At 44.2% G+C, this 71888-nt stretch overlaps 2 protein-coding genes across 5 annotated transcripts; one reads left to right on the top strand and one right to left on the bottom strand.

Moving 5' to 3' along the window:
• The first annotated feature begins 30789 nt into the window (after positions 1 to 30789).
• Positions 30790 to 54754, top strand: LOC103713612 (trigger factor type chaperone family protein). 4 transcript variants are annotated; one of them, XM_008800608.4, is made up of 14 exons: positions 30790 to 31180; positions 36087 to 36170; positions 37026 to 37154; positions 40837 to 40925; positions 42631 to 42814; positions 44601 to 44691; positions 48198 to 48352; positions 48951 to 49043; positions 49192 to 49284; positions 49532 to 49612; positions 49695 to 49844; positions 52256 to 52351; positions 53154 to 53227; positions 53959 to 54754. In XM_008800608.4, exons 1-14 carry the CDS (start codon positions 30896 to 30898, stop codon positions 53960 to 53962), a joined length of 1608 nt encoding a protein of 535 aa, XP_008798830.2. In that variant the 5' UTR covers positions 30790 to 30895; the 3' UTR covers positions 53963 to 54754. The 4 variants fall into 4 exon arrangements, with proteins under 4 accessions (XP_008798830.2, XP_026662961.2, XP_088571828.1 ...); XM_026807160.3 differs by having other exon boundaries at positions 54473 to 54754; XM_088715702.1 differs by lacking the exon at positions 37026 to 37154 and having other exon boundaries at positions 54473 to 54754.
• An 812-nt stretch (positions 54755 to 55566) lies between these two features.
• LOC103713613 (uncharacterized) lies at positions 55567 to 58506 on the bottom strand. The gene is made up of 2 exons (XM_008800610.6): positions 58034 to 58506; positions 55567 to 56208 (listed from the first exon to the last, which is right to left on the bottom strand). Exons 1-2 carry the CDS (start codon positions 58428 to 58430, stop codon positions 55709 to 55711), a joined length of 897 nt encoding a protein of 298 aa, XP_008798832.2. The 5' UTR covers positions 58431 to 58506; the 3' UTR covers positions 55567 to 55708.
• Positions 58507 to 71888: the final 13382 nt, after the last annotated feature.

The raw sequence follows: 71888 nt of genomic DNA on the forward strand, positions 1-71888 counted from the left end.
CGTCGCACCCGCAGAAGCCACGGTGCGACTCGGGTTCTTGGTCGTCCGTGTTCCCTCGGCCTACAACGCTATCCTCGGGCGACCCGGGCTGAACGCCCTTCGCGCGGTGGTCTCCACGTACCACTTGCTCATGTGGTTCCCCACGGCGGTCGGGATCGGAGAGGTCCGAGGTGACCAACCGACCGCACGGCAATATTTTCTAGCAACCCTCAAAGGGAAGAAGCCCGTGGAAGCCCTAAGCGTCGAGTCCCTTGATGCCAGAGACGAGGTGGCCTTGCGGCAGGGGGAGCCGGCCGAGGGTGTGGTCGAAGTCCCCCTCGAGGAAGGCCGCCCCGACCGGGCGGTCCGGGTCGGCGCCAATCTCGATCCGGGAGCTCGGGCCCGGTTGGTGGAATTCCTCCGAGCCAATACCGATGTATTTGCCTGGTCGGCGGCCGATGTACCTGGGATCGACCCGGAGGTCATTTCTCACGCCCTCAACGTCGACCCGACCCACCGACCAATAAAGCAGAAGAAGAGACACTGCGCCCCGGATCGGATCCGGGTGGTCGACCAGGAGGTAGACAAGCTCTTGGAGGCAGGATTCATAAGGGAGGTAAGCTACCCCGAGTGGCTGGCAAATATTGTACTTGTCCGGAAGGCGAGCGGGAAGTGGAGGATGTGCGTCGACTATACCGACCTGAACAAGGCGTGCCCTAAGGATAGCTTTCCGCTTCCGCGAATAGACCAACTGGTCGACGCGACTTCCGGATATCAGCTGCTGTCTTTCATGGACGCCTTCTCCGGTTACAACCAGATAATGATGGCCCCACAGGACGAGGAGAAAACTGCCTTTATAACAGACCGGGGGCTGTACTGCTACAAGGTAATGCCCTTCGGTCTGAAGAATGCTGGCGCCACTTACCAGCGCCTCGTCAACAAAATCTTCAAGGAGCAAATCGGCCGGAACATGGAGGTGTACGTGGACGATATGCTGGTGAAGAGACGCCATGCAGACCAGCACATTGCGGATTTGGAGGAGACTTTCACCACCTTGCGGAAGTTTCGCATGAAGCTGAACCCAGCGAAGTGCGCCTTCGGCGCTTCGGCCGGGAGGTTCCTCGGTTTCATTGTCAACCAACGGGGTATCGAAGCCAACCCGGACAAAATCAAGGCCATCCAAGGTATGTCCCCTCCGACCAAAGTAAAGGAGGTTCAGGAGCTCGCTGGAAGGGTCGCCGCGCTTGGACGATTTGTGGCAAAATCGGCCGAACGCTGCCAACCATTCTTCAAGGTGTTAAAACGCCCGAAAGACTTCCTCTGGACGGCCGAATGTCAAGCAGTATTCGACCAGCTCAAGGAATACCTGGCGTCTCCTCCCCTATTGTCCAAGCCGCAAGAAGGGGAGATGCTCTACCTCTATCTGGCGATCTCCCCAACCGCGGTCAGTGCGGTGCTGGTTCGGGAAGAGACAAAGCTCTAGAAGCCCGTGTACTACATCAGCCGGGTCCTACGGGATGCCAAGATGCGGTATACGAAGGCTGAGAAGATCGCCTTCGCGCTGCTGACCGCGACCAGGAGACTCCGCCCCTATTTTCAGACCCATTCTGTCACCCTCTTAACTGATCAACCACTACGACAGATCCTCAGCAACTCCGGAAATGCGGGACGGCTGGTGAAGTGGGCAATAGAACTCGATGAGTTCGACATCCGCTACCAGCCTCGACCCGCCATCAAGGCCCAGGTGCTTGCGGATTTCCTCGCTGAGTGCACGGTGCAGGAGGCGGAACCTAGACTGCCGGAAACGCCCAGCCTCGACCTCCCGACCTGGACGCTTCACATCGATGGGTCGTCGAACCCCGAGGGTGGAGGAGCCGGGCTGGTCCTTACCAGTCCTGATGGAGTGATAGCCGAGTATGCCTTGAGATTTGGATTTCCAGTGACCAACAACGAGGCGGAGTACGAGGCCCTAGTCACGGGACTCAAACTCACCAGGGAGCTTGGCATCCAGCGTTTGAAGGTCTTCACCGACTCCCAGCTGGTGGTCGGGCAGGTCCGTGGGGAGTTCGAGGCCCGGAGCCCGACCATGCAGAACTACGTCCGGAAGGTGCAAGCACTCATTTCCGATCTCGGCAGTGTCGACATCCAGCAGGTCCCCAGAAGCGAAAATGCTAGGGCCGACAGGTTGTCCCGCTTGGTGAGCGCAGAGGCGCACAACTTGTCGAGGGCAATCTACCTGGAGAACCTGGAGGCCCCGAGCATCGGCGAGGCTGGAGCGGTGATGGCGATTGATCCGGAGCCGTCTTGGATGGACCCGCTCGTCGCCTACCTCGCCGAAGGGATCCTCCCTGAAGACGAAGATCAAGCTCGGCGACTTGTCAAGAAGTCCGCCCACTACGTACTCTATGAAGGGAGGCTGTATCGGACCTCGTTTACCGCCCCCCTCTTAAGGTGCCTCCGCCCCTCGGAGGCAGCCTACGTCCTCGGCGAAGTCCACGAGGACGTTTGCGGATCGCACTTGGGGGCTAGGTCCTTGGCACACAAGATCATGAGGTAAGGCTATTATTGGCCTACCTTGTTGGAGGACTCAAAGGATCATGTACGGAAATGCGACGCCTGCCAGCGCCACGCCAATGTCCAGAGAGTCCCTTCTGTCCCCTTGGCACCAATCACCGCATCCTGGCCCTTCGCACAGTGGGGAATGGATATCCTCGGACCATTCCCCGTCGCTTCAGCCCAGCGGAAATTCTTGATTGTTGCAATCGACTACTTCACCAAGTGGGTGGAGGCAGAGCCGCTGGCCACTATCACGGAGGCGCAAGTCCGGAAGTTCGTGAAGAAAAACATCATTGTCCGATTTGGGGTACCCCGAGTCCTCATCTCGGATAATGGTCGACAGTTCGACAACAAGCATTTCCGTGATTTCTGCGAGGAGTTCGGGATCGAGCATCGGTTCACATCTGTGTCGCATCCCCAAACTAACGGTGAGGCCGAGGTCACAAATCGGACAATCCTCCAAGGAATTAAGGCGCGAATCGGTCGGACGGGGCAAGCTTGGGTCGAAGAACTCGAGAATGTCCTTTGGGCGTATCGGACCACGCATCGGACCCCTACCGGGGGGACACCTTTCAGCCTAACCTATGGCACGGAAGCGGTTGTTCCCGTGGAGCTCGGACTCCCCTCGCCCCGGGTGGCCGCGCACCGACCCGAGGCCAATTCGGAGCAACTCCGAGGGAACCTGGACCTCTTGGAAGAAGCAAGAGAAATGGCGCAGGTTCGGATGGCGATGTATCAGCGGAGGGTGGCCCGATATTATAACTCCAAGGTCCGACCGAAACTTTTCAGAATCGGAGATCTGGTGCTAAGGCGAGCCAAAGCGTCTCAACCCGCGGAAGGTGGGAAGCTAGCGCCAAATTGGGAAGGCCCGTATAGGGTTCGCTGGGTAAACCGACCTGGCTCCTACCAGTTGGAGGCCCTAGATGGTCGAGAAATTCCGAGGAGCTGGAATTCCGCTAACCTGCGGACGTATTACCAGTAGAACGACAAAGCCAGGAAGACAGTTCGAAAAATGTACAATTCTTTTCATTTCAATAATTCCTGGTTACAATGGCGTGTTCGTGTGATTACAAAGAATTCCCAGAGGGGGATTGGAGAGTAAAGAAAATAAGGAAGAGGTGGGGACTCCGTAGAGTTGAAGATCCGGGATCCCGAACCCTCCACCCGAAGCAGCTGCAATCCCACTGGGCGTGGGTGCTTCTCCCCGGAGGCGCCGTCGACGCCTCACGCAAAAGACGAAGAGCCGGCGCGGACGAAGAAGAAGTGGACGAAGGAGGAGTTCACACTGCTCCTAGAGGAACGCCACCTCCAAAGGATATTCCGGCCCTCCCCAAGAGAAGGGGAGGGAAGGAGTCCAAGGGAGAAGAGCGCGAGGAAGCGTGATCCCGGATGAAACGCCTAGAGCGGAGTTCCACCGGAGAGAATCTCCCCGTTGATCCCAGATGAAACGGCTAGTTGGCGGAAGTCGCGAGGGGCGCACCTCCCGTTCTTCCGGCAGGGGCTTCCCAGCCACGCACCGGAGAGGAGGTCCACGATCCATGGCAACCTGAACAGCTCCGGCTTGGCAGGCTCCACCGCACCTGCCCTTGTATTTATAGCCAAACTGTGGCCCCCCGGTCGTTCCGATGCGGGTGGCTCCAATAAATGCGGGCGCATCGAATCCGGAGCCGTTCCGGCTCTCGAGGCGTATCCTCCCACGACCTCCTAAGCGTCGTTCTCCTTAATTGCATTTTTCATGCAGGACACTCCGGGCGGCGTGTATCCCACGGCACGCGTATCTCCGCACGCGCCCAGGCTGCATCCGCCTCGAAGAACGCGCGTATCGCGGCCGCTTAACTGGCACTCCTCGCAAGCAGCAACTGGCCGATCCGATTTCCCAGGTAACGCCTCAATCAGCATTTAATAGTCTTCTGGTGTTCCCCAGGCGACGCGTCGAGAGGAGGAGAAATACGATCGCAGCTGGCCACGGAGAAACCCCGTCGAGCGGCAAGTGATAGGCGCGCGACCAACGAGCGGAATTCTCCGAGGCTCGGCCCTCGGATGCCAGGCTAACCCGATGATCATCCCGGGAGCAGACTAGCCTGAAGCCCCGACCGGTCGCCTCGGCTTGCGCCAGCCTTGGCCGACCAACGAGCGGAATTCTCCGAGGCTCAGCCCTCGGATGCCAGGCTAACCCGATGATCATCCCGGGAGCAGACTAGCCTGAAGCCCCGACCGGTCGCCTCGGCTTGCGCCAGCCTTGGCCGACCAACGAGCGGAATTCCCCGAGGCTCGGCCCTCGGATGCCAGGCTAACCCGATGATCATCCCGGGAGCAGACTAGCCTGAAGCCCCGACCGGTCGCCTCGGCTTGCGCCAGCCTTGGCCGACCAACGAGCGGAATTCTCCGAGGCTCGGCCCTCGGATGCCAGGCTAACCCGATGATCATCCCAGGAGCAGACTAGCCTGAAGCCCCGACCGGTCGCCTCGGCTTGCGCCAGCCTTGGCCGACCAACGAGCGGAATTCCCCGAGGCTCGGCCCTCGGATGCCAGGCTAACCCGATGATCATCCCGGGAGCAGACTAGCCTGAAGCCCCGACCGGTCGCCTCGGCTTGCGCCAGCCTTGGCCGACCAACGAGCAGAATTCCCCGAGGCTCGGCCCTCGGATGCCAGGCTAACCCGATGATCATCCCGGGAGCAGACTAGCCTGAAGCCCCGACCGGTCGCCTCGGCTCGCGCCAGCCTTGGCCGACCAACGAGCGGAATTCCCCGAGGCTCGGCCCTCGGATGCCAGGCTAACCCGATGATCATCCCGGGAGCAGACTAGCCTGAAGCCCCGACCGGTCCCCTCGGCTTGCGCCAGCCTTGGCCGACCAACGAGCGGAATTTTCCGAGGCTCAGCCCTCGGATGCCAGGCTAACCCGATGATCATCCCGGGAGCAGACTAGCCTGAAGCCCCGACCGGTCGTCTCGGCTTGCGCCAGCCTTGGCCGACCAACGAGCGGAATTTCCTGAGGCCTAACCCTCGGATGCCTGGCCTAGCGCCGGATGAATTTCCTAAGGCCTAACCCTCGGATGCCTGGCCTAGTGCCGGAAGAATTTCCTGAGGCCTAACCCTCGGATGCCTGGCCTAGCGCCGGAAGAATTTTCTGAGGCCTAACCCTCGGATGCCTGGCCTAGTGCCGGAAGAATTTCCTGAGGCCTAACCCTCGGATGCCTGGCCTAGTGCCGGAAGAATTTTCTGAGGCCTAACCCTCGGATGCCTGGCCTAGCGCCGGAAGAATTTTCTGAGGCCTAACCCTCGGATGCCTGGCCTAGCGCCGGAAGAATTTCCTGAGGCCTAACCCTCGGATGCCTGGCCTAGCGCCGGATGAATTTCCTAAGGCCTAACCCTCGGATGCCTGGCCTAGTGCCGGAAGAATTTCCTGAGGCCTAATCCTCGGATGCCTGGCCTAGCGCCGGAAGAATTTCCTGAGGCCTAACCCTCGGATGCCTGGCCTAGTGCCGGAAGAATTTCCTGAGGCCTAACCCTCGGATGTCTGGCCTAGCGCCGGAAGAATTTCCTGAGGCCTAACCCTCGGATGCCTGGCCTAGTGCCCGAAGAATTTCCTGAGGCCTAACCCTCGGATGCCTGGCCTAGCGCCGGAAGAATTTTCTGAGGCCTAACCCTCGGATGCCTGGCCTAGCGCCGGAAGAATTTTCTGAGGCCTAACCCTCGGATGCCTGGCCTAGCGCCGGAAGAATTTCCTGAGGCCTAACCCTCGGATGCCTGGCCTAGAGCCGGAGGAACTTCAAGAGTCAGGAGTCGGCGAGGCGCTACCGAGAGTTAAAAAGAGGCAGGATGAAAGTGAAATGAGGAAATACTCTGTTTGCATTAACTTTCGTTGCACCAGGGCCGAGACCCACACAACATGGCAAAACGCCAACATACAAAGAAAAGAACAAAGAAAAAATACAGAGGGTCAGCTTGGAGGAACCCCTGGGTCGGGAACGGCGAGCACACCCGCAAGGGGTAGGAAGACAGTTGGAGAATCAGCAGGCAATGGCATCGAAGGGGAGTCGAGGAGGGAGACCCCACTCAGGTCAATTTCGGGGTATCTAGCGGACACCCTCGCCAGGCCTTCATCGAAGCCTAAGACAAAGGAGTCGGACCCCGCGTCCGACATGTCACGGATGAACTCGGCGGACTGACGATAGGCCTGTACCGCCTGACGCCCGATTTTCGTGCTCTTCTCGGCCAGCGCCGCCTCCGCTCGCTCCGTAATCTGAGCTTTCGCCTCCATGACCTTCGCCACAATCCGGTCGTCCGCCTCGGAGGAGACCCTCAGCAGATCGGCCCGAGCCTCCATGTGCTTCGCCTCGGCAGCAACGCGAGCAGCCTCAGCCTCCTCCAGGCGCGAATGAAGCTCCTGGTTGCTCGCGCGGGACTCCTCCAAGGCCGATTCCAATTCGGCCAGCTTGGCTTCAAGAGATCGGGCTCGGTTGCGGGCGTTGTCGGCTGACTGCTGGGCCTTCTCCCACCTCTCCCGGAAGTCGGTAGCCTTCCGGGACTGCTCTTCGGCCCGCTCCTCCGCCTTTCTGATCTCGCCTTCGAGACCCGAGGCAACCTTGAGTTGCTCCTGAGTCTCCAACAGTTGCCTCTCGAGGGCGGCGAAGCCGAGTACCCGCTCTTCGGCCACCTGGAGCCTCGTCTCGAGGTCCCTGGTCGTCCTCCCCGCCGCAGCCTGGCCTCCCTCCTCTACAGCTTTCAGTCGGCTCTCGGCCCTCGCCAGAAGCCTCGCCTGTTCCTCGTGGCTCTCCTCCAGACGGATCATGTACTGGGCGAGCTAAGAGATAGGAAAAATGAGGGCGTCAGGCGGGGATCAATAGAGCCTATGAATGACGAGAGCGGCCAGAAGAACACTCACCGACATGAGACAGACGCAGCTGGCAGCTTCGACGTCAGGGATCCCCATCTGCCGGACCCGCCTACGGTCACTCTCCAGCAGCACCGTCTTGATGAGGTTTCGGGCGCCGGCGAAAGTGAAGGCTGACCCCGACTTCGCCCCGGAGCCGGACGGTGGTTCTGCGGCCTTACCCTTACCCATTGCTTGGGGGAAAGTCATGCTGACCGTGCTCGGGGCGGGGGCCGCTTCAGAAATCGACAGGGTCCCGCTCGGTCGGGGCCTCGGCGCGCTCCTTCTCGTATCATCCGAAGCCGACCGAGTCGAAGGCCGGGCTGGGGACCGATCGCGTCCGACCCGGCCGTCTCGGGCGCGCCCGGGTGACGCCTCCGGAAAAGCGGTAGTCTCATCACCGGAGGGCTGATACGGCGTCAACTGTCGGTCCGAGCCCGCGGCGTCCCCCTGATCGGTGGGTCCGGACCCGTCTGTCGGCGTCGGAGTCGCCTGCTGGCGGGACTTCTTCGCCGGTGGGACCCCGCTCGGAGGAGTCCGTTTCTTCCTCCGGACCACTTCCAGTAGGGACGCCCTACTGACAGCCATCGCCTTGTCCGACCGCATGACGTCGTTGATTTCTGCAAAAAGGACGAGATGGTCGGAGACTGAGAAACTGATGGAAAGAAGAAACGAAAGAGAAGAAAAGAGCTAAAAAAGAAGTGGTGGCGGGCTCACGGTCGGCGGGGACCGAGCTCAGACCGACGTTCACCAAGGCATCCTCGGAAATAAGGCGGGCCACCGGGGGAAGCCGGCCCTCGGCAACCAGCCCCCTCAAGACGGCAACGCCATCGGACTCCTCCCTCGACAACCTCGATAAGCCGATCGGAGACTTCATCGGCGTCTCCCAGGTTGTCCCGATTCCCCAAGAGGGATCTACGTCAATGAAAAAGAAACGCTCCTTCCAGCCGTGAATGGAGGAAGGAGCATCCTTGACGAGGCCGCACCCTCGCCGCGCCGCGAAGCACCACCACCCTCTGTCCCGGGGGTGGCCGTTCAGGCCGTAGCATTCCCAAAAGACATTCAGGGTGGCGGGAACCTCATGCATGCGGCAGAGAACCTGGAAGGCCGTCAGGGTGCGCCATGAGTTCGGCACCAGTTGCGTCAGCGCCACTCTTAAACCCCGAAGCACCTGCACGACTAAGTCCGAGGGGGAAAAGCGGAACCCAGCCCGAAGGATGTCCTCATTGATGGCGACCTTCCCTGGAGGAGGATGGGACATCCTCTCCTCAGGCCCCGGGAGCGTAATGTTGCAGGCTTCGGGAAGGTGGTACCGGGCCATGAACCTATCTAGGTCTTCAGGGACCAGCTCCGACTGAATACGGTCCGCCCTTACTTCGTCCATCCCTAATGGCCAGTGAACCTACGGTCAGGACGGGGTCAAGAGGGGGGAAGGCACCGGAACGACTGGAGTACACTAACACGAAAGGAGAAAGTACGGAGAGCCCTAAATTGAAGAGTGGGGCAACTCACCGGAAAGGAAGGAAGAACGGCTCCGAGAGCGTCAAAGGAGGAGCGAACGAACAGTTTGGCGGCAACGGCAGCGGCACAAGGGAGAAACTTGAAGATGCCTGTGAAGAGAAAGGCGGACGGGGGAGGGCCCCCGGTTAAATAGGCGGAAAGGCGGGTGACGCCTCGGTGACGCCAGAGGACGCCTGGCTGCCGAAAGTTTGTTCGCGCCCCAAAGGCGAATCGACGCCATTAAGGAAGGATGTCCGCCGAAATCCGCAGACCGCCAGATCAGCGACAATTGCCATACGCCATAAAGAAGGCGGGAAGCTCGGAGCGCGCGCGCCTTTCCGAGGGATGGCGGCAATCTCGAAGCATCACTCCCTTCACCCGTTCCCCTCCCGGTTCCAGGCTCGGGAGTGGGGGGCTACTGTTACGGGGGAACTTAGCCACCATGCCCCACGTGACCGGCACGCGCGCCCAGGAAGACTACGGCTGCCCCTTGATCCAGCAATCCGACCTCGGGTCGGATATCTTCGGCTCCGCAGCCCGACCCCGAGTCGGCTGCCCCTTGATCCAGCAACCCGACCTCGGGTCGGATATCTTCGGCTCCGCAGCCCGACCCCGAGTCGGCTGCCCCTTGATCCAGCAACCCGACCTCGGGTCGGATATCTTCGGCTCCGCAGCCCGACCCCGAGTCGGCTGCCCCTTGATCCAGCAATCCGACCCCGAGTCGGCAATCTCTCGACGACAACAGACTGCTCCTCTGAGGCACGCCACGGCCCCCTGCTCCACTACTCCCTGCAACGGCCGTATCCGGCGCTGCCCCACGATCCCCTGTAACAGCCGTACAAAGCGGAGCTCCACTATGCCCTGCCATGGCTGTACCCGGCGCTGCCCCACGACGCCCTGTAACGGCCATGTCAGTGGCAGCCCCATCGTGCCACACGATGACGAATCCCCGGAAAAACCCCCCAGCCTGATATATATGAGGCTGGGGGGGAAGGGGGAGGGTAAGATATATCTTCCAGAGTATCATCTCACCTGCTACCTTCTCCTTCTCCTTCTCCTTCGATCTCCTCTGACTTGATCGTCGGAGGGCCCCCACTACCCCGGTGGTGGTGCGAGGCTTGCTTGCAGGTTTCACGGGGGAGGGCGGAGCGCAACCAAAGCAACTCAAAGGGAACCCCGTTCACACCGCTGTGCCAATCGTTCTCGGTTTGGACCACCAGCAAGGTGGGTTAATTGAAAGTTGGCGCAAAATCCCCCAAACCTGCATGTTAGTAATTTATTGATGATTTTTTTTTTAATAAAAGAAACTTACATGTTGGGTTGCCTCCCAAAGAGCGCTAAGTTTTATGTCTTCAGCCAGACAATTCCGATTTACTCATAATAGATAGGGTCGGTCAGAAGTGTCTCCTCGACTTCTGGATTCAGATACTCAAGGTATGGTTTTAAACGATGTCCATTGACTTGAAAGGACCTACCATCCTTGGTATTGCATATTACTACTGCACCATGCGGGTGCACTTTCTCTACTGTGTATGGGCCAGTCCAGCGAGATTTAAGTTTTCCAGGGAATAGATGTAATCGAGAATCATATAGGAGAACTTTTTGTCCTTGGTAAAACTCTTTACGAGTAATCATTTTATCATGCATGACTTTCATGCGATCCTTGTACTTCTTAACACACTCGTAAGCATCGTTCCTAATTTCTTCAAGCTCGTCGAGCTGAAGCTTTCTATGTTCTCCTGCCTTGTCGAGATCGAAATTTAGGCGTTTGATTGCCCAAAAGGCCTTGTGTTCTAACTCGACAGGTAAATGGCAAGCCTTGCTATAGACAATCCTAAATGGGGACATTCCAATTGGTGTTTTGTAGGCTGTACGATATGCCCACAATGCATCTGTTAACCTAAGGGACCAATCTTTTCGAGATGGATTGACAGTTTTTTCAAGGATAGTCTTGATTTCTCTGTTGGAAATCTCAACTTGTCCACTCGTTTGTGGATGATATGGTGTACCGACCTTGTGGGTGATGTTGTACTTCCTAGCAAGGGCTTTAAAAATTCTATTGCAAAAATGTTTTCCCCCATCACTAATGATAGCACGAGGGGTGCCAAAGCGAGCGAAGACAGACTCCTTAAGAAACTTGATCACTACTTTGTGATCATTGGTCTTACATGCGACAGCCTCAATCCACTTGGACACATAGTCAACAGCTAGGAGTATGTACTGGTGCCCAAATGACATGGGAAAAGGACCCATAAAATCAATACCCCAAACATCAAAGATTTCTACAATTAAGATCGGGTTCAGGGGCATCTCATTTTTTCTTGAAATTTTTCCTAATCTTTGACATCGGTCACATGCTTTACAATACTCATGTGAGTCATGAAATAGTGTAGGCCAATAGAATCCGCACTGCAAAACCTTTGCAGCCGTCTTTTTACCACTGAAATGACCACCACAAGCGTGGTCATGATAAAAGGAAAGGACTTTCCTTTGTTCGTATTCAGGGATACACCGTCGGATGATCTGATCAGGGCAATATTTAAATAGGTATGGTTCATCCTAGAAATACCACTTCACACGAGCTAGGAAGCGAAATTGCTCCTGTTTGGTCCAAGAGCTGGGCATTTGTTCAGTAACGAGATAGTTGACTATGTCAGCATATCATGGGACATTGGTATGGGAAATCATCATTAGTTGTTCATCTGAAAAAGTTTCGGATACAGGTAAAGATTCTGCAGATGACTCAACAATCAATCTGGACAAGTGGTCAGCTACTACATTTTCAGATCCCTTTTTATCTCGAATTTCGAGATCAAATTTCTGGAGCAATAGGATCCAACGAATGAGCCTTGCCTTAGCATCCTTCTTTGTGACAAGGTACTTAAGGGCGGCATGATCAGAATAAATAAGAACCTTAGATCCTATCAGGTAGGGGCGAAATTTATCTAGAGCAAAAACAACTGCCAACAATTCTTTTTCAGTGGTGGAATAGTTGAGTTGGGCGTCATTTAGAGTTTTGCTTGCATAATGAATAACATGGGGAAGCTTCTCTACTCGCTGACCTAAGACAGCACCTATGGCATAATCGGATGCATCACACATGATTTCAAAAAGACGACTCCAATCAGGACTCCTTATGATGGGTGCTGAAGTTAGTTCAGACTTTAGCATTTCGAAAGCAGTTATACAAATTGGCGAAAAATTAAAAGTAGCATCTTTCGCCAACAAATCGCATAAGGGTTTCGACAATTTACTGAAATCCTTGATAAAGCGGCGGTAAAAATCCGCATGCCCTAAAAAGGATCTGACTTCCCTAACAGTTTTGGGAGGTGACAATTTAGCAATTAATTCTACTTTGGCCTTATCCACCTCAATTTCCCTTTGTGACACAATGTGTCCTAAAACAATACCTGATTCTACCATGAAATGACACTTCTCCCAGTTAAGAACTAAATTTTTCTCTTTACATCGTTCTACAACAAGGGTCAAGTGATGGAGACATTCATTAAAATTAGATCCGAATACAGAAAAGTCATCCATAAAAACTTCTAAAAATTTCTCCACCATGTCGGAGAAAATGCTCATCATACACCGTTGGAATGTAGCCGGTGCATTGCATAACCCAAAAGGCATGCGACGATAGGCAAAAGTGCCATAAGGACAGGTGAATGTGGTTTTCTCTTGATCCTCACGTGCAATTGGAACTTGGTTATATCCAGAATAACCATCAAGAAAACAGTAATGAGAGTGGCCAGCTAGACGTTCTAACATTTGGTCAATGAAGGGTAGTGGGAAGTGGTCTTTCCTAGTCATGGCGTTCAGCTTTCTGTAGTCGATGCACACTCGCCATCCAGTTTGGATTCGAGTTGGGACTAACTCATTTTGGTCATTCTTGATCACAGTAATTCCAGATTTCTTGGGTACAACTTGAACTGGGCTCACCCACTGGCTATCAGAAATAGGGTATATAATCCCTGCATCTAAGAGTTTAATGATTTCAGCTAGAACTACATCTTTCATGACTGGGTTAAGTCGCCTTTGTGGTTCTCTAGAGGTTTTTGCATCCTCTTCTAGATGAATTTTATGTTGGACCACAGAAGGGCTAATCCCCTTAATATCAGCTATAGACCAGCCGATCGCTTCTTGATTTTTCTGAAGGATATTTAACAACTTCTCTTCCTGTTCTTCAGTTAAATTTGATGCAATAATAACAGGTAAGGTGTTGTTGTCCCCTAGAAATGCATATTTTAGGTTTTCAGGCAGATCTTTAAGTTCAAGCTGGGGAGGTTTGACACTTGAAGGTACTAGCTGGGATTCAGGTATAGGTAATGATTCAAATTTAGTCGCCCATCTGCTAGTATCCATTATAGGAATGGAATCTAGTAATGCATTAACCTCCTGATTCGACTCTCCTTCCTCACAATCTTGACTGAATTGGGCCAAACATCTTTCTAGTGGATCAGAATAACTTGACTCCTCGAAGGACTTGCTGATTATGTTTTCAATCATGTGAATTTCTTCTAAATCGTCCATCTCAGATGGTTGATTACTACTGTGAAAGACATTGAGTTGGACGATCAAGTTTCCAAATGCTAAGGTCATTATCCCATTTCGGCAACTGATCACAGCATTTGAAGTGGCCAAAAATGGTCTACCAAGGATTACCGGGATGTGACTTCCTGGGTTTTTCACTGGTTCAGTTTCGAGGACTACAAAATCCACAGGGTAGTAAAACTCATTTACCTTTACAATTACATCCTCTACAATTTCCTTAGGATACTTCACAGTCCTATCTGCTAATGACAAAGTGATGTTTGTGGGTTTTAATTCCCCCAAACCTAGTTCGGTGTAGACAGAATAGGGTAATAGGTTCACACTTGCTCCTAAGTCTAATAGGGCTCTCCGAATGATGGTTTCTCCTATTTTAATTTCAACAGTGGGGCAACCAGGGTCCTTATATTTTGGGGCAATCTGCTGTTGAATAAGAGATGAGGCTTGTGCAGCCATCACAGCTTGCCTAGGAATACTGGTTTTTCTTTTCACCGTGGTTAAGTCTTTTAAGAATTTTGTATAGGAGGGTATCTGTCTGATAGCATCTAGGAAGGGTAAATTTATTTGAACATTTTTAAAGACTTCCATGATTTCATCGTACTGAGATTTTTTCTTTAAGTCTTGTAGTCTACTAGGAAAGGGAGCCTTAGGTGTGTAAGTCTCTATTGGTTTCTCCTCTATTCCTTGTGTTCCCTGTTCTTGTGCCTTTTTCTGGATGGGGTTTGGTTCATGTTTTTCTTCTTTTTCTTGCACAGGAAGTTGGACTTTGTTGTCCACTTGCTTGCCAGATCGTAAAGTGGTAATTGCCTGAACTTCATGGGTAGGGTTTCCATTAGAATCAATCTGAAACTGGCCTCTCGGCCCTTGATTCTGTTGCCTACTAGGGTTAGGCACTGGCTGACTAGGTATTTCACCTTTCTTTCTATCCCCTAGAGAGTTTGCTATTTGACTTAGACTAACCTCAAGTTTTGCAATCGCTTGCGCATGGAATTGGTTAGTCTGGGTTTGAGCCATGTTGGTCTGTTGTTGCTGTTGGATGAAGTCTTGTTGCTGCTTCATCATGTTAGCCATCATGGCTTCCAATGATGTAGTTTGCTGAGGGATAGGGGCACTATATGTAGGAATAGGTGGAGCCAATGATTGGTTTATTTGTGATGGACCTATCCTGGGAAAATTCTTCTGAAAACCTGGTGGACCACCTTGATGCTGAATAGGTTCATTTTGCTTGTATGAGAAATTTGGGTGGAACCTATTATCAGGGTGGTAGATTGGGTTGAATGAATTGGGAGTGGGCTTCTTGAAGGCACTATATGAGTTTAGAGCATTTGCCTGCTCAGCCTTAATGTTGGGTAAACTAGGACAACACTCCACTAGATGCTCAGAACTGTTACACAGGATACATAAATTATGTGACTCGTGATCCACTTTCATGATGGGATTTAACTCTTTATATGAACTCGAGCTAGTGGAAACAGTGAAAGCATCAAACTTTTTGCTTAAGTTGTTCATTCCAGTCACCAGATTGGACATGACATTTTTGAGTTCTGGGTCTGCTTTCATTTCATAATTACCTGGTTTTCTAGACCCGAACTCATCTCTATTTACTTCCTCACCATAGCTACTCCAATTTTGGGCGTTCTCGGCTAAGTCAACAAGAAATTCATAGGCTTGATCCGGGGTTTGGTCCATGAACCTACCCTTGTGCATGGACTCGATCATGTTTCTATGTGCCGGAGGTAGTCCTTTGTAAAAGAAATGTACTAGATCAGCCTTGTCAAGCCCATGGTGGGGGCACTTGACCAAAAGATCATGGAATCTTTTCCATAGTTGGGAAAATTCCTCCTCAGATTTTCCTCTAAAAGTTCTGATTGCATCCTTAATTTTTTCAGCTTTTACCATGGGATAGAACTTAGCCATGAACTTCCTAGATAGTTGTTCCCAAGATGTGATGGAATTTGAAGCTAGGGAATACAGCCATGCAGCAGCACGATCCTCTAAAGTCATGGGAAATAACCTTAATTTAATACCCTCTTCATCTAAATTTTGATTTCTAAACGTTTGACAGATTGTCAAAAATTTGTTTAAATGAATGTAGGGTTGTTCACTCTCGAACCCATGAAACTTGGGTAACATGTTTATTGTTGCAGCCCGAATCTCGAATTGGGCTGCATTATTAATTGGTAATACTATGCAAGTAGGGGGACTAGCGGATGCGGGTGCGAATAACTCATTCAAAGTTCTAATGTGTTCACCCATTGTAGAGATTGACAGTTGGTTTACAGTTCGCAAGTTGTGATGAAAAGTTCTGTCAATCTCAAGATCAAATGGGGTTAACTTATCCCTTAATGACCTTCTACCATGCATACATTATCAACACTTCATTAGATTTGACTCCTACAATGAACGAAATCCTAAAAGAAGAGAAGAGCTAGACACAGATGACCACAACCAACACCACACAACAATTTGACCCTATTAGTCTTAGAACTAAGTGTTTAGTAGCTTCTTAAATCTAGTTGCACAGAGATGTATCAGGTTAAAAAGTTCCTGAAATTCTCTCCTAGATTAGACAGCTCCTAATCTCCCTTTCAGATTAAGCTTGAGCTTACCAGTTAAGCAATCCAGTAATCAGTGACCAGGAAAGTCCCGGGGTGTGTGGTGGTGCCAGAAGGGATACACCAATACCACAATACCCGTAACAGTTCTCACTATTGTAAAACTTTCCTAGACATCACCAATTACTAAATTCTCACTAGAGTGGCTTTCAGCCGCTTCTTTCCAAGAGCCTAATTGAGCTCGAAAACCCTAAAGCCAACGTCTAATTTGATTTTAATTTAATTTGGCTTAGGATAAGTATGCAAGGTGGTGATTTTTGGGCTAAGGACAGGTAATGACTTTCCGACCTTATCTTTTTAATGGGTTTTGCCCTTAATTACTTTATGCAAATGCTTAATACTAAATGCAGCAAATAATCAATATTTTTTTTAAAGTTTATGCAATGTCATTAGATTATATTGATTAAATGAGCAAGCAATTTTTTTTATTTTTCTTATTTTTTTTAAATTTTATGTTTTTTTTTAATTTTTATATAGGAATAACTTGAATATAAACTAAAACTAATCTTTATGCGTCAGTCAATCTCCGAATACCCGTTGAATAAGCTCTGGAGATTACTCCGTGAGGAGCCCCAATAGAGGTATGATCACCTCGGGGGATTGCACCCTATCAATTACTAGCAAAAATAATATATTTTTTTTTGAATTTAATTAATTTTTTTTTTACTTTTTTTTTAAATTTAAATTTCAAATTTCGAATCACAGAATTCAAATTTTGAATTTAAATTTTTGAATTCTTGATTTTTTTTAAAAAAAAATTTTAAATTTTTTTTTTACTTTCTTTGTTTAGAAAACTTTAATTACGAATTTCAAATTTCAGAATTTAATAACTACAAAATTACTACTAAAATAATCAAAATAAGAAAAATTAATAAAAATAAAAACTTACTACCGGAGTGCGTTCACTCCGGGCATCCAAAATCCAATTTGATCTTCGTGATCGTTCTTGCTTCTCGATTTGCCTCTCCGGCAACGGCGCCAAAATTCTGTTCGTCCTTTTCCTGTCTACCTAAAAATATGCTAGACAGATCGTTGTTAGAACCGACGAACAAAAGTTAAATTTAATTCTACTCTTACCTTCCTTACTCGAAGAATAGTGGTCGTAAGAGGTCGATCCACAGGGAAGCGATTGGAGTTGCATAAAAATTAGAACGTTCACTCGGATTCAAAATCGATTTTTGAATATCAAAAGAAAAACATTACGTCGGAGATGTTGAATGTTTTCTAATTGAAAATAAACAAGGGGAAGAAGGAAAACTTTGCAATTGAAATTGGATGCAGAGTAGGGGTCGATTTCTAAAGACAGATTATGAATTAAAATCGTCAGTTGAACAGCAAAAATAAATTTCAGAGTTATCTTAAAACTAAAAATTTTAGAATATATAAAATAAATTGCGGAGACTAAACCAAACCTAGGGCACGGATTGCATAAAAGAAAATTAATAGATTGTATATTTAAGCAAATATTAAACCAAACCTAAAACACTTTCATGAAAGAAAATTGATTACAAGAACATAAAAGAAAATCCTTGAAATAAAAAGAACCAACAACTCGGCTGAACACTATAAAAAAAATATTAAAATAATATTTTCTTCTCCCTTTCTCTCCCACGGTAGAACAACATAAAATACTATTTTTTTTTCTTTCTTTCTTCTCCAAAAGAACAGAGCAATGCTCTGTTTCTTTTTTTCTTTCTTCTCTCCCACCGAGCTCACCTCTCTAAGCTCCTCTGTTTCTTAGCCTCCCACCCCAAACCGAGCACTCCCCTCCTTCCCTGGTTCTTGGCCTCAACCCCCAACCGAGCACACTCCCCTTTCTCTTCCTCCTTCTCCTCTTATAGCCGCGGATGGACGCCTGATGCGGAAGGGAGGCGTGGAGGATGCGGACGGCCTGGCACGGTGAGGACGCGGGATGAGCTGTAATGGGGATGCGCTGAAGACGCGTTTGGGCTGATCGCGAGATCTCTGGGATGCGATCATTGCTGGCACGCTGAAGAAGAAGATCACGGACGGTGAACAGCTGGGGCACTGCGGATTGGGAAGAGGGGAACGCATGGAGGCGGAGCGAGATCGCCGGAGATTGGAAGGAGCTGGATTGTTGCAGCTTCGCTGGGAGGCACGGATGCGGGATTCCTTCTTTGGGCGCCGGATTTGGGGCGTTCATGGCATGGGAGAGCTGGCAGCGACGGGAGAAGAGGAATAATGCTGGGATTCCGGTTCGGAATTCGTTCTTTGGACCTTGGTTGAGAGGCGGGCTGGTGCGAGGAGCCGGACGCGATCGCTGGCTGTGAACGCGTTGATGGCGTGGGGGATTTGGAAGGGTGTGAACTTCCTTCTTTGGTTGCTGGGAAGGAGGAGGACATGGATGATTTGATGCGGCTACGATCCGGGAAGAGCTGGGATGTGTTTTGCCCTCCTGAGATGGGAGCTGGGAGACACCAAGTTCCATCCAATCAGTCATATAGATAAAATAAATAATGTGATATGAAATTTGGGTTGTAGACGGATTCGTCACGGGTCATCTGTTCTCACTGGAGGTCAATTGCAAATCCTTTAAGTCATGGGTCACCCAGCACCTCATAGTTATAATATGGCCAAATTAGATTTGCCCCAAAATTATTTCCTAAAAGCACAAAAGTAATGGACCTGATTCGGATCCGAACCCGACTCGGACCCGATCCGATCTTTAACCGGGTCGAATCTGGGAAGGGATCCTTCTTTAGTCAAATTTGTACTCAGTGTGCATTTTATCTCTAATTTATGAAAATCTGTGCCAAACCCAAATATAATATTAATCCAGTGAATTTATCATTATTGGTTAGCAATAATACTAATTTAGGTGACATGTAGGTCGCACTTTTGTGCTCTCATCACAGTGGTTTGAGTCGACCCCAAAAAAATTTGGGTCGACCCAAGCACGGGCAGAAGCATGACGGCTAGTTCTGCAGAAGTACTTTTTGTCCTCCCAACAGCAAGTAATGGCTAGTTTTTGAAATCTAACTAGGGCTGGAAGTGGGCCGGGCCGGGCCGGGCCACACCCCTACCCAAGCCCGGCCCGACATTTTTTTCCGGGCTTCGGGCCGGGCCGAGGCCCGAACAATTTTACAGGAACGAGGCCCGAGCCCGGCCCGAGCCCGTTTGGGCCATCTTGGCCTCCCCAACCTTATTCTCCGCGGGCCGATGTGCTGGACGAGGGCGTCGAGGACGGAGTTGAGGAGGCGGAGGGAGGGGGAGCGGTGGGGGCGGAGGAGGTCGGGGACGCGGAAGGCGCCGCGGGGGTTGCCGGCGCGGGAGAGGGCGCGGATGAGGGAGACGAGGGTGGTGTCGTCAAGAGGGGAGGGGAGGGCGGAGAGGAGGCGGGGGCGGCAGCGGGGCGACCGGAGGAGAGGAAGGAGCGAGGAGGGCGGTGGAGGCGGCGGGGGAGGCGGCGGGGAAGGAGGGGATGCGGGAAGGCGCCGCGGGGGTTGCCGGCGCGGGAGAGGGCGCGGATGAGGGAGACGAGGGTGGTGTCGTCAGGAGGGGAGGGGAGGGCGGAGAGGAGGCGGAGGGCGGCAGCGGGGCGACCGGAGGAGAGGAAGGAGTGGAGGAGGGCGGTGGAGGCGGCGGGGGAGGCGGCGGGGGAGGAGGGGATGCGGGCGGCCCATCGGAAGATGCGGAGGGCGGCGGAGGGGGTCTTCTGTTGAAGGATGAGGCCGGCGAGGTCTTCTTCGGGGGTGGGAGTTGGGGCTGTGGTTGGAGTGGGGAAAGAAGAGGAGGAGAAGGGTTTAGAGGGGAGGAAGGCTGGGAAGAGACGGCGGATATAGACTGGGGAAAGAGGAGATTTTGAGGGGTTGGGGAAGATGAGCATGGGACTCGGTATAACAAAATCCCCAATTCGGGCCGTGGACCGTGGTCGATTTCGGGCTGACATTGGGCTCGGGCTTGGTCCGGGCCCGGGCCGGGCCAATGGGAAACCCGAGCCCGGCCCGAAATAAAATTGGGCTTAAGTTTGCAGCCCGAGCCCGGCCCGAAATTCATTGGGTCAAGCCCATAGCCCGGCCCGCAGGCGGCCCGACCCGATGGGCTTCGGGCCGGCCCGAGCCCACTTCCAGCCCTAAATCTAACCAATGGGGGGTGTCCAATGGATGAGGAAAACTATTCATCAGAGAAAACATCCTTTTGCAAAATATCAAAGCTTACACAAGAAAGACAAGAGCCCTAATTTTCTTCATCCAAGTGCTTCATTCAAAGAGTCAAAAGGAAGTGGTTGAGCAGATTCCAAGAGACATTAAGAGCTCCATCCATCCTTAAAGAGTGAAGAATTCTTGACAAAAAAGAGAGAAGTCTCATCAAGCGATAACTATATTCTAAACTCTTCTTTGTAGCTTATAATTGTTATATTTGCTCATCTAGGAGTTTCAACTTTCTTCTTCTTTTTAATCACCTTGTATAGGTTTGTTGGTGAGCCCGTAAAACCAACGGTGTAGGTTTGTTGGTGAGCCCGTAAAACCAATTGTGAAGGTTCGTTGGTGAGCCCGTAAAACCAACATAGGTTCTTGGTGATCCCGAAAAATCAAAATGTAAAGGTTTTTGGATTGTGAGCCCGGAAAACAATCTAACTGTAATCCGCGGGATTATAGTGAATTCCCAAGGGATCGCTTGGGGAATGGACGTAGGTGCTTAGGAGAGCACCGAACCACGATACTTCTTGTGTGTTTGCATTGTATATTGTTTTAACTTCACTCACTCATCGATTGACTAAATTAAGATAGTAAAAATTTAGAGAAACCAATTCACCCCCCCCCCCCCCCCCCCTCTTTGCTTGTCACCTTGGGCAACACTAATACCAAAAAGTGATCTTAAGAACAATAAGAAATGTCAAATTTGTGTAGAAGCCAAACTCCCTAGGAAGCCTTTTAAATCTTTAATAGGGATTTGGATCCATTAGAGTTGATCCATAGTGATGTTTATGACTCGGGTAGAACTTCTAGGGGAGGTAACAAATACTTTGTGACCTTTATAGATGATTCGTCTAAGTTCTATTACATCTACCTAACTAAAACCAAGGATGAGGTGCTCAGCAAATTTAAGATTTTTAAGATCGAAGCTGAGAACCAACAGGAAAAGAAAATTAAAATCCTTAGATCAGATTGGGGAGGTGAATATACATCTAATGATATAACTCAATTTTGTGAAGATCATGGAATCATTCATGAAGTGGCTGCACCCTATTCTCCCCAATCAAATGGAGTAGCAGAAAGGAAGAATAGGACTTTAATGGATATGGTTAACTTAATGCTTATAAGCTCAGGAGTACCAGAGAATTTGTGGGAGGAAGCTCTAGTTTCAGCCTGTTATATTCTTAATAGGATTTCTTCTAAAAATAATAATCTAATCCCATATGAAGTTTGAAAACATAGAAAACCTAATCTTAGCTATTTGAAAGTGTGGGGGTGCTTGGCAAAAGTGAAAATATCTGATTTAAAAAAAAAATAGGACCTAAAATAGTGAATGCTATATTCACAGGATATGCAACCAATAGTAATGGCAATAGATTTCTAGTGTCTAATTCAGAAGAAAATGATATTAGTAACAACATCATCATAGAAGTCAAAGATACAATATATTTTGAATACACCTTTCCACTTAGGATTAGAGTAAATAGTAGTGTAGCTAATAGCTCTAGTAGAATAAGAACAAGTAAAATAGAAGTAGAAGCAGAACCTAGGAGGAGTAAGAGATCCAGGGTAGAGAAAACTTTTGAAGATGACTTCAGTACCTTTCTTATAGAGGACTCTCCAACTACTTTTGAGGATGCAATGAAATTCTTGGATTCACCCTTTTGGAGGAAAACTGTAGACAATGAGATGCAGTTAATTATTCAAAACAATACTTGGGTATTGACTGATCTTCCTTCTGGCTGTAAAACTATAGGGTGCAAATGGATTTTTAAGAAGAAACTTAGGCATGATGGCTCTGTATATAAATTTAAAGCTAGATTGGTTGCCAAGGGTTTTACACAGAGATCTGGGGTAGATTTTTTTAATGTCTATGCACCTGTAGCTACGATTACTACTATTAGGGTCCTGATAGCATTAGCCTCCATCCATAAATTAGTGATTCATCAGAGGGATACGAAAACAGCTTTTCTAAATGGAGACTTAAATGAAGAAATTTATATGGACCAACCAAAGAAATTTATAATCCCAGAGGGCTTCTTTACTCAAGCAGCGATGCCTAAGGATTAGAAGGTCATCTTCATCACGCTTATACCTAAGCGTCAGGATGCAACTGAGCCTTGTCACTTCAGGCCCATTAGTTTGTGTACAACCTTATATAAGGTTGTGGTGAGAATAATGGTGGGTAGGATGAAGCCCCTATTGCTAGGTATCATCAGCCAAGAGTAGGAACTTTTGTAGCCGGTAGAAATATCTCCCACAATGTCATGTTGGCCCAGAAAATGATGTGGGATCTTTAGCGAGCACTAAAGCGGCAAAGCTTGATGGCAGTCAAGCTGGATATGGAGAGGGCTTACGATAGGATCAGGTGGAGTTTTCTCCAGCGGGCACTGGAGGCGTACAGTTTCTACAAGCAGTGGATTGAATGAGTCATGGGGTGTGTCCGACGGCCAAAGTTTTCTTTCTTGGTCAACGGCATACTGTCATCTTTCTTCAACTCCACCATTTGGTTACGGCAGGGATGTCCCTTATCGCCATATTTGTTTATTATCTGTGCTGACATTTTGTCCCGTGCTTTGCAGAGAGTGTGCGCCAGCCGGAAGCTGGAGGCCTATGTTTCAGCACCGAAGGCCCGACCTATTTCCCACTTTTTTTTGCTGATTATTGTCTTCTCCTGACTAGGGTACAAATTTCTGAGGCACGGGTCCTTCGCAAGGTGGTGGCGGACTACTGCATGGCATCCAGCCAGAGAGTGAACTTCCTGAAGTCAGCCATTTCTTTCAGCTCCATCATAAAGACCAGAGTCAGACAGAAGATCCGGAGGATATTGCAGATACCGAAGCAGGAGGGGACGCTGACCTACCTGCGAGTCCCCATCATTGGCCGGAGGCTAAGGGTGGCAGAGTGTTCGGGCCTGGTGCAGGGGGTCCAGAGTAGGTTGGAGGAATGGAGGGCATCCTCCCTATCCATGATGGAGAAATTGACACTGGTCAGATCGGTGTTGGGATCCATACCGGTGTATCTCATGGCCAACACTGTGGTACGGAAGACGATTCTGTTGAGGATCGAACGTCTTCTTCGGAGCGTCTTGTGAGAGTCACACAATGGAGGCCACAGAGTGCATCTGCTGGCCTGAGAGCAGGTTTGCCTTCCTACTAGTGAGGGTGGTCTAGGGGTGCAGTCCCTCCTGGAGAGGCATGAGGCTTTCATTGCTCGACACGCAATTCGGTTTATACTAGAGCCACACGGCCTCTAGAGTCAGGTGATGGCAGTCAGATATGGTTGAGGGGGTTCAGGGGTGGCACGGAGAGGTCGTCGAGTCTCCTTCATATGACACGAGATCGGAAGGTACCTACCGACTGCATCGGCAAACATCAGGTGGTTGATAGGCGATGGACAAAGTATTGATGTGACCAGCGATCCGTGGGTGGACACCCTTCCCCTGAGGTGTTAGCCGACCATGGTTGATACAGAGGCAGTGGAGGGACTACGTGTGTGCGACCTCCTAACACCAGGAGGGGCAGAGTGGGATGAGGCCAGACTTCGACAGCTGTTCGGGGTACACCTAGCTGAGAGGATCCGGTCCCTTCCGTTACCAGGATGTGCGGAGCCAGATGTCAGGGTTTGGGGTACCTCGAACTGGGCCAGTGTTAGACTGGAAGACCTCTCCCGTGTTATCCAGCCGGAGCATGAGCCAGGGCCGGATTGTACTTGGATCTGGAGGTTCGGACTCCACCCGAGGGCAGCCCTCTTCTTATGGAAGGTATTTTGGGACTGCCTTCCGACGAGAGCAGTGCTGAGCAGGCATGGTTGGGGGATCCTCGCAAAGTGTGGGACATGTGGAGCTGAGGAGTCGGTGGACCATGTGTTTTTCCAGTGTACATGGGCCAGATCGACAAGGCAGTGGACATGGATCCCACAGGAGGCTCGGAGTGAGGCTACAATTCCTTCAGGTGATACGATAGTGGTTGGCCAGTTCGCGGACTTGTCAGAAGGTCATCAGAGTGACTTGCACAGCATATCAGATCTGGCTGACAAGAAACGCTCGTACTTTTGGCGAGCGCAGGGTGTTACCGAGGTTGGTTGCGGAGTTTGCTCGAGCATAGGCCATGGAGATCGGGCCCACCCCTCTTCAGATAGATCTTTGACAGCTTGGGACACCTGGGTTTTCCTCTCTGCTCCGACAGCTCCTCAGACGGTGTTTTTCACCTGTGAGCCTCCACCCTCGAGCTTCCTCAAGGTCAACTTCGATGGGTTGGTGCTGGATGGCAGTACGCTGGGCGGTGCAAACTTTGTCATACGGGGCCCGCACTCTAAGATGGTGGCAGCAGGTGGCTGCCAGCTGTTTGACACGTCGGTTCCAGAGGCAGAGCTGTGAGTTGCCTGGGCAGGTCTTCGACATGCGCGGGTGGTGCTGCAGGCCAGTTCAATCATTCTGGAGGGCGACTCGGCCACGATTATCGGGTGGATTCAGAGAGGGTCGAGGGGTGAGAGCACAGACCACCCCTTTCCGCGATATAGGGATGATGATGAGAGATGGGGGGCCGTCCAGGCCAAGCGTGTATTTAGAGAAGCCAATGGAGCGGCCGACTGGGTGGCTGCCTACGCGGCCTACCACTCAGGGTACACCTTTTAGTTAGGGAAGGGGGAGCTGCCACCGGTACTCCACGAGCTGTTGTATTTTAACTTTATTGAGTGTATTTGTACACGCACCGTATGAAATCATACTGATATTTGGATTTGAAATCAATAGCATGGACGAATGTGTATACCATAAAAGAGTTGGAAATAAATTTGTAATCTTGTGCTTCTATGTAGATGATATACTGATCTTTAGGACAGATCTTCAGATAGTTGATGAAGTAAAATAATTCTTAAGTCATAAGTTTGATATGAAAGACTTAGGACAAACTGACTTAATTTTAAATACCAAAATAATTAGAAGTGCAAATAATATTGAGTTATCCCAAAGTCATTATGTCGATAAGATTCTTAATAAATTTAATTATACTGATTGTCAGCCTGTCTCTACTCCCTTTGATCCCTCTACACACCTTAAGAAGAACTTAGGAACTCCTATCCTTCAAAGCCTATATGCTCAAATTATAGGCTTGCTAGGATTTCTAACAAATTACACCAGGCCAAACATAGCATATGCTATGAGTAGACTTAGCAGATATATTATTAATCCAAATAGAGATCACTGGACAATATTAGCGAGATTCCTTAGTATCTTAAGGGTACCAAGTCTTATAATTTGCACTTTAGTGGGTTTCCTGCTGTTCTAGAAGATTATAGTGATGCCAACTAGATCAGCGATACCTTAGATGTTAAATCCACCACGGGATATGTCTTTCTTCTAAGATGTGCTGCTGTGTCTTTCAAATCCACCAAACAAACCTTGATATCTAGGAGTACCATGGAGTCTGAACCGATAGCTTTAGACACCACTAGCACTAAGACTGAGTGGCTCAGAGATCTACTAATAGATCTTCCTGTAGATGAGTCACTTTTACCATCTGTTTTCTTACATTGTGACTGTAAATCTGCAATAGATAAGTGCAACTAAGAAAATTCTAATATAAAAATGAACAGGCACTTAAAAGTGCATCATAAATCATTAAGATATAAATTGAAAAATAATGTTATTGCTTTGAATTTTGTAAAATCAGAAAATAATTCGGCTGATCAGCTTACAAAAGGTTTGTCAAAAAAAGTAGTTCTAGAGTCGTCGGAAGAGATGGGGCTAAGCCCATAAAGATAGATCACCACGGTGGGAACCCAAACTTAAAAGATTCAATGTATAAAAACAAATCGGAATGTGACTAAGAGGAACACTGTTTTATGTTTTCCTTATCCCTATGGTGATAGTGCTCATATTTGTATAACTCTTAATGAGTCTGAGATCCAAAAGGTAGGAGCTTCCTTACTAGCTTCGTTATTAGGACTTACCTATATGTACAGTCGTGAGGCCGCGATTATGGAAAATGGACGATTTTCTAAAAAGCACATGAAAGATATCTGCGCATTGCCATATTAGCGCAACCCGCTTAGAATCCAGATTGGGCTATATTATGTGTGCTGTTGATTTAATCTGAGCCATGGACTGAGGTTCAAGATTAAAACCACTTTAGATCCACAAATGTAATCAATTGTCACTAAGTGAAGGTTCAAACCGAAAGGTACATACACCTATTACATAATCTAAGATATCCAGCATTTTGTTTTGATTTTAAAATTATTTAAAAATTAATTTTTGCGGGGGATTGTTGGAAAGCGCATGCAATCATTTTCGGGCCGCGTGCGCAATTGCCAGGCGCCCGTTGTGGTTCTTTTTTTTTTGGAATAAAAGCGGGCATTTTCCACTGGGAATACGTGAGCCAGCGTCCGCGCCTTCCACGGACACGTCTGCAAAAAGACCTATTTGCCCCTGCACAATTACCCCTATAAATATCCATTAATTTCATCTCTTTCGGAACACTAAAAATTAGAGAAAAATATCAGAAAAATTTTGGAGAAAAGTTCTTCCTCTTAGCCACTTTTATTTTTTATTTTTGTAATTTTATTTAGCATATTTTATTTTTTTTATTTCGTTCTTTACTGGATCTGCAAGTCCGATCAGGTTCAATTTGGCTTCTTTCGAAATGTATCGAAGAATAAGTTTAAGGTCATCGTATCTTTGAGGAGGATTACCGGGATATCCGTACGTGGGGGCAAACACTTCTTTGGGACAGCGTCTACGCACTTCGACCTGCCTTCAATTAGGCTATTTTCTCTTACTTTTGTTTTAAATTTAATATTAGTAGATCTATAGAATTTGCTATTTTATGATTTGAATTTATTAAATGAATAGATTTATTTTGTGCTAGAATAAATTTTTTTTGTAGCATAATAGATTTATTTTGATGCCAAATAATATATACATATATATTATTCTTTTTATATTTTTTTATTAATTGCAATTATAAATTTATTTGTTTATTTAGGTGATATATTGCTAACACTCTACAATCTGCAATTATATTTTTGCTCTTATTTTCACTCTATTTGGTTTTTGAGGAAATATTTGTACTTTTATGTTGATTTATTAGTTTGTATCCTTTAATATCTCTAATTACTTTTTGGTTGCGTATTGCTATGAAACTTTTTGGTCCCCTTTGATTTGGACTTCACACCTAAGTGCAACCAGTTTGATCTGAGATTATGGCTGATATGCCACCCAAACAATAATGAATATATGTCAGCTGTTAATTTATGTCTCCAGAAAATCAATGGTAACTTAACATATTCAATTTTACCATCGAATCAGAATGAGGTTGCAGAGTGTAATTACTGTAGAAAGAGCTTTATAAAGATTTTAAGTAGGTGATAGATATGTCTTTACCCTGATGCTGATCATCAGAAAGATTGACAACGTACGGACCTGGTATTTTGGATTGGGCTTTCAATGTCAGGATGGAAATGGCACAAAGTCTTGTACTGCAGCAAAGTTTTGAATTATCAAGGACCATAGTTTCATAGTATGTATTAGTCTTTATTAAAGTCTTGTAAGGACCAGAGTTTCACCGTTTGGGCAGATTTTACTTTGTAGATAGAGATGGTACTTTGAAGTTCATGTCTATGCTGCTGTCAACTTTGCTAGTGGCGTGCGCAGGAAATCATCAGGTGAAGTCCCTGCAAGAACGACTCTTTCAAAGATGTCTTGAATGATGGATCCAGTCCAGTGGCTGTCCTTGTGAACTGAAATGAATTGTGATCCAAAGGGAGTTGGTAAACGCCATGGATGCTTGTTTCTGAGTAGAGCTTTTGCACTCCTCATCCAGCATAATCGGCACCATGGTAAGTGATTGCAGGAGGTGGTCATTCACCTTTGAATGTCTCTGACATTTCTCATCGTCTGTACTCCCACGATACTAGAAGGAGACTGGTATTGATTCTTGCAGCCCTGACAGCATGCAATCTAGCTGCATAGCTGCCCTTCAAAGGTGCCTTCCCCTGGGTAGCAGGCCCTGAGAGCGAAACTTTTATTTGATTAGTTTAAAATTCAACACATTTCCTTTTGTTGTGATCTTCTATTGATGTTGTGAGTCCTTTGGGCTGAACTGACCCATTTTGGTGGCTAGGTCCACGGTTGACGCATTGACTTGTAACATCGTTAATAAAGTACATAAACATCTAAAAGTAATAGAAATAAAATTAATAAATATAAAAACAGACCCTATAATTAATTTTAATGTCAATGTATAATAAGAAGAGCTTGCTTCATTTTTTTTAACTTGGCATGTTTATTTGATGACAATTTGTATCACAATTATATAATTATAAAGGTTAATCTGAATTTATCTAATTTATTTCAGTTAATTATATAATCTTGATCAAACTTTTTTTTTAACAAAGTTGTACAATGCATATTTGTTTAGAAACATTTGATTTTAAAATTATAAGTTACAAAAGTATTGATAATTAATTTATTTGTTATACCAAACATATAAAAGTTTTAGTTATTAAAATAATAACGCTGTTGAAGGTATGTAAAAATTGGATTAAGGTTTTTACTACCTTTCTACTGTAATAAAAATTGATTGAAAATAGTTGGTATAAATATAGTTATTAATTTTGACGTGACCCTACCTAAAAATATTAGTAGGGGGTTCAGTGGGTTGGCTGTGACCCATCCTAGGTTTTAAAACATTGCTTGATATTAATTTCGTTAATTTAACTGAAAAAATTATTGTTATTTTTAAAGATTTCCATGCTTGCTCTTCCGTCAACATGTTCATTTGGAATCCATGCTAGAATGACCATCGCTTAGGCAGCATTTGGATACCCAAAAAAAAAAAAAAAAAAAAGGAAAAAGGGAATAAGAAAAGCTAGTCAAGTACTGTTGAAGGAATGGATTGGATAAGTCTCTTTTAGTATTTGATTACAAGAATAAATGGGGGAGGTTACAGGAAAGGAATAGAAGGTATTTAATGCACTTTGAATTTCATGATGATTTATTATTAATAAATCACAAAGATGATAACGCTTTTGTACACTTAAAAATATGTGGAAAAATGAAGTTATAACATGGTAATCAGCTAACAATGAATAAGGGAGTATATCTATCCCATCTTTCTCCCTAAATAAGGTTATGTTCTAGATAAAAAAAAGATCGAGGCAGTAAATAGGTCAGGTTGACTCATATCCTGATCCGACTCGCTTAGATCCGATCTAACCTATTCTAAAAGATATGTGAGGCTCGATCGGGTTCTAAAATTGGATTCATTCCATTTTTAGGATTAGGTCTAGGTTTTCTAAATTTTAACTTGGCTTAAACCGATTTTTTTGAAATTTGGATAATTTTAGGTTTTCAACCCTACGACCCGACTTAACCCGAACGCGTAAACCATTTGTGCTTGTAGGCCGCAAGGATGCATGACATGTTTAAGTAGTTGTTCACGAATATCCTGAAATAAGGTTTTACAAAAGCATTAGATGTTTGTTGCACTAGTTTAGCGTTCCGTTTGATGCATTTTTAATGCAGAAATGGAATCACTATTCTGCTACTTTCTAGTTTACCGGATTTTTTGAATTCAAATTGCTGCTTTGCTCCTACTAAAGTGGAGGCCAGCCAATCCACTAGATGAAAGGAATAGGAAAACTCATGTAGTTCTATTTCAAAAGATTTATTGTCAACTTTAGACCTTAATTACATCTTCAACACTTATTTTAGATCCATGTTTTTTGTTTTCAGAAAAGATTTTAGACTCATATTGAAAACACCGTATGCATTTGATTTTGAAATATGTACTCGTTCAATGTATTTTACTGTCCATAAATTTTTCGACTTTGAGTGATATCAGACTATCAGGTATTGTTGAGCACTATTTATAGACTATCAACTTTTGTGGAAAGGCCCAATTACCATTTACCAATACTTGGATAAATCGTCCGAGTGTAATATCTATGAATCTGGTCCAAATGTTGCTTATGAAGTTGATACAAGTCCTTGAGAGCTGCGCAGCATTGATGAACAACGACAATAGTAGGCCCAAAACCATTTGGAATTCTAGAAGTGTACCTTGACGAGCAACGTAAGGGTCATGAATAAATTATGAACAAGATAAGAGAGCTACCAAACATTTAAGACTAGCATGTCGTTTATTTGTATGATTAAATTTGAGAAAGTGTAGATTGGTTAAATAAGAAATCTCAACTTCGGCAAAGAGAAAGACGATTGGGACTAGATCTGAACCAGGCCCGACCTGGACCCGTCTCGACTCAAATTTTTTGGATTAGACTGAGTTATACATGGATCTGACTCGATTCAAATAATTTGTTGGGTTAAAAATTGTAGCCGTGGATTTAGGCCGGATCTCGGTCCAATATTAGGTCTTGAATAAGAGACTGGGCTGTGTTGAGTTACTAAGGACTCGATTTAACTCGGCCCATTTGCATCGAAGGAAGATGTCCCGCGTGATGATGCAAGGAGGTAATTGGACTACCCCGCTGGTAAAAGATGATTTGGCAAGATAAAGGAAGGAATAAGGGTTATCTCGGCTTATTTCCCATCCAAACGCGGTCTTACAATTCTCCGCGAGCCCAACACGCCCCTTTTATCTCCTCGCCGCTCTGAAAAATCCCGAGTTCCAAGCAGCTTGTTTCTATCCTCTTCCAAAAAATGGAGCTCGTCGTTAACTCCGCTCTTCACCTCCTCCCCTCTCGCTCTCGTCCTTCGCTTCTCTCCTCTTCTTCTACGGAGATGCCGTCGTCCAAGAATCTCATGCCCGCATCCTCTCCGAAGCTCGCCTCTTCCCGCCATTCCTTCCCGCGCGTCTCCTCCTCTCCCTCGCAAAATTCGAGGCCGTTCGTTGTCTCTGCTAACGCCGTCGCGGTCCAGCACGCGGAGAAGGATCGGTTTCCGGCCGACGTCCGGGTCACGGAGACGAAAGAGCCTCGCTCCAGTGTTAGCTCCTGTTTCTCCCTCTCTTCCGTCCTCTATTTCTTTTAAAACGATTTTAATGTCCACTGCTAATTGGTTTGTATTAGAATTCAATTGTGTGTCATATTAAGACAGGTGGACGGATTAATGTTGCATTATGACTTGCCTTGAGGTGCCCTTTCGTGTTAATTGGTTAGAGTTTTGTAGCTTTTATGCCTTGAATTCTCTATCCAGCCTGAACTTATTTCACTCGGAAGTTGGATTCATGTAATCTTAAGACGTTTGTGATGGATTTTTAGGCATATTGATGGTGAACTGATAGTAAGAAATTTCGGAAATTTCAGAACAAGAATCCTGCCACATGATCAGTACCGCAAGAAAAGACAAACATGTCTACTAGACAAAGCAGGATATATATATATATATATATATATATATATATATATATATATATATATATATATATACATATATACATATACACACACACACATATATACATATACACACACACATATATACATATACACACATATATACATATACATATATACATATATACATATATACATATATATATGTTGGGAGAAAATAAACCGCCCCAAAGCACGTGAGCAGGCCGCCAGCATATGGTCGGAGGCGCCCGACCTAGAGGGCGCCCGACCTGGAGGACGCCCGACCTGGAGGACGCCCGATCTGGAAAGCGCCCGATCCCGATCTCGGAAGGCATCCGATCCCGGAAGCCGGATCTCGCCGACTGCCCGCTGCGGTCACATCCTCCTACGGCCCGATTTGGGATCATAAATGACAATGCATTGCTACATAAAGAATGGCTCAGACACGGCCGCGTCTAGCAACTACTTGTGCTTCAAGCTTCCAAGTCTAGACTCCGCGTATCATAATGGTCGACATCGTTTGCAATCATAGAGATGCGCGTTTTTTTCAGAAAGCCTTCTATAATTTCCTTTACGGATAGCTATGGTAGCTTGAAACTTCTCCCTGCTGGATCCTGCATTAATCTCCGGCTTACTCAAAAATTAATGCGCATGGCCTCTGCAGACCTCCGGCTTACTCAACGATTAATGCGCATGGTCTCTGCAGACCTCCGGCTTACTCAACAATTAATATGCATGGTCTCTGTTAACTACGGATCTCCAGTCCTCCACGGCAAATCAGCTTGGCTGCATCCAGTCAGCCGTGACAACTCCCTGATTCCGACCTCATCCTCTACGGCAAGGCATTAATTCGCATGATCGTGCATCAATTCATGCGACGTGCTTGGTTGTAGGGCAACCTCGCCCCATCACATCACAGGTAACCCAGCGCCCCTCTATAAAAGAAGAATCCTCCTACCTTGGAGGGGGCTGGACGCTGAAACTCTGGACATATTTTCCTCCATACATTCTTCCCCCCTCTGACTTAGGCATCGGAGGGCCGGCGCCGGAAACCCCGGCCACCGGCTTTTTTGCAGGTCCCCCGGAGGACGCCGCCTGCTGACGGATCGCCACCCACTGCCAGACGACGGAGCTCCTCTCTTCTCACCCAGTGGACATCTTCGGGTCTAATTTCCAGCAACAATTGGCGCTAGAGGAAGGGCCCGAGTCGTGGCCATGAAGTTGAGAAGTAAAGGAGCCTCCAATGCTTTCCGACGTCTTCCACCAAGTTCTGGACACTCCGTCCAAAACTCGCCGCCTCCGGCCGACCCGGTTCCCCAAGTTCAGCCGGAACAGTTCAACATCCTGGTGCAGCAGGTCCAGGCTTTGGCCACCGCCGTCCAAGGCTTGTGGCGTGAGGAAGCCTCACCTATGCTACCTCCACAGGCCCTGGCCCAACCGGTGCTTCCTCCAAATGGACCGATCTCCCAGGGCCAAAATCTTCATGGCTCCTCCAAGGCTAATAATGAAGAACGAGCGTCTCCCCAAAGAGAACTGCCGAGGAGAAGCCTGGACAGAAGGCCGCAGCCTTCGGAGGCTGAGTCAGCCCCGGACCACCACGAACCGGAGCGGGCTACTGTGACAATCCCCCAGGTTGGGGAGCTCGACAGGAAGGTCGAGAACTTGGAGCGCCAGATTGAAGCGCTTCATAACAGGAAGGCAAGGCGCGAGGGTGACTTTGAGTTTACCACCAAGTTCCTCTTTTCTTGCCAGATCGAGGGTAAGCCGGTCCCACCGAGGTTCAAAATGCTCCAGGTGGAGCCCTACAACGGAACTGCCGACCCCCTCGACCACTTGGAGAGCTACCGAGCCCTCATGGCATTGCAAGGATCCTCGGAGGCTGTGCTCTGCAAGGCCTTCCCAGCTACCCTTCGAGGAACCGCTCGGCTTTGGTTCTCTGGACTGAAGCCGAGCTCGATATCTTCTTTCATCGGAAATCGCCCTGGGGCGCCACCGGAAAAGCTCTGTCACGACTGGGAAAGGAAAACAGGAGAAGAGAAGCGACAGAAAAGAGGAAAGCAGCCAAGCAAGACCTTTTTTAGGGCCAGGTTAAGGAGTTTATATAGACCCTCCCAACGGCCCAGATCAGCAGGGCTGGATCCCGCCTTTCGCCCAGATTGCGCCACGTGCCGGCCCCGAAAGCTGAAGCAGCACATTCATTCCGGGCTGGCGCCTCGAATACGAAATCGAGGCGGTGTTCCGTCGGATCCCGGAGCCCCATCATGAGCCCACTACACGAGGCGGCCTCGAAGGACGAAAGGGTGTCGCCCCTCTCCTCTCATTAAAAGCACCACGAAGCGCGCGGAGCGCCGACACGATTTAAGTCTCCCTGGCCCCCACCACTGCAATAAAAGCAACTACTTCCTACGTCCGAGCTCGCGAACAGCTCGAACTCGGAAGTCGGGGGTAGTGTTGGAGGAAAATAAACCGCCCCAAAGTACGTGAGCAGGCCACCAGCACATAGTCGGAGGTGCCCGACCTAGAAGGCGCTCGATCTGGAGGGCGCCCGACCTGGAGGGCGCCCGACCTGGAGGACGCCCGACTTGGAAAGCGCCCGATCCCGATCTCGGAAGGCATCTGATCCCGGAAGCCGGATCTCGCCGACTGCCCGCTGCGGTCACATCCTCCTACGGCCCGATTTGGGACCACGCCTTGAGCGGCTTACTCAACAATTAATGCGCATGGCCTCTGCAGACCTCCGGCTTACTTAACAATTAATGCACATGGCCTCTGCAGACCTACGGCTTACTCAACGATTAATGCGCATGGTCTCTGCAAACCTCCAGCTTACTCAACAATTAATGTGCATGGTCTCTGTTACCTACGGATCTCTAGTCCTCCACGGCAAATCAGTTCGGCTGCATCCAGTCAGCCGTGACAACTCCCTGATTCTGACCTCATCCCCTACGGCAAGGCATGAATTCGCATGATCGTGCATCAATTCATGCGACGTGCTCGGTTGTACGGCAACCTCGCCCCATCACATCACAGGTAACCCAGCGCCCCTCTATAAAAGGAGAATCCTCCTACCTTAGAGGGGGCTGGATGCTGAAACTCTGGACATATTTTCCTCCATACATCCTTCCCCCCTCTGACTTAGACATCGTAGGGCCGGCGCCGGAAACTCCGGCCACCGGCTTTTTTGCAGGTCCCCCGGAGGACGCCGCCCGCTGACGGATCGCCACCCACTGCCAGACGACGGAGCTCCTCCCTTCTTACCCAGTGGACACCCCCGAGTCCAATTTCCAGCAACAATATATATATATATACACACACACACACATACATGTGTGTGTATGTATATGTATATGTATGTATATGTGTGCGTGTGTATGTATGTACATGGATATTTGTGAGACTGTAGTTTGTGAGCTATGACTCCTCTAGCATGACAAAATGCTCTACACCGTTCTGCAAAAGACTTGATTTTTTGTGTATCGTTCAGTACAAGACATTCTCAAGGAGTTAATGTGTAGCGTTCTCTTTCTTCTGCAATGTGGTTGATAAGGCACCAAGAATTTTGTTCTTTCTGATGTTTCTTTTGGGTTTACTTTACAAGTTGGAAGTCCACATATATTTCTTTAAAATGCCCAACTTGTAATACTTTTCAAGTTTGAGATGCATATAAGGTCGTCTTGTTTTGGTAGATGTATGTTTGATTAGTATCTAGGAGTTTCAGCTATGCAAGTCAAGATTTTCAGCAGGTTATGAGTGTTGCATAGGATGATCTCCTTAATGTTCTAAGGAATAAACTCTCTTGAGTGATGGCATTCAGTCTTCAAGGAGGTAAGGTTACCTGGAAGCGTGTCTAACCAATGCTTAGCTGGGTGCCTGCAATACTATGCAAGAAATTCCTTTTTGTTCCTACTATAATGTGATGTGCCTTGGATGACAGTTGTAATGGGTAGGCAACAAAACAACCAGCAGTTTCTTTGTGTTTAATCGGGTATTCTCTTGTAGTATGAAGTATGAACTCTTTGTTACATCAAGTTTGAATGCCTAATGATCAAGTGTCAGGCAGTTTCTGCTTTCCTATGTAAAAGTGTAAGATCAGCTGGAAGCTGGAAGTTGCTCTTAACAATATAATATCGGTTCCACAGTTCCAAAGCAAATTGTTACTCAAACGGAAGATTGCATCTGTAGTTTACCGCTTGATCTCTGGGCTGCCATTCTATCACCAATAATCTGTCAATGGAGGTCATTTTATACTCGAGTATTTTTGATAAAATGTTGCATTCATAAATTGTGTAATCTCTTTATCGTAACAAAACGCGAAGAGAGGATTGATAAATCTGGTCCCATATAGATAGGTTAATGGTTGTTGGTTATGGTCATATGGTGCTTTAATTTTTTTGGCAAATATTACAATGGATCTTTTCTGATATATCCAGTTCATTCTACATCCAGTTCTATCTTGAAGATAGTTATGGTTTAATTGTGTTTTCATTTTGTTGTTTTATGGTAATCCTTTCCTGATTGACTGGTATTCTCTGCAGGTTAGATTAAGTGTAGAAGTCCCTCCTGCTGTATGCCAGGAATGTTACAGAAAAGTGTTAGATGAGTTTGCCAAACGGTCAAAGGTATTTTTTATTTATATAAAAATTTCATTTGATGATATAATATCGGACATTGCATGCACATTTCCTGAAGCAACTTGTTATAAAAATTTTAATGGTGTACTTGCTTCCTGTTGGAAATTTTCTTATAGACTATCTATTAATGCTCTAACAGTTAGGTCGATTACTTGATTATAATGTGAACCTGTTTACTATACTAAAGTAACAGGAAAATAGATAATATAAAAGAATCAAGAAACATGTTATTTATTCAAATAACAAGTTCACCTTTACCAAGCTTTATATGATGTTGATATGAAATATATCATCTCTAAAGGATCAGTTCCTTCCCTCTTCATAGATCTTACTTTCCCAATTCACACCAGAAATTGGGTTTTGTGTCTTTATCCTTGTGATGTCTCAATTTTCTGAGTCTTGCTTTTATGTTTATGCACCCATAAATATATCTCCCATAAGGCAAGACAGTCTCAGATACCTTCTGACCACTTACTCGTCTTAGAATTCCTTTGCTCTGCTATCCTCTTTTTTGTCCTTCAAATCAAGCATTCCAACTAACAGGGGCATGACTTCTGGCCTTTATCTTTAACTGTCGATCGTTTTTAATCAGTTTTCCAGGAAAATCACTTGTGTTAATGTACTTGAAACAAGACTAGCAGTTTGTGTCCAGCAATTCATCTTTTAATTATCCTCCATAAGTCTTATTTTCTTGCTTTGTCTTCCCTTTGAATTATAAAGAGGTTTTATGTTTGGGATCATGCATCATGTATAAGGATAGTGGCTATGTATGCTTTTTTTTTTTTTATAAAAAGAATGAACATTATAATGTAAATCATGCCAGATTTTTAAATTTATGCTCAGGTTCCTGGATTTCGCCCGGGGAAGAAAATCCCAGAAAACATACTTGTTAACTACATTGGTAGACAAAATATACAACAGGCTGCTATTGAAGCAATTCTAAAGAAAACTCTTCCACAAGCCATGTCTTCGGTATGTAACATTTGCTTTAGCACATGACTTATGTAATAGAACCAAAATTATTTTCCATTTCATTAATGCAATAAAAATGTCGTAGTTTTAAATAACTGACTTATTGGTAATTATTTTTGTCACAATCCGGATCCGGATCCGTGACACGGCCGTGCTATTGCCGACTACCGTCTACAATAGCATGAAGCCTCATACTTGGGTAACAGGGTAGTCAAACTAGTCAAACTTTTAGTTATAAAAATTTGCAGTGTATCACATAAGGTAATGTAGGGTACAGAGCTTCTATAACATTTTATGTACACAAAATGTATGTTTACCCCAAAAGAGAGAAGCCCTGATTCGAAAAGAAAAGTGTCTTCGATGCTATCACTGGCGGTGATCTGAAAGAAAAACATAAATGAACGGGTAGAGCTACACAGCTCCGTAAGTAATCCTGCATAATCTTACCGGATCAATCATAATGCTAAACATGTTTAGGCAGAGTTTGAGAAGCTAACATGTGCATCAAATAAATTCATAATAAAATATTCATACTGAGCCAACAAATCGGTGCTTGTTTCAGCAAGTATTGTTATGAAAATACAATGTAAAACCGTATGCACGGCGCCGGGTCTTTACACTCTCAGACTTATAGCTACGGCCGTACTTAACTCCCACGGCAGGGATCGTAAGTCAGTTATTCTCCCGTCTCCCACTGGCAGGGTCCCATACGCTCAGTTATTCTTACCCATTAGCGGAGGCCATCCATAGATGGCGTTTGAGAGTCCATAAGTAGTACTTTTCACAAATAGTACGCATAGATAGAGTGAAAATACATCAACGGCAATTAATATCTGATCTTAGGTTTTATGCCACAAATACTATATTTAATGCACTTATAACATCATAATTCATGTAGTGCATAATTCAAAATGCATGAATAACATTTTAACTCTTTATAAAACATGATATATACATGATCCATAATGTAATAAGATTAAGGCAGGCTGCTTACTTTTTCCACAATTCATTTAAACAATTTAAATTGCATGAATAATACTTGTTCATCTTATAAAATGTGATACATGATCTATAATAAGATTAAGACAGGTTACTTATGTATGTGATCCTTAAATGTAATAAGATTAAGACAAGTTACTTACAAAAATTCGCTTTCCAATTTCTTAGGTTTGGGTGACAAATTCTTGATCACTTAAATTAATAACATAGGGGTCACATTATTCCCTATTTATTTCATAAATTTATCATAACATGAATTCACTGGCTTGGATTCATCTAAGGATCTGGCCCAAGTCCAATTTACCCAATTTGGAGCCCTTGGGCTCGATTTAGAACCAAATTAGGTTCACGCAGGTCAATTGGGCTTTTAATTAAAAGATGGGCTTGAGTTAGAGTCAGCCTGTGGCCAATTTGGTCTCCAATTAATTGAATTGGGCTTGAATTGGGCCTGATTTGAACTCAATTAGGTATGCTGAGACTAACTCAGCTCAATTGGGCTCGAACCTGACTCAAGTGGGCTTGGATTTAGCCCGATTTATTCAATTATGGTTCGCTCAGACTTAGCCCAAACTAATTGGGCTCGGGTTCAGGTTTAAAGTGCCCAATGAATTGACTTAATTTAAATTGGGTTCAGACCCAATTGGGTCTGTGCTTGGCCCAAATTAGAGCTAGCTAAGTTTGGGGATTTGGGTTCACTTGGATTCAGCCCAAACTGATTGGGCTCGGGTTTGGTCAATTTGGCTAAACCAAAATTACTATTTATTAGGCCTAACGGGTTTCGGACCCGAACTCAGATCTGACCCGTTAGGCCGAACCCATTAAGGGTCCCATTTTCCAGAGGCTTCTCGCCTCTTTGTCTCCCGCTCCCCTCTCTCTCTTCCGGTCTCTCTCCCTTCCTCCTTCATCTTCACCGAAACCCTAGCCCCTTGATCTCCCTTCTTCCTCCGGCCAAAACCTCCGGCCTGCTCCCTTCTTTCTCCCTCCTTCCTTTCTCTTGCTTCCGCCCCCCACCTCCTCTTCTCCCTCTTGCCGTGCCACCGTGGGGTTTAAGTCTCCTCCGGGAGATGCTCCCACCTTGGAGCGGCAAAAAGGAGAGGGTAGGGGACCCTGGACCTCCTCCGAAGTGATGCCAGAGGAGTCGAACAGGGTCCCCGAGGTAGGGCCGAGCCCCTGGGGGCTCCCCTGAGGCGGCTGACACTTCCTCGGCCTGCAGCCGCTCTGGCGACTGCAACCGAGGGGGTGCACCTCCTCGAGGTGAAGGCAACGAGAGAGGGAGGGGCTAAACCTCCTCCGTAGTGACGCCGGAGGAAGGTTTAGTCTTCAGGACTTCCCTCACCTGCTCCGGTCATGGCGAAGGAGAGCCACCATCCGAGGATAAAGCCTCAAGGTCCGGGTAAGTAAAATATATTTATTTTTGTTTATTTATTTTCTTCTTTCTTCCCCTTCTTCTTTTCTTTTTTTTTCTTTCTCCTTTTTCCTCTTTTCCTCCTCTGTGGTGGCGCCACCACCTCCTCACCGGAGAAGAGGTGGGGCTCGGCCGGGGCCTGGTGGCCCTAGGGCAACTGCGGCCGAGCCTAGTTGGGCTTGGCCCGGATGATTGCTGGACCTGGGCCGGCCCTGGTTGGGCTCGGCCTAGTTCCGTTATTGGGCCTGGGCTGGCCTTGGGTCTTACTCAGGCCGGCCCGCGGCCTATCCTTGTGCGTGGGTCTGGCCCGGGGTGGAACCCGTTGGCCGTTTACTCTTCTTCCATCTCCTCTGTGCTAGAGTCTTCTTCTTCCCTCTGTTTCGTTGTTGAAACAGAGGGGAGAAACATTCCATAGAGGAACTTCCTCCCTTTTTATTTTGTTTAAACCTATTTACTTAAGTAAATCAGGTCTTACCTTGCTCCGAGTTGGCTGCAGTCGAGCAGCACACCCTTTAAGAAATCCCTCCTTTCTCTTCTAGAGCTTCAGAGGTTCAGCTCCTTCAACCTTCGGCTCCAGGGTTCGGCTTCTCTGGTACAGTACTCCTGAGGGCTAAGGAATAAGAGGGTATAGTAAATCCTAAGTTAAGAAACTGAGGGTTTAAATAAACTCCGCTTAGGAGGTGACCCTTGGAGAGGTGGCACCTTCTCCTTCCTCCTTGCTCCAGAAGCCTACAACTGCCCTTTCCCTCAGCCCAGCTGGGCTTGTTCTTTCAACCTAGATGAGAGGTGGCGGATTCCCATTTTGCATGGATGAGGGCCCAACAGCTGGCCTTCCCCCCTACTGGCCAGCTGGGGCCCCATCACTTCAGCCCTCAGGCGTGAGGTGGCAGCCCTCCATGGGCTGCCATCCATGAGCCCAATACGGCCCATTAACGACCTGGCCCAGATACCCTTAAACTAGGCCTCAAAAGTATTGGGCCCAATTAGTATTGGGCCCGGACATTGCAATTTTGGTACTGTAAAATTTACTTGTAGTTTTGGATTTCATCTTTGTTTCACTAGTGATCTTTAAGATAGCGGGCTTTTTCATGTACATGCTAGTTTCTATTTATATGTTCATAATAGACTTTCTATCTTATGTTCTCTTGGAGGGTTAAATGGAATGAAACTTTTGCTGTGTTGATATTCTAGTAGAGCGGTCAGTTTCAGACACTGATCTTATATTCCTGCTCTTGCTGTGATTTATTACTATTTAACTAAAATATTGTATTAATTTAGGTAGAGGGAAGGGCCTTAAAAGATTCTGTTCGCATTGCAACTAAGTTCTCAGAGATGTATGACACTTTCTCTCTCCAAGATGTTCTAAGGTTGGTGAAACTTCTTGATATTTTTATTGTTTCATCATTCTGAACCTATTTGATATGTCTGTGATGTTTCCATTCTTTTGTTCTGACCATGTCATTCCTTTTACATCCTTCTAACCTTGTAAGGGAAACAAGACTGTGCCATTGTCTTTGTTTCGCCATACATAATTCTGATAAATTATCTTCTGTTGCTTCTGTTACAAGCAAAAAAAAAATTCTGTTTGGTACTTGATTATGTATTCTACATTTTATTTTTATATTTCTTTGCAAAGTATGCGCTAAGTATGCTGGAAATTTTACATGACAGCTCTCTGTTTCCAAAGATAGCATCCATCAGTTAACAAAAAAGTAAGCTTGATTGTTTTGATTTCCTTCTCGTTTGAGAGAGATTTTGGTTGTTAAGCACCCACACTACAATGATGCAGATCCTTTGGTTGTTAAGCAAAGGGGTGTGACCCAACGTCGGCGGAACCGGGCGGTTCCACCCGTTTCGAACTATACCGGTGGCTCACCGGTATGGTTCCGGCTCCGAAAACGTAATGCGTTCTCGGAGCCGGATTAGAAGAAGAAAAGAGAGAGCAAGCGGGGGAGGGAGGGAGAGGGAGAGGACGTCGGCGGAGGGCCAGTGGAGCCCGGCGTCCCTCCCTGCCTCCCCGCTCTCTCTTTTTTCCTCTCTCGTTCTTCCTCTCCCCCGTTTGTTCCGCTATGTCGATACGGGCCCGGCACAGTACGGCGTGGGCCTGTACCGAGCTGTCCCGTTGGAAAACCGGTATGGGTCCAGTACCGGTTCCTCCGACCATGGTATGACCATTGGGGCAAGCCCCAATTCTTGTGTTGATTATTTCAGTTTCATTTCACATTTATCATAAGATAAGGAAAGAAATATTTTTCAGGGACTTGCAGTCAAAGATGGTTTGTTAGTTGAAAGGGATGAATGATGAAGATTCCAAAGCATGTTGCTAACCTTAGACGGGATTAATCTTGTTGGTCATAGCTATGTTTATGTTGAAAACAAACAGCATCATGGAAATCAAGGGAAGCGAGGTGGACGGACCAAGAATTTTAGTTGACACGGGGATTTTGTTCTTTTTTTTTTTTAACTTTGGTTATGTGTGCTCAGGGTCTGTTATTTCAAATCAATGTTTCATATTGCATTAGAAGTCCTAGAGAGATCTGCACAAAGATTCAACTTATGCCAAACAATGTTGTATCTGCATCCTTTTTGTTGCAAATTGAATATAATTTTATACATTGATAATACATAAAGTGAAAAGAGAGTTTCACAGACATCTGATCCACATACCCAAATACTCAAATGTGTTTCATGAGTCCCTCTTATTTGTACTATGGATGGCTGTGATCCTCCATTCTGATTTTATTATTTATATATTTTGTTAAATGCACAACCAGTTTCAGAGGTGCAATTCATTTTCATATTTTCCTCAAATTATCAGCTGGAGTAAGTAGGGTGTATTAATTTTATGGGGTTTTAACATTTTGGAGTTGAACAGCCACATGACATGGAGCCTTGTGAGTGACTCTCTGGACTTTGAGTTTAATGTTAGAGTATATATGTCCATTATAAAGTAAATCACAAGTGATTAATTGATATCTGCTAGTTCTGTTTTGTGTCATGAAGAGCTGTTACAGACTTAGCTGCCTATGTTCCTAGATAAGTATTCTTTAATGGATTCCTTTTATCTCTCAGATATGATGTTGTGGTCGATGTGGCTCCTGAGATCAAATGGTTATCAGAGAATAAATACAAAAATATGAAGATTATTGTTGAGATAGACGATATCATTAATGCTCAAATTGCTTCTGAAATAGAGCTAAGACGCCGTCACAAGGCTCTAGGATCGTTGAGAATTGTAACTGATAGAGGCTTGCAGGTAATTCTTGATTTAAATGCACCAAGTATGAGCTCTCCCTTTAGTTATTGTTTAATCTGAATTGAATTGTTGTGACCATATTTAGAAAGTTACTTCATAAGAAGCTGCCCCTGCTATTCATAATAAGGCAATTGTGTGAAACTCATTTTCATTCTTTAGTAGCTGCTGAGTTGAGGATCAAGTTGAATATTACTACACTCATCATATGCTTCCCATTATTGTGTTCAATGGGATGTTTAATATCAAATTTTTTTATCTCACATCTTGCTGTTCAGTTTCATATTATAAGAAGTTAACTTTCAGACCCTTTTTTATTTTGTAATATATGCACTTGTAGATAGTGGTGAGGACCTTCGTCAACCTGATACCTTTTCTGAAAGTTAAAAAAAAAGGGATTACTTTTACCTAGTTATGGTAATTTGCATTTGAAGATAGTCATTTACAGGATGGTGTTTTTGATGGCTCATAAGAAGCTTTATCGGACACATGATTTGTACTTTGGTAGTGTTATTTTTGATGGTTTTATGCCTTGTATCAATACGTGAAAAATGTCAATTGTCATTAACAGGCTAGAATTAATAACCTTAGCTAGACCAACAAGGCTTCCCTATATGGGCTTGACTTTATAAATCTTTCTTTGAATAATGTCTTTGTGAATGCAAGCTTTCCAATTTTTCTTACTTCTAGGTTCCTTCTCCTCATAAATTCTCAAAGTCTTATGCCTTTTGAGCTCCTTTCCTAACCAGGCCTACTTGGGTGTTATCTGGATTTGACCATGGATCACTGTAACACAATAAGTTATCGAGAACACTGTCGACACCATCTTCATCTCTAAAATGTTGATCTTATTTTCCTTGACCTTTTATTCTCATGTCATAAGTTTCCCCTGGTTTCATTGTCATGCAAATGCTCCTAGCACTGTTAGCATGTTTCCACTTCATCTGTGCACTAATCATAATGGACGTGTCATCTTTTCTTCCTTTCTGTTTATGTTAAGTGAAGATCATAAATGGAAATTTCTATCTTGCATTTCTTGACCACTAATTCTGGAATTACCTTCATTTTCATTTATTTTCTGCTAAATTTGCTGTGCATATGTTCTCCTGATCTCTTTGACTTATTCTTCTAAGTTTTCCTCCAGTCAGGGTTGTCAATGAATGGCCCAGGTCTGAGCAAATTCAAAGCTTAAATGGCTTAGCACAATGACTGGCCCCAAAATAATATAAAGCCAGGCCCATGGGCCAGCCTATTAACAGCCCTACTACCTGAAAGTCAAGGTATTGCATGCCAGTATCATTCCGGCCTGGTACTGGCATGAAGACATTGTACATACAAGAATGCAACTGGTATTGTACCAATGCCATGTGCTGCAAGGCAAGGCACAATAATATCATGTCATATCAACTGTGCTGACAACATTTTACTCCATTCTACTGCCATGAAGTTTGTTCAGTCATCTCAGCAATTATTGATGTTTTATGAATCTGAAGAATTTTCTTGAGATATATCTTTACTATGTTCTGTTTCCATTATATTCTTAGCTTTACTGAATTGGTCACTCTTGATCTTGTCATGCTTTCTTACTAAAATTGAATGGACCAGCTTTCATTCTATTTCAAGTTGTTAGCGGATATATAGTTTATACAAAATCCTGATAGAATTAATAATATATTATGTGCAAAATTAATATCTTTTGTGGACAGTAACCTAAATGATTTTGAACATTGAGCTATCTTGCATCTAAACATTATTCTCTTACTTCTAAAGCAAGCTTTGAACTTCTTAGATTGGCGATCTTGTTGTCCTTGATATATTTGCAACAACTCTGAAAAGAGATGAATCTAAAGGTGAAAAAATTCCATCTGCGGAGAGAAAAGGTTTGTCCTTTTTAAATTCAAACATCTCATTTGTCATGATTTTTGCATTTTACTTTCTAATTTCTAACTCTTTCTCTGCCTCTGGTACTGTACCTTGTTCTGTTGCCATCAATAAATTCCATATTATGTTCACAAAATAAATTGCTTCACTAAATTATCTGATGTTGTTTATGCTGATTGTGCGTTTTGTTCTATAGTTAGAGCATGTGGTGTTGTTAGTGATTGTCATAATGTAGTACTTCTTAATGCAAAAGATTAGTTGAGTAGATTTATGCGCATGACAAAGCAAATTTGCAAGAAATGTCCCAGTATTCATTATGAAGCGCCATAACTTGTGGTAATGCATCTTGAATATGTAGAAAACTTATGCAATATTTATCTTAATTCTCTTTCTTTTTCTGAAGAAAATTCTTAATTCTCTTCTTATTTTGCCTTTCCTTTATTTATTTATTTATTTATGTTGTCATGTTATTAGATCCCCGATCCTTGGTATCATGCATCCCAGTGATGCTTAACATGATTGAAAGGCTTTCCTTGTTACTAGTCCTTTTACCATCACCATTCACCAATATTTCCTTGTTGAGTCATCTACTCTTCCTGATAATTTAGTCGTCTTACCAAATTGTCTTCTATCTTTTCCTCTCCGTTGGTGTTCATATGTGAGCACTTATGTGCATACATGTGTGCATGCAGAATGTTACAGTTATGCTGCCTAGGTTAATCTTTTAAAAAATTAAGTAAACAATTGCAAATTATCATTATTTTCCTTTAGTGAGGTTTGTTTTGGCTGAAAGTGGTGAATAGTTTGCTCATCAAGAGTTGTATGACAAGTGAAATTAATCTTCTTGTAAAATTTCTCAAGTGGATAGCCCATTTGTTTTCTCTACTGTTCTGATTGCATTCATACTATTATAAAATCATCTATTTTCCATAGGAACCATTTTTTGTGTATGTACAATTTAAGTTGCTCCACATGATTTCTCCTGCTACACTAACTGTGATGCTGACTTTCTTGTGAAGGATTATTTCCTATGTATTTTTTTTTTCATCTCCTTTATCAGCCGTTAACGACCTCAAAGCCTAGATCCTAATGACCTCTTTCTCCAACATTCTTAGTTTTTTTTTCCTTAAATAATATCCCTTCTCTGCAAGAAATCTTAAATCTTAACATCCTGCATTTTCTTCTATTTTAGGGCATCTTCCATTTACTAATTTTGACTCATGATCTTGGTTCTATTCTCTTTCAATATTCCTTCCATTAGTTCCTGTCCTGCTTTGTTAATAGCCTTAATCTCTTGTCTTCATAGTCTTGTTTGAATCCTCAACATAAAAAAAGAAGTAGATGCAGATAAGAGATTAAATGTGACCAACTACTTTAAAAGTATTTTTTTTATAATTGAGGGGCTTTCCAAACATGTTATTGCTCCAGCTCAAGTTTTTAAAAACTGCTGGAACATGACAGTACAAGCAGTACTGTGAAAACCGGTACTGTAGTGGTTTTTCTAAAGCCGATATGCCCTCTAGTATCAGTTTTTAAAACCTTGTTCGGTCCATTTGCTTTAAAAAACTGAAAATTAGCAATGCATATGCAAAAGAAAATGAAGCTCAACACCCCCCCCCCCCCCCCCCCCCCACACACACACACAAAAAAAAAAAAAAGAGAGAGAGAGATAGTAGGGTAATCAGTAAGGAGCATCATACATCATGTGCTGATTGACACAAACATCAGAGGCAAGGAACATAGTCAATGAATTGAGTCAACTATGGTTTATTCTAATAATATTTCTTCTATTTATTTTGATTATTTCTATAAAATATTTATAAGTTTTAAAATGCCAAGATAGTTTTTCGTAAATGTTAATAGTTCATCTGATGGATGACATTAAAACTTTTTTGAAAAAGTTTGATCATATTCTTTTTAGTTTGTCAGTATTTTGAAAAAACAGTCTCTTAAAAAAAAGTCTCAATCCACTTAACTCTTGGGTTATTCTTATTATACTTATGGTACTTTGAACTTGTAATGAGCATGAAGAAATTAACAATACTTCTTTGTCTTTTGAGTTGTTTCTACCAGATCGGTCACTCAAGATCTTTGACCTTCACTCAAACCAGTTGAAAAAAATTGGATCACTTGATATGGATTTGTTGAGAATGATTCTGGCATATTAAAGTAGAAAGCACACAGGTCGGATCCTTATGGTCAGAAAAGGATCTCACCTTTTATAAAGGGGAGAGAAACATGGATTTATAATGCTTAATCAATGAATCTAGAGAATCAAAATTTTGTGGATTTGAATCCCAGAAACCGACTCTAAATTGCATCAAGCATGTTGAATGCTTTGATTTTTCCTTGATTTGATGTGATTTTTGCTGAATGCAGTCTGACTTATGATGTATTTAGAAATATAACAGAATGTTTTTGGAGATTGTAGAACAGGGCATGATGGCCCATGGCTGGCATGGCATGTACAACATAATGCCTTTTTGTGCCAGCATAGCAAGGGGTCTAAACGAGCCGAGGTTCAATGAGCTTGGGCCTGATCAAGCTTGGCTAAAAATTAATTTCGAGCATGAAATACTTGTTCAAGCTATGTTTGTTTACTACAATTTAAGCTCAGTTCGAGCCTACTTTAGAACGAGCTGAATGTGAACCTAAACCAGCAGCTTGGAAACCCTTAATCAAGACAGAAAATTAATTCAAGCTTAAACCAAGCTCAATTCAGGCTTGATTTCGAGCTTGATTAATCCGAACTAACATTTAATGGATTAAAACGTCAAAACATATGCCAATCAAAGTCTTGATTATAAAGAAAAAGTGTAGAAAATAACTAAAAATACTATGCTGCCCTAAGAAAATCGAGCCTTACCAAGCCAAGCTTGAATTAGCTGGGTGTTTTTTTGGCTTGGGTCAAAATTATTTTCGAGCCTAAATTGCTGGCTCAAGCTCAGTTGTTTAGTTTCAAACCAAGCCGGAATTGAGCCTATTTCAAGTCAATCCTACCCGAGATTGAGCCGTCGGTTTTTTTTGCCACCCTAAGAACAGGAGTTGTTCCCAAAAAAAAAGAAAAAGAAAAAGAAAAAGGCGGTCATGAAGTATTTTTAATTAAAAGTGTTAAACAAAGATTTAATAGGTGGCTTCCCAATTCGTGCCTGCGGACAATACTGGTCATGGTACATCGGGTGCCAGCCAACATGGGCTGTCACCAAGAAATAGTACCACCTGCTGATGTGGAATGACAATTTAGACTCACTGCATTTTTGAAAAAGCAAGTTTTCTCTTTATGGAAAAAAATCTGGAGATTACTGTATGAATTATCACCAATAACCTATAAATTTCTTGTGGGTTCATATTTATTTTTCTTGAAACAGATAATGATATTATCAGAGTGCTACCAACACGTCTGTGATATGCTTTAAGTTCTCTGGTAGTGTTTATCTCAATGAGTTTGCTTTGTATCCCCATGAAAAAAGAATAAGATAAAAGTCCTTGGTGGTTTTCCTTCCAGATTTTCACTTGGACACAGAAGAAAGTGATAATCTTCTTCCTGGATTTCTTGGTTCGATAATTGGAATTCAACAAGGTGAAACAAGGTCATTTCCACTTCAGTTTCCGGAATCTTGGGGACAAGAAAATGTTCGAGGTGTTCATGCACAATTTACTGTGAGTTTCATTATTTCTAAGCAACTGCTGACTATTGATTAGTAACATCGCAAATCTTGTGTTTGACTTGTGTCCCAGTCCTGTTCAGGACTTTCCAAACCTAGCAGTTAAATGTTACTAGCCTTCTTAGTTAGCTAGGTGCAGGCGTTGCCTGATGAACCAAATTCTGTCTATATATTTTGATAACAACCATGTTGAGCAGTAACTTTCTGTAGCGACTCACTAGTGTTATTTGTCATGTTTTGCCATTTTATGCTATCATATTCTGGAAGACCATAAATATATGGGTAGTTTTTCCCGATGGTTGCTTCTATTAGCCGAATATATGTTTTTGATCAGTGAGCTAATCAGAACCATTGTTACTTTTGTGGCCGGATTCTTGTTTTCCTACCAAGAATTCCAACTTATTAAGATCATCCTATTGCAAAGTATTGACTATTTATCCATATGCAAGCTTAAAGTTGAAGTGCTTTTATGAATAACCCATCATGGCTCTCATCTGTAATTTCCAAAACTCTACTTCAACCTGACTTCACAACAGTTGCTGTTTTCTGTTTAAAATCAGTACATGATGGTTTTGTAACTCAAGCTTTTTTAGGTTGAATGTAAAGAACTCTTCTACAGAGATTTACCAGAACTGGATGACTCTCTTGCTGAAAAGCTTCTTCCAGGATGCAATACCTTAAGTCAGGTTCTCTCTTTACCTATTGTTAGCTTATTTTAGCAATGGACAAAATTTCTTCACCATGAAATAATCTGTGCATACAGAAACCAATCATCTCTTGTATAATATTTTAATCCAAATTTGTTGATAATTTTTTGCTGGCTACATTGCCCAGGTTCGAGAAAAAATATTGCAGAGATGTAGGGAAATGGAGCAAACTGCCCTAGAACAAGCAACGGATAATGCAATATTAGACCAATTGAGTAAGGTGATGTGCTAGTTCAAGAAATTGGCCTTGGTTTCCATTTGTCTTCAAAGATATTTAAAATAATATTTGTTGTTAACTGAAAACCATTTCAGGTTCACAGTTATGCATCACATTCTTGTCATTGTTCTGCATGGAGCTCTTAATCATACTGACAATATTTCCTACTTTACATGCCTTTCTCCCTACAGCCAATATTTGTTTGGCATATTTATTGTGTAGTATTTATGTATTTCCTTGATATTTTCAGATCGTTGAAGTTGATATTCCTCAGTCCTTGTTTGAGGAACAAGGTAGACAGCTATATGGAGCTAAACTTTTGCAGCTACAGGTAAAAGGCTGAAATCTATGTATATATGCATGTATGTATTATTAATTTTCTTTCTGATATTTTCATGCCTTCATGTGAACAGGCAGGGAGGAAACTAAATGAACACCAAGTAGCATCTCTTTCAAGTGAAAAGGCAGTAAATGAATACCTTGAATATGAGAGGGAGAGTATTACACACTTGATAAAACAGATGTTAGCTGTTGGTGAGATTTTCAAGGGTGAAAATTTGCAGGTAGATATTCTACCAACCTTTTGGATATTTACTAGTCAGAGGATATGATGTGGTGGATCAATTGTTCCTGTACTCAATTGGAAGTGCAATAATCCTAGCTAAGAGCTATGATGGTTTATAGTGCATAAAAACACATTACACTTAATATACAGGTTTCAAATTTTGGTCCTGGAACATCTCGGTCAGGGACCATGTCGGGACTGTATTGAGATGGTACCATCCGTACATTTGGAACCAGTTGGTGTCCCAGTGATTCACGAGGATGCCAATTTTTTCTGTCATTTACTGCCCTTTGTTGTTTTTTATTATTTTTTACAGAGAGTTCAAATTAAAGCTTCGGTAGTTTTTAGGTGCAACGACTGCAATGTGGATCTGTAACAGATTTCTGGAAGAACAAAATTCAACAAGAGAAAGAGACATTTCAAATCGAATTCAAAGACCTTCTGCAACTGCCAATAACTGATCATGATCTTTTGGATATTTATCAAAGTTTTCTTGCATTTTAAATCATTTTTTGCATTGTCTCAACAACATTATTAGATTCCAGCCTAAATTGTTTTTAGATCATTCATATTATATCAAAATAAAGGTTTAGCATAGTATATCTTGTTCTATAAAAACAACATTTGTAGCATCAGAAGAATACCTCTAAGGAACTTACACATGTACTTAGCTTTTCTCCAATCATCACTTGACGGTGCAGATTTGAGAATAAAGTCATGCGGTCAAAGTTAAGAATGTCCTTGCACACTGATGCAAACTCCAAGATGTAATAGGTGAATCCCACTATCTTTCTACTTCAAGACATAGAACCTTCTTAAACTTCATAGAAAATTTTGAAGTTTTTATATACTACACAAAGTTACGGATTTTAGTAAAGGATATTGGAAATAATGCTAAGGCCATCATTAACAGTAAATTAAGAATGCGAGCATGTCAACATGTGAGTATACCTCCCATTAACTGGAAGACTTCAAGAGAGCTGCTACTTGAGAGTCTAGTTATCACTATAGGCGAGGAGATTGCCTAAGATCATCATGCATTGCCTTTAATTGAGTCAAAACCACATCCAAATGGAGCTCTTTGTATGAGGAGATGGTGCTAAGGTAAAACTTGAAATTCATTTCTTCAATATTCATGGTAGATCGAAATAATGTAAAAGTTGAAATTTCTTCGGTATTTGTTGAGCTTCAAGATTACTGAGGTGTAGCCCATAAGAAATCAGGTTTTGATTTTTTCGATCCAACCAGCCAGTTCTAGAATTTTTTTGGGTCAGCCTAACCTATTGGCATATGCGAGACTTTCCAATTAAAGAAGTGAAGGAGTGGGAGAAAAATTGGAGTGCCTTGACAATTCTCCTAGTCCTGACTTTTCCTGCATAACAAATTCCATATTCAAGGTGATGTTGACCATCTTAAAATTATCAGGACTAGGATCGATGGGAATATCCTCTCCTAACTCCATACTTTGCCTCTTTACAAGAACCCTTGCCCATATAGTTACTGCATGAATGGGGGCTTTAGTCATCGAAATTGGGTCTAAATGGACAATTTGCTGTGGGTGATCCGAGCCTGATTATTTCAACTGAAAATCAGCAAGAAATATTATAAAGAAAGTTCTGAGAACATGCCACCAATAAATTATGTATATAATCTTTCATCTAAAGTGTTAATGAATTTCTACTCCTTGGTTTGTAAATTGGAGTATAGCTGTTAATTCAGAATTTTCAAATTTTCATAATTATCTTTAGTGGGTTTAATATTTTTCAAATCTAGCCTTCTGAATAACTTGGTTTCCAAAATATTATGGTGAAGGCAATGCACATGGCACCTTTATGTAACTAATGGGTGCTGGTGTATTGCTACATAACCATGTCAAGATACTGCCAGATTGATCGGATTTTAAGTGAATGTAGAAACCTATCAAGGATGTGCCATTTTTCATGTTGCCTCTACTTGTTTCCTTTTTCCAAGCAGTTAAACAGATCAAAGCTTATTGGTTATGGCTTTTCCTGCTTTCAGTATTCTTGTGATATTCACTTGTGAGTATTTTCTTTGTTATTTATCCTGCTCCATTAGTTGGAAAACAAGTGTTATTTCCTTGCCCATTTATTTATTGCCCCCTCATTTATACGTGAATTAAGTTCTACAAATTAGATCATATCAGTAATGCTCAGGCCTTTTAGCGGCTTGGTCTTGTTTACACGTTAATAAGTGTTGGTGTGGAATGTGTGCCAGATACAGCTCAATTTATGTTGAAGTTTGGTAAACATTAATCAGTAAAGGCTTACTTATTGGTCATGTATTGGTCATGTTAGTTAGCTCTACACTCATGAATTTGAAAATCTAATGATTCTCTTAACTTACTGGTTAGAACTTAAAATTAAGATACTAACTCTCAATTTTTTGTAGTATCCAACGGAGGAGCTTGTTAAAGAGGTTGAGAACTCTGTGGCGGAGTTCAAACGCCATAACCAAGAATATGATGAAGAGCGTATTAGAGAGCAGGTTTTTTTTATTACCGTCCCATATACAATCACATGAAATTTCTTTATTTTATTATATTTTCAGTTCAATTGATGTTATGAGCATGAGTGAGGATTTTTGGACCTACACATGACAAGAACAGCATGCGTGCATTATTTCATCCTCTACACATCCCATACTATTGTGCAGTGTCGAGATTCATATATATCTATTTCTTCTGTCAGTCTTGGTTTACTCACCAAAAAACCCTTCAATCTACTTTGTCTCATGCACATTTGTTTAAACCGTTGATATCATGGGGAAAAACATATCTTGATTAGAGCATTCTGAAATGCCCCACATCAATGCCTGCATGTCTAAATATGGTTTGGGATTGGGCTGCTTGCCTAAGAAATATAAATAATGGACATGTAGGAAGGAATTGTGAGAATTAAACCACCTGAACAGAATATTTGAGTATGGGTAGGTTCTGTCAGTTCTATGTGCAGCCTGACTATGTAGGGACTTGTATCAGCCTGACTGACCACTACACCCACCCCGAAATGTAAACAAAGGAAATTCGTCCGCCCATCAAGACTTGCGAGAGGAAGATGCAGAAAAATCACACATTCCATCTCCATAAAAAAGGAACCTTGCAAACAATATACTTTTCACAGATGATTTGCCACATTTATAGTCAACAGAATCTTGTTACCTATTTTGCCTGTAATGCTAAACCTTGAGTTGCTTCTCCCCGTCTTTAAGAAGAGAAATTCTCTTGTTGATACCAATTATGCTATTACAAGCATTAAAATGAAGTAACATTTTCAATGAAATTACACAGGTTCAAGATGTTCTAGAGGGAGCAAAGGTGCTGGAATGGTTGAGAGAGAATGCTGACATCCAATATGTAAACAGGTGAGAGTCTAGCAGTCATCAGCAATAAATCTGATTATCATCAAGGCATTTGAAATTTTGTGAACTTACCTCCTCCTTCAATGAAAACAAATTTATTTGTATCCACATAAATATTGTCTTCCTCCCAATAGATAATTTCTTGTTATCTATATTTTTGCATTGCTGCTCAGATTTTGGGTAGTGGAAATAGAATATGCCCAGTTAAATAGTTTAGGCAAGCATGAAATTGGTTCAGCAAGAGCGGTACCAGCCAGACCATAAATCTAAGAAATGTCGGAACACCATGACTAAGTACTAAAGCCATGGTTCAAGCTATAGCTCCACTCTGATGAAAAAGTATCCTTTTCTCTTGAGAGTGGTGATTTCTACTTGATTGGTTCCTTAGGAGTGACCTTAGATCAGCAATCAAACTTCAATTATTTTGCCACCAACATAGTAGTAACCTCATGGTGGCATTTCCCTCCTCTTGATGGAGGTTTTCTTCTTCTTCTTTTTTTTCTGAGATATTGATGGAAGAGATGTGTTCTAATCCGGCATGGTCTTCCCAAGTTTCACAAGCCTAATATGTACCGTCAGAGAAGGGAACCTCTTCTTTCTATTCTGTATTCCATCTTTTTGCTGACTATTGAGTTCAGGCTGCTAGTCCCTCTTAGATGTGCTTGCCCTACTGGGAACCAGATAAGTATTTGCTTATGTGATTATCTGGGGTAACGTTGTGTCCTTAATTGCAGGTAGGTTTAACACCGATAAGCAATCAATCTTGGATGCAAACCCACTGTGGGTAGGAATTAGGATGGATTATATATCCTTTTGCCACTCTTCTGGTTCCTCTTAGAAATGAACCCACTAATGCTGATACTATATTGCCTCCACCTCCTTCAAAGTCTCCGCAACCAGACATTGTTCCTTATGGAGAAGGGTGACCCTATAACAGGTTGGTATATGTTGGAACTGGGGCGAGAACAGGTTTTCTTCATGGCCTGCTTCTCGTTTCGTTCTTTTATCGGCATGGATGCCAGCTTCGGCAAAGTAACTCGATTCAAGAAGGTAGTATTTCTGAGAAATCATTGAGGTCAGAGTCTTCTAGTACCGAGGAAGTACCCTGCACTGTTAAGACCATGAGTCCATACAAGTTTGAAGATTTGGAAAAATGGGTTCTTCATGGTTCCTTGGAGAATCAAGGGATCTGCATTTTTACTTCTGAGTCCTGAGCAAGAGCTCATGCTCTCAAATTATATGTTCCAGGATTTGTTCATGTTCTGTTGGAGCTAGCTATTCTCAAATAAGGAAGCTGCATCATTTGAGGCTGATGAAGAAACTATTTCCATCATCGATGTCATTCCTATAGTTGAAGAGTCCTGCAAGATGAACTGTGATGTTTCTGCATCTGATCCTCAGATCAAGTCATGTATTGTACCGACCAGTATTTACACCATACTAATGGTCAAAATCACAAACCAAAATGACTCCTTTTGCCTTTGATAAAATAGTTGGGACAGAGCATTTTCTTCTCTTAAAATTCATTAACTCATGAGAAATCCTTTGACTTGAATCCTCTGAATTATGGCCTGAAACACTTGAAAAGCCTATTTTAAGGCTATCGTTAGTGAGGATACTCCCTTGAGCAGTTCTAGTTGTAATACCTTCCCTGAAATCCTACATGCCTTACCTATGAGCGACGATGCCATGGGCTTCCAAATGGGATATGGTTTCGCCGTTCCTGAGATGTTCAAATCTCCCACAATTTTTTAACTGAGCAACCCAATTTATAAAGAGGTCTCCATTTGGCTGTCCATCCATCATCTGCTAGTAGTTCACGCGCATTCCTTGATTCTGGTGACCAATTGAATATGGGAGAAGGTCTTGTTCTATCCTGAGAGAGGGGACAATCAGACAACAGAACTGCTTTTCGATTTCTTCTTTTCACCTTAGACCAACTGCCAGTACAAGGCAAGGAAGACCACGCAGACTCAATAGATTCTATGACAACTTACGAGAACGAAGTCATGCTCGAGTTAAATAGGACATGTAGCAATTGTGCAAAAACTAATTTTTCTTTTTTTTTACACGTGGGGGAGGGGGGGACAAACAATAAAAAATTAAAAAAATAAAAAAATAAAAAACAAGGAGAAGCCCCTTCCGCAACAAATGATATTATATCTTTCTTCCAAAGTTTTTCTTTATTTCAAGAAAAAGAATTTTGTATATGCAGATAGTTTCAGAACCATCGTGGCCTCAAAAGTTTCAGGTATGGCCAGATGGTATAGAGTATATCATACCGTACCAGTTCAGGACTGGTCTCCAATACTTGTCAGGAAGCTAAAAAAATTTCGTATTAATACTGTACTTGCATGGCACCGATACGAGGTTCGGTATTGAAGCGGTGAATCACGATTTGGGGTTTCATTCCCCAAAATTTGGACGCACTTACCTATTATAACATCAAACAAAAAAAAAAAAAAGGGAAAGGAAAAAAGAAAATCACGTGCCTCTAAATGCCATTGGCCAGTTTCTCTCATTCACCTGCAATTCCCTGCACCTAAACCGCATCCTACAAAACCTCTGCCCCATGGCAATCCCGGGCCGGGTCACGCCGGCTGCCATCGCCCCTCCGTCACCTACTTCCTCCCTCCCCACTGGAATCCTGCTCGTCGTCCTCGTGTACGAACCAAACCACTTCATCTGGACGTAGCCCCTCCTCCTCCATGGCGGGACGTGCATGCCCGCACTCCTCATGGACTCCTTGGCCGCAGCACACATCAGCTTTACGATCCCCTTCAGCACCTCCGGCCTCCCGACGTACACCGCCGGCAGGGGACCGAGGAGAGTCAAATAGTCGCTCGTCGGCCGTGCAATCTCGAACTCGGCCGGTAGATCGATCTCCAGGATGTAACGGGTCCCACCTCCGGCGATCACGTCGATGAAATCGTGGTGGCCGGCGGGGACTCTCTTAGCTCTTTCCCAGGAGGATTTGCAGAGCCCTGAGGAAGTCAAGTTCAGCGAGTTGAAATGTGTTTGAAAGAGTTACGTGAAGAACAGGATCAAATAGGAGCTGGTCATTCAGTTTAAATTTTGTTTAAATCCGTTTTAGTAGAATCTCTGAACAAAACAGCCCTCAAGAGTTACTTTTTTTGTGGTGTGATTGCAGCAAGAAACCAATATGACTATCATTATAAGAACCAGAATGTAAATAAATTTGAAAAGCCGAAAGAGTCACTACAATAATCTCATTTTACTTTTTTTTATTGAGTTTTTTTATATATACTCTTCCAAATATATAAAATTATGTGGATATCCTCATAAAATTGCTATTTATATGTATACCATCATCAAATAATTATTTTGCATATACAGCCTTCTTTCTCTTTCTTTCTTTTATATATACCATCTAACGTCATTAAAAAATAAATAATTTAAATTTAAAATAACTGAAATATTCTTACAGGTAGTACGCAAAAAGAACACCTTATAAGGATACATATGCAAATAACAACTTTGCAAGGATATTATGCAATTACGTATATTTAGAAGGGTATGCACTTAAAACAATCAAATAAAAAATGATTAATATTCAGTGAAGCTATTTCAGTTGTTCTTAATAAAAAAAGGTGGCAAAAAAGTTAATATTATCATGCCACATGATCTCATGTTAATATCAACTTTTATAGAATGAGTCACATTACTTTTACGAAATTCTCGCCTAAAAAACAAACAACTCAACATTTACAAATCACTAATATTTTTCTAATCTAAGCATCTAAAATTAATTTAAAAAGTATACACTTAAAAAATCTAATAAAAAATATCAAAATTCAGTGGAGATAATTTAGTTGCTCTTAATAGAAAAAAAAAAGCAAAAAAAATAATATTATCATGCCACATAATCTCATGTTAATTTAAATTCTTATAGAATGAATCATGTTTCTTTTACGAAATTTTCGCCTAAAAAACAAATAACTCAATATTTACAAAGCATTAAAAAATATTTTACTAATCTAAGCATCTATAATAAATTTAAATTTGATATGCTTTAATTTTTTAAAAATAATAAAAAATAAATAGATATCATATATTCAATACTGATAATTATATCAAAATCAAATGGAGAATAGCATTATCAAAATTATCACCTAATATTCCAACTTGACCATCTTAAAAGAAAAATTGATAATGTGGCTCAATCTTTTTTTAACTTATCCGTTCAACTAAATTATAAAAGACTTAACAAGTTTCAGCCGAGTTTTGATCCTTTTTTAATAGATTTTTTGAAAATATATCTTTCTAAATATGAAAAATTGCATGACCATCGTAAAGTTGCTATTTGCATGTATACGCTTATATTTTTTTTTTTTTTTGCATATCTACCCATAAGGATATTTTGGTTTTTTTAGTTTTAAGTTAGATGGTATAGATATATATGCCATATATATATATATATAGTAATTTTAAAAAAGTATTCATACAATTTTATACATTTAGGAGAATATTTATGGTTTTTTTTATTTGAGTCCCTTATTCATCCATCTTGTTTTGTTTCAACAAAATGAAAACAATAAAACCATCTTCCATAAACAGATTTATGATTTTTCCTTGAAAAAAAAATCATCCATAAACAGAAAATCAATCAATATAAGATTAAACAACAAACAAGAGAAGCAGCTAAAAACAATACGGAATCAAGAGCAAAAAGGAGGACCATTTTGCCGACTATAATTATTATGAGAACCCCCAAAATGGAGAAAACTCAAATCAAGCAGCTGAAAGAAATGCTACTGCTATTTTGTGTTGACGAGAACAGAAGCTTACCCGCATCAAAACCCCTCTCACGTAGCCAGCTCATCACGCGCCTCTTGAGCCCGGCCGTGTCGGACCCGACCGCCCGGACGGCCCCTTCCGCTTCGACCCGGATCCGATTCGCCACCGAGTCCGCCTCCGACTTGGCCAGAGCGGCCTCCAACATCGCTCTCCGGTCCCTATTTCCCACCTCCTTCTCTTCTGATCCCGTGTCCGACTCGTCCCCTCTCCCTCCATCATCATCATTCACCTCCTCGTCGTAGAACGAGTCCACCAGGTCCGCCAACTCGGCCGAGTTCTCCGGCGACCCCGACTCGCCCAGCCTCCCCTCCCATAGCCTCGCCCTCTCCGTCCCGTCCAGAGGCGCCGTCGCCCTCTTGTACCTCGCCGTTCTTTCCCCCGTTCCCATGGGCAAAATCGGAATACAAAATTCTCTCTCTCCCCCCGCTTCGTCGTGGTGGAAATGGAGAGGGCTCGCAGTATTTATAGACCGCGTCCGGGGATGTACAGAGTTATGGTACACCTTAACTAGCGTTTATCAGAGCCGTTGCATGGAGCGTGGACGTGCCGACTCGGTGCCGCTGCATCCTTTAGCCCCTCGTGATTCGTGAATCTCGCAGCGCGTTAGAGATTTTCCGCTTTGGCACGTCGTATTTGGTAAAGCCGCCGGTTGAGCAAGGCTTCTTACATTCATTGAACTTGCTGGCCAACGACTACGTTCAAAGTACCCGGTTTTTGTGTCTAGATACGATGAATCTCCTGTTGCCAATGTGCCTGGTATTGCGTCCCAATACAAAATGAATCCAACGCAGCCAAATCCAGGGTCATGGAAGACAGCACTATCAGAACATCATCATCCGGCTTTACATCACAAAGAAAATCATTATTCAGTTAAGACACTTGGGATGTACATTATATGTGCCTCTTTTTTTTTTTGGTACAAGTGGGCTAAGTGCTGAAATTAAAAGTTAGAAGGAAGTGATGTAATCTATATATTCATACCACCTAACTGCAAAAACACTTATACATGCAGCAAAGAACACAGAACCAGTACTATAGTTATAATGGTACTATAGTTATATGTTCCATTACCTTCCTCAGGTGTCAAATGTGATGCTGTACCTGGTCGTTCAAATCAGACCTCCAAATCCCGGGAAGCACGTCAGCCATTTCCGTTCTTAGAGTTCGAGAAAAAAGCGCAGGCAAGTCAGCTAGCGAACCAAGGGGCAAAGAAAGGGTAAAAAGCCAGTTCCGTGCCTATAGTCATTCCTCTCTCTGGTAGCAATCCGGTCTCCAGTCGGTGGTAGTAAAGGAAGGAAGGCTAGCTGTCCTATCAGTGCGGACAAGCCAGTCTGCCCATGCAAGCAAGCAAAGAAGCAGTGGGAGTCAAGGCAGTCTGTGCTTTCTAAGGCATCTATGCCAGTCTGCCCTATCTTTATAGATAGGAGCCCCTCTCTGGTAGAAATTCCTTCCCAACGCTATCTGTCCAAGGGGAAAAGGCTTTCAAGCTTCAGTGTGCCAAGCGAGCGCTGCCCATTCACTCCTAAGAGTGCTTTCTCACGAGCGAAAGCCACTCAGTTGCTTGCTAAATCGAAGAGAGCAGAAGGCACCTCGCCTAACATTATAGGAGAAGGGGCTGAAACCACTCAAATCTTCTTTGTGAAATTGAAGAAGAAATGGGCGGGCAGCTTAGACTCTTTCCCGAAGAGAGCTCCAACCAATAGATGAGATTAGAGACGCTAACATAACAGGGGCAGGAGACATATCTTTAAGAACCAAGAACGGGATATTCGCATTAGCAGAAGGAGGAGAGCGAAGAGATGAGCACTTTTCAAGCAGCTTTCCTTAACGAAGTCATTCTATGTGACCAATGCACGCTTCAAAGAAAGCAAAGAGGGATGCTCGCTAGCAGCTCAAGGGGATTGAAGACCAAGGCAGGGCTCTTGTTGACAAAGAAGGTCTAAAAAGGCAAATTAACGCATTTGAAGGTAACCGCCCTACGTACGTATAGTAGAAAGACCCATCGGACCTGTGAAAGTCTCGTTTTTGACTAAACTAAGAAACACGGGCTTTGCTGCGACGAGGATGCCTTTTTTAATCAGCCAGCGTCAAGACCTGCAACAGAGTCCTACCACGTTAAGGGAGAGCACCCAACTTGCTTGTTGACACGTGAGGGGAAAAGATAAAGAAGGAGTTGCAGCAGCGGGCTTTGGGGGAACTCATGGCATTCATAACCCTCTTTTGACTTTGTATGTTAGGGTATTCCCTTAGCTGGGTTTCGCTAATGAACTAAACTAAAAGACTGCAATTAGCGTTTATGGAAGAAGAAACTAAGGAGCAAGGCGACCGCAGTCGAAAATTTTGAAGTCAAGCATGCAGCAGCAAATAGTGCGGTGGGACCCCCCCAGAGCTTTCGTTTAAATGTAGATTCTCCCTTTTAATGAGCAAGTAATGGCTCCTTCTTCTAGTCTCCGAGAGGGAGCGAAGAGATCCCCGAAAAGAAGCCCAAGCGTAATAAGCAAAGGAAAAGAATGGAAAAAAAGGTATACGGCATAAGCCAAGCGATAGATATGAGTTGCGGCAGTTCCTCTTGCGGTTGATCCACCATTGCTGTTAGTTTTGCGTTAGTCGGTTCGAACATCGATTTTGAGAAAGTCAACTTACTCTTACTAAAATATAAAAAAAAAATGAAAAAAACAAAATAGACTTTATATATAAAAAAAGAAATGGAAATGCAGGAGACTCTTCTTCCCTTTTCCCTCCTCCCCTTCCTTCGCTCCCCCCCCCCTAGCTCACTAAAGACATTGGGGAAAGCCTCCTATAATGACTCATGAGAGATTCATAGCACGCCAAAAATTTCGTATATAAAGAGAGCTATTACATCTCTCTTTTCTAATTGAGTTCTGCACCAGGACTCAAACCATACCTCGAGGAGAGGGTAGCTGAAAGAGCGCTTCTCCGAGGGACATGGTTCGAAACGAAAAAGTGCATCCCATGTCTTTCTTGGTTGGACCAACCCAACCGGCGATTTCCGACAAGTCTCTCTTTTTTTGGGGGGAGCAGACAAAGAATAAAAAAACAAAATGCTTGTTCTAAAATGGCTAGTCCTCAGTCTTCTTTCGGTTTTCGTATCACGGATCTTGGTTTGCGCTTTATGGCGAAAAATCCAATCCCATATAAAAATACGACCCATTTTCACACCATCTATCTATTCATTTCTTTCCTATGTCTCCAACTCTTCCTCCTTATGTTCTTACCACCCTCTGACGAATTGACAACTTTTTTTGAGCGCAAAATGCCTGACATATGGGGCCTTTCGGGGATCGAACATGAGCAACCTCCTTCCCAGGAGGACTTGCTTTTAATTACCTCACTGGAAGACTTAATCAGAGAAAGAACAGAGAATTGACTTTCAGAAGAAGGAGTCTCTCTCTCGCCAAATGAGAGGGATAACCTTATCCGAGAGTACATCTCTCTTTCTCGTGCCGAAAGGAGTCCTCAGGAACTCTATCGGATTGCTGAAAGTCTTTCTGAAGAGGGGAGACAGAGCCCTCTATACCTATTTTTTAGGAATAGGATTAGAAGGCTATAAAGTAGCCCTTTTGTTTGTGCATCTTTCTTTCTCCCATGCTTTCCGTTGGTCAACAACCAACCATAGCTCTCTATAATTCTTCACTTACTACTCGTACAGGAAGGAGTCTTTTTCTGTCTGGAGGGTTTTTTTTTTCAAAAAATAATGCCTCAACTTGATAAATTCACATATTTTACACAATTATTCTGGTCATGCCTTATCCTCTTTACTTTTTATATTCCTATATGCAATGATGGAGATGGAGTACTTGGAATCAGCAGAATTCTCAAACTACGGAACCAACTGCTTTCGCACCGAGGGAACAAGATCGGGAGCAACGATCCTAAGACTTTGGAAGATATCTCGAGAAAAGGTTTTCGCACCGGTGTTTCCTATATGTACTCCAGTTTATTCGAAGTATCCCAATGGTGTAAGACCGTCGACTATTTGGGAAAAAGGAGGAAAATCACTTTGATCTCTTGTTTCGGAGAAATAAGTGGCTCACGAGGAATGGAAAGAAACATTCTCTATTTGATCTCGAAGTCCTCATATAACACTTCTTCCAGTCGGATCACTTGTAGGAATGACATAATGCTCATCCATGTTCCACACGGCCAAGGAAGCATCGTTTTTTAATCTAATGAAACCCGGAAGAGATTCTTTCTCGAGGAATGGAAGGCACTACAAGAAAGATAGACTCCTTTTCAAATCGCCCCGCGGTGTTGAAAGGTTCTCGAGATTATAAATCTTTCCATTTTATTTTTCCATTAGAAGGAGCTTGTACATGTTCGGCAGTACCACCTGTTCATAGTATGAAAGGTTCTTAATGTTAGTTGAGTCCTTGGTTCCTCAATTGATTGACCCGCAATAATACCTAGCTGGCCATGCGGGCTCGCAGACGTAAGTTGGTTTTTGTGAACTGCCCGAACAGCGATAAAGCAAGATGGGAAAGCATGTTTTTTGGGCTATTTTATCCCTTCTTCCGGCGGTTTACGAAAGATCGCTCGCTCGGTGCAGTACCTCATCGACGTTCATTGCTGTACTTCGAGCTGCACTCCGCTGGTCACCCTCAAAATCCTACATAGCCGAGCCGTAAACTAGTTTACGGAATGCGCTAGTCACTACCCTTTATATACGTAAGGGGAATCAACTATATCCCTATACCAATGGTTGGGAATATTACTCATATTTGTGATATAGCTTATCACTCATACGAATTCTCGCGTCGCCTAGTCCTCCTCCCAGATCATTTCTTTCGAAGTTAATAAGGTCGAGAATGACCTGCGAAGACAGGCGTTGTTCTTTTTCAAACTATCCATGAGTCTCTTAGCGACCTCTCGGACACACGGGACGATGATACCTGAGAAGGACCACCAACTTGACCATAAGCAAGGGAGCGGTAGCCCATGACTGTTACCGACTTAGTTAGTTGTCTGACCAAGAACTAGTTCAAATTGTGGTGATTCCAGGTATGCTTGGATGAATTTATAGAGGTTTCAAAAGGAATTGCAGGATGATATCGTCAAGAAAGAGTAAGACTTTGAAACAATTTCATTACATTTTGGTCGGTCTTTTGAGCCCTCAATTAACATAAAGAAAGGGAGAAAGGGAAACGGGCATGGGGTCGAGTAGGTCCAACAGAAGCATCCTCACAAGCAGCCAAAGATAGGCGAGGAAAAAATTCCTTCGGGAAAGATCAGCTCTAGATAAGGAACAAACTTCAAACTTCGCGACAAAGGCAACAGAAACCTGCTTCCATGCTGTCCTTGCTTGGCTAGCCATTCCGACCTTATCCGTCGCCCTCTTATTTATCAGCCAGCCCTGGCTACTGGTTTAAATCTAAATCATTCTGTAACCACCTCTTTTTCTTTGGAATGGCATTTATTTTCATCTTCTTTCTCTACCTAAGTAGAGTAGAGCCAAACCCTCTATGAGCCCTTTCCTTCTTTCTTTCATGGAAGTAGGCTTATTCCGCCTTAAAAGCTTGTGTTCTTATTCCTATCGCCCTTTCTTAAATAGAAATGGGCATCTTCTTATTCTTCAGCCTTAATTAAAGGCTCTTCCCTGCCTAGCTCCTCTGAAAAAAGGAACTACCTTGCTTCGGCGCACGATTCGGAAAACAGCCTCAAATTGAGCTTTTACCTCTCCAACCGCTGCCCTAACGAGTGGGAAAAGAGATAGATCGGGGGTATCGATGTGGATGAAAGGCAGAGATGAGAGCGAAAGAAGAGGAGTGGAACGAAGCCTTAAAGGCGAGGCACCCGAAGACAAAAGCCATTGGCTGAACACCAGCCGGAAAAATCCTTAATTCGAAAGACGACAATCAAAGCATCACGACTCGAGGAACAATCCTCAAGGGAGTGAACCTGTGAGATCGGTAGAAAACCCGTAAAAGGAAGCCGCTAGGCATCAAGCCCTATTACCTTAGACCCAGGGAGGGTGGCCGTTGTTGGGTGGTGAGTTGCAATGAAAGAGCTGAGAAGTTTTGGATGTACATAGAAGGGTGAGACTTTCTCGGCTCAAGCCGGAACACTTTTTCTGTGCCTACATACCGAATCAGACAAGTGAATCAATCGGTGGTATGTTCTTCTTCACGTGATCGTGCTCTAGACCTATGGGACTAACAACCACGGGGGCTTGCACTCCCTTTATGACCAAGATCAGGAGCTATTCATAGAGCCGGGGTGCCCCCGCCTAGGGAAGCAGATCTGTCCTCTAAGGAGCGTTAGCCATACCATGTAACTACAACACGAGGGACCCTAAGGACGGAAGGGCTCTTTCCGAAAAGGCTTGGGTCGGCCATTAGTGCTCTTTTGTTGTAAGCTTTTAGGCCTTTGGTCTGTCAGTTGCTGACGCCTTCTCTTCCTTTGGTCTAACCCTGAAGCTCTCACAGCGAGATCAGATACAGTTGACACCATGCCGAACATCATTCGAGATGCCACCTTCAACCAAGACTGAAATGCTAAACACAGTTCGTTCGGTAGCTCACACGCACCGCTCGTTTAAAAGGAAGAGGGCATGACCAGCTTCGAATCCGGATCTCTTTTATGATAGTCATCACGAATCCGATTTCCTTTTTGACCTCAATGACGACTCATTCATAGATCTTTCATCTTAGAGGGGGCCCAGGAAAAAGGTCAACAAAGAGTAGGAAGCTCTCAAGTACTTCGTCCTAGAATGGGGTTTGTCTCCACTCAATATAGATTACTGGGCTAGGTCAGTGGAGAAAGAAATTACAGAATGGCTTTGACTTGTAGCAGCAAGATAGGCTGTCTTTGTTCCTGAGGCACATACCTAAAAAAGGGTGCCAGCCCCATAGCACAAGCTGGGGTATCTTACCCGATTAAGTTAGATTTCATAAGGCAATGCCTACAACTAAGTATATAAGACCAGGCAAACAAGCAATGAAATTATACAGTTTGTGTATACCTATGTCCGTCAAAGCGCTATTTGAGCCTACTATATGGAAAAAAAAATATCCGGTACACCTTTTTTAGCTCTTTCTATCTAACATACTCCCTTTCTCACGAAGCAAAAACAGATTCTTTGGTGGCAGTGGCACTTCCAGAAACCGGATTCCCATCCACAAGGGATAGGGATAGGTGGGCGCTTAAAGATAGGCATACGTCGGCGTAGAAAGAAGAGATCCATTTTCTACAGAGATAGTCGGGCCTAGCTAATCCACTCACTCAGAAGAAGAAAGAGCACCCGAACCAACATCTGTTGAAGGAAATCGATACTATTTGAGGTCTGCCAAAGGTCTTTCAGCGCAGCACTTCCCTGGTAAGAAAACGGAGCTTCTATTGAAAGTTTTTTTACCCTTTTGTGGACACACCCTGGGGGTTGGAACCTCTTGCTCTTATGCTAAGGCAGAGGCTTTCTCAATGCAATGGCTTGCGTGGATTCGCATGCTTCGGATGCTGGTGTAGCTTACACCCCTAGAAGGGAAAGAAAACGCCAGCGGCACGTGCTTCGAAAGCTGGGCTTGGAGCTATATCCCCCGGTCTCGGTCTAGCCGCTCTAACCGATGGCAGGAATTCTATCCTTTGTGATCCAGCCTATGCCTACTAAAAACCACCCTCCGCCGGCAAGGTTTGAAATCCTATGTCCGAGGTCGATTTCTCAAAGTATCGAAATGTTCCGAAGCTAGAAGTTGATGATTATCCTTTTTTTTTCAGTGAGAAGTCAATTCCGCTAAGCTTTAGCCAGGGCTAACCCTCTTTCTAAAGCAGAAGAGGAATAAATAGGAGCATTACTGCTGCTACGAGCTAGAAGGCGTTGGTGTCCGCTATAGGCTAGGTCTGTATCTGCTGACGGCACCAGAAGTCAGAGGGGCAGGCGAATAGCTTGATGAAATTCCGTGAGGTGAAAGACTAAGTACACTAAATGTGCTGACCCGAAAGCCTTTCCTTCGTATGAGACCGGACTAATAACTTCTATAAAGAGCAGCTAACCTGCGGTTCCCGATGCTACTATCCATGGTATTCAAAATACAATTATCTAATAGAGTTTTTCAGATAAGCTCCCAAATGAGCATCAAGGCAAGGCGCTTTCTCCCATTGAATCACCAGAATCGGGCATTTACAAGAACAAGAGGAATAGTCAAACCCAGCCGGCAAGGTCAAGATAGAGCTCCACACATAGTTTATAGTTCAGCGCAAGGCTAGCTCTCATTTATGATATGCTGGAAAACTGCCTGTCAGGCATTCTTCCTTGTGATTCATCTCGGTACCGTCCTATCGACACCACGTACTTTTCTCGTTCCGAGTGCTAGGACCCCCAAAACCCGAAGAATTCTACCAATAGATCTTCACCAGCCATTTAGTAGTTGCTCGTGTTTATTCAGCGGATCGACGAGAGAGGCCATTCTGCAACCTGAAAAGCCTTATCAACGCGCGTTAAAGACCTCTTACACCTAAGACCCCCTATAAGTAAGTTGGGATATCTTTTGAAAACCTAATCTCTGAAAAGAAAAGATGTTTGCGATCCCTTACCTGCTCGATTAAAGAAAGTGGGATCTGTCCTTGCATTTCTGAGATAGGGCTCCCTCATGGCATTCTTGCTCTTGCATTTCAAAGTCGAATCGGGATTCCATCTAGAGAAAGGTACCGAATGGAACTTGTGAATGTGTATGCCGAACGTAGGGATGTCCCCTTTCCCTTTGATATTAAGCTATGATCTCTCTTCTCTCTCTTGAAGTTCCCACAAAGCGACTCTGAACCTAAGACCGGGTTGTGGGGATGTCTGTTGATATTAGAAACTATGAGAAAACTACATGTTATTGATTGGATATCCCTATGATAGGAAATGAAAGAAAAGGTCGAGCTTAAGCCGATTCCATTGCGGAAAGAAAAGAGGCGATACCATTCCCACCTGATACGTCAAAAGCGGAATTTACTAATAAGGGGAACCGGTCGAATTCGATTGATTATGTCACTCCGCATTACTATAAGGGCAGCAGCTTTATACTACAATTGACTTTGGCACTCCTTCCGCCTCGAATTGACTATATTTAAAGTGAAAGGGCAGTCGAATTTCTGACTACGTCAAAGGCTCGTTTCACTCCAATTTAAAGGCTGTCACTCCCACTTATTTATATAAATTAAAGCTTGCCCATGGCTTTCTTCCCATTCTTCTTTCCACTTATCGAATTTGAGTCCCGCTTGGGCACAATTTACTACGTCAGACGGGTTGACTATGAGAAGGGCAGTCATCACTCTTCTCTTTCCTCTTGCTGCATTGAGGAAAGGCTCCCTCTAGAAGGCCAACAAAGATATCCCTCAGCCACCTTTGATTGACTTTGACTAGGCCAAATTATAAGCTGCTCTTTCTCGCATTTCTTCCTCGAAATCAAAGCCTATAATGGCTTACCTATACTATTCCGCTATTCGGGGATCAGCGGCAATAGGTCAGGTAAGCAACTTGAAAAGCCAAAACGCCCTATGCACAAAACAAGTCTAACTCTGAGATTTGACTATATCTTTCCAACTACTGAAACTCCTAAAAACAGCTTGAAAGGGGGATATTCTCTAAACTCTGGTGGAGGGGAAGGTCAATAACAACCCACTAACGCGTTCAGTTCGGGCATCATTCCCGACGATGCCCTTCACTTCACTTACCTTACAGAGGAGTTAGTTATATCCCTAGAAAACTCGTCAACTCATAAGGGGGGATTTTATATAACTAGAACGAAGGGAAGAAAGCGATCCTGGATCCTGGAAAGGTCTTTCGAATCAAGAGTACTATCAAATCCAAAACGAAAACTCTGAGAAAAGCCCGTTGACAGTAATGCTGGAGCCCTATCTATCAAGCACTCTCCCCGAGCTCTCCTCTCTACTCTTTCCTTTCAGACAGATAGTGAAACCTATAAGACCTCTATGCTCACTCTCACTCTTCTCTTTGAACTATACATAAAAGCTCACTCTTTCAGTTCCGGCTTATTGAATAGGGCTGCTTCCCCTAACAACACAACTACAACTGGCATTCTGAAAAATCCATGAATCGGCAAAGATCGTCGTTGAGAATGGAACAAAAATCATTTCAAATCATTCCCGCGGCAGCCCCAGTGACAGGGTAGCGCTCTTTTTTTGCCTTCTAGACGACCCTTTCCTCAATTCAGACTGCCCTTAGTTGTAAATTGCCTGATCAGTATAGGGAAGGCGGGTATAATTGATTTGGAAAAGAGAAGACGGTTTTCAGTTAGGGACCGCTTCTTAAGAGTATAAAGGAGTGAATGCCGTCAAGTAATAGAAAGCTGCTTTTCGAGTCTCAGGCGGGGAAGAGAAGAGGGAAGCATATTTAATACAAAGCGGTTGGAAGGTTGGGAGTGAAACGCTTTTTGAAGTCGTAAATTCATTCGAGTAGTCCCTATTTCGGGGAAGACATAGAGAATAAACATGCATATACTGCTCATGATCAGGGCGGGTAATCAGCTGAAATCATTCTACTGGTTGATCCAAGAAGGAAACTGGCAAAGATCAGAGTTCGACGGACAATGGAGATTGAATATAAACATTTCCAGACTGTGGGTGCTTTCTCCCCCGTGACGCAATAGAGAGAGAGCCTATTATATATATCTCGAGTCGAGCAAAGTCATCGTCTTTCTGCCGATCCACTTTTCGGAAGATGAGCTCGATTTACGGAAACACTCAATGCAGATGAAGCCTCTTAATCTCGGCCTTTCCATACTTTCTCGATTCGCTTCTTTCCGCTACTTTCTTTTTCCGGTCTTTTCTTCTTTCTAAAGAACCAGCGATTTGAGACTATTATACGTCAACACTCACGAATGCATCTTTTACAAGAAGACGAATGAAGATTAGAAAGAATAACAAGGGACTTTATGGCTTTCACGCTGAATACGCTACCTTGATCCGCCCTATCTAATTAAGTGCTTCGGGAAGGTTGTCTACGCCGATGATAAATAAGGCCGGTACGCACCTACCATTGACGGTCAAAAAGCCTTGCCTATCCGAATCGTCAGCCGATCATGCATTTCTTGATCGCCGGAACAAGCACATACTCATCGGGCCCTCCCGGGTAGGTGAAAAATAGGGGTTTCATCATGATTCGAATCAGGAAGAGGGGGTTCTTCCCTTAAGGAAAAAGGCGTCGACGAGGTACTTCCAAAGAGTAGGGTAGGCCTTTTCGAGAGGTAAGTCAATCTCACTTTGAATCTTTTTGGGTAGGCCCCGCCGGGTGGGCTTCTGTATAGTGATTCTGATCCTGGAAGAGTCTACGACAAAGTCAGAATATGATCAATTGAATAGATAGATAGGCCGTCGCTTTAATTATACGGTTAGGCGGGAGAGCGGAACTTCCCCCATCGGAAAAACAGAGCAGTAACAAGAAAGGGAAGGCATCAGTGAGGGAAAGCCGGGGCCCCCTATACTTCGAGTAAAGCTGAAAGCACTACTCCCTTCGTCGCTTGGGACGCCAACCTTCTTTCTAAAGGCCAACTGCAGATCGGTAAAGTCTCTCTCTCCTTTCTATCCATGATCTTTTGCTTTCGGGATTTCTTCTCCCCTTGTCCTTCTCTCTGCCCTGAAAATAGAGACAAGAGGATCAGTGGAAGGGGGATTTGTCAAACCCAGGGAAGGGAAGAGGCCTGCTCTACACCTAGAACAGCGGACCGACGACTGAAAGCACATGACTGAGCAGCTCTTGTTGACCTCCTCGAGCGATCTTCTTCAGCTCTTGAAAACCGGTATGATGGTTCTGTTCTATTTTGGCTGTGATCAATTTCGAAGCTGCTGGTTCGGGCTTTAATTGGATTTTGACGATCCTTGCTTCATCAATTTCGAGCTTAATAAATTATTAATTTGGCTGAAAACTACTTGTATTTCTAACTTGGGATCCGTCTGTTGGTTGTGTCCTCCTACTTTAAGAAAAACTTCCTCTTTTGTCTGACCTCTCGACCGCTTCTCGTCGAAGAGGCAGGTGATTGAAGATCCGCCTAAAAAATGATGTTTCCAGTTCGACGATAACCCGGGTCCCCTCCTTCTCCGGAAAGAGATCTATTAGTGATTGGGCCATGAAATGGATAATTGAGTTCACCTCATACTGCACGCGATTAAGCATTCCTATCCGCCTCATAAACCTATTTATCGGCAAGGATTTAATGGTTCGCTCCTCCCCCTTTGACCCGACGGCATGAAAAGCAAGAGACCTCCAATAACCGGGAAGTCCAGCAGGAGGATGCTCCTGAGAGAGAGGTGGAACCTCCTGTTGAAAAAGAGCGTGCGGTAGTTCCTGAAACAGTCGGAAGAGTTACCCCTTCATGATACTGTATAGGACAGTGATTAAGAGGATGTCGACGAAGAAATACAAACGAAAGGACCTCCCTCTATCTATAACCACACAAGAACCCGTGGGAGAAAGGACGGAAGCACTAACTTCTACTCCTGTCCTGCTGTGGAAGCAGTGGCCTCGCCCTCTCCACGCTCTAGGTAAGCGGTCTGTCTGATGGAGCTGATTGATCTAAATGTTCCGCCGCTACTGGTGGGGTTTTCGACTCCCCCGCTACCGGATCGCCCGAATCACCTGCTGGATCTACTGCCGGATGATCTACTTTAGTATGGACCAGTGCTGCTACTGGATCGGCGGAATAGACAAAAGCCACTGCTGAAGCTTTGACTTGGTCAGCTGGATTAACGACTGAATCTGGACCTGGATCTACTCGTGCTAGCTTTGGATCTTCCATACATATCCGGCTACTTGTTCCGGTGGTTACGGAAGCAAGCTAAGGGATGCTACTGGATGTGCTGCTACTACTACCGCATACGCTGCTGACTAAGGAGCTGGGACTGGCTCCGCTCTGCTCTAGCTTGCTTCGTCATCAATGTCGTAGGCTCCGGTGTTGCATACGGATACTTATATCGACCCGTAGGATACAGAGCAAAAGGATATAGTATAGCCAACATTCCGCTACTAAGAAGGGATGCAACTAGTCTAGTAGTAAGACAGCTAGAGAGAAGCAACTGCTCTAAAGCCGGAAGGCAGGAAGCAGAGGTCTTTTATCCAAAAAAAACTACCTTAAACCAGTTGGAATAAGCTATCAATACTGGCGAAGCAAGAAGAGAAGCAGCCGTATTCTCCATTAGAAAATGGCTACTACTTTTCTTTAATGAGGGGCGAAGCTAGGGATTAAAGCAGGGTATTCTACAACACTAGGTTAAAGCAGTCTTTTCAACTCTAGCATTACTGGGCGAAGTATGGGACAAAGGCTATTCAAAAAAATTGTACACAAGCTTTTTTTAGGATATTTACTAGGGCTCCGTCAAGCTAAGGATACGAGCTCCTAGAGATTTGAGACTTAAAGCAGCTAGCTAGTTAGGAAAGCAGCATTAATACACCTTCAGATGAAGAAGGTTCCTCTTGAATTCAGCTAACAAAAAGAGGAACTCACTTCACTAAAGTCGACGGTTTCAATCAACTCGTCAGTCAGAGGTATAATGAAGCTAGTAGTCTATCTAGTAAGAGAATCAATAAAATGAAGTACTTGCTAGCCAGAAAGCCGATAGGGAAAGCCACAAACATACGCCTTTGGATAACTAATGCTTGCTCCTCTTGTTTACAGCTTAAGACTATTAAATATATTCAAAAGAAAGAGAAGCAACTGCTCTAAAGCAGTAAGGCAGGAAGGCTAAAGCTGCTAGTCCGAAGGCGACGGTTGCTGCCCATTGCTTTGCGACTAAAGGTTCTCCTGTGGACAGCTTGGGCCTGCCCCTACGATGGGGACACACGTGGATATCTCGCTTCCCCGGGGACCCCTTCGTCTCTCTGGGTTGTGGTATTCGG

The sequence above is a fragment of the Phoenix dactylifera genome, chromosome 2 (genome assembly GCF_051530095.1).
Source record: "Phoenix dactylifera cultivar Ajwa chromosome 2, Ajwa_hap1_PhDact_Kaust_v1.1, whole genome shotgun sequence".
Taxonomy (NCBI): Eukaryota; Viridiplantae; Streptophyta; class Magnoliopsida; order Arecales; family Arecaceae; genus Phoenix; species Phoenix dactylifera.

Coding starts and splice junctions, on each gene's coding strand:
- LOC103713612 (XM_026807160.3), top strand. CDS start 30,896: ATGGAGCTCGTCGTTAACTCCGCTCTTCACCTCCTCCCCTCTCGCTCT. Junction 52,352..53,153: donor AAGAGCGTATTAGAGAGCAG/GTTTTTTTTATT, acceptor GAAATTACACAG/GTTCAAGATGTTCTAGAGGG. Junction 53,228..54,472: donor GACATCCAATATGTAAACAG/GTGAGAGTCTAG, acceptor TATATGTTCCAG/GATTTGTTCATGTTCTGTTG.
- LOC103713613 (XM_008800610.6), bottom strand. CDS start 58,430: ATGGGAACGGGGGAAAGAACGGCGAGGTACAAGAGGGCGACGGCGCCT. Junction 56,209..58,033: donor TGAGAGGGGTTTTGATGCGG/GTAAGCTTCTGT, acceptor TGACTTCCTCAG/GGCTCTGCAAATCCTCCTGG.